We start from the raw sequence: 72,089 nt of genomic DNA, 5'->3' as shown, positions 1-72,089 counted from the left end.
GCAAGTTACTAAAACAATTACATAACACAATTTCCAGTATGTAACCTAAAGTCTAGTATACACTAAATGCTTAAATGCTTCTTTTAAAGAATGAATCAATTATTTAATACTATGAGACTTCTATTTTCCTACATAGCTTCCTAAAGAGGCAAATACTTAGTAGTTGGGATAGTTTTCAATGAAGATTAAGCAAAATCATTAATATTTATCAAATGTTTACACTGATGCCCTTCGACTATGTTGCTTATACAATTTCATTTAATCCCCACAATCATCTTGTTATTTTTTATTTAACAAAAAAGTAAAAGGATAATCAGATAAATTAGTGTACCCAAGGTTACCTGCAAGTAAATGACATTGGAAGAATTTGAATCTAGTGCTGACTAACTTCAATGTCAAAGCATGCTTCCTAGCACACCAGTGATTTCTAGGTGTGGTCCCCTGGACCAGCAGGAACAGCATAAAAGTGCTTGGGTTCCAATCTGGACATACTGAATCAGAAACTCTGGGGATAAGGCCAGCAGCCTTGTTTAGGCAGTTCTCCAGCAGATCCTGATGCAGTGGAAGTAGGAGAGCCATTGTGCTACTGTCTAAACTTCTCTGTTCCTATTTGCTGGCCTTTTGCTCTGTCTTTTCTTCATATATATATACATATATATATATATATATATACACACACACATACTGTAGTGACAAAAAATATCTTCTCTTGATTTTAGGAAATTGTCAGAGAATTTCTGCAGTGGGAATGTTTTCCTCATATAAAAACTGAATTTCATGGCACATTTTTTCTGGAGACATTACATATCTTGGAAAACACAATTTTTAAGTAGTCACAAAGATAACTGCTACTCTCTATAATTTTATCAAAAGTATTCTTTTAATGTTTATTTACATGAGAGAGAAAGAATGAATGAGCAGTGGGGAGAGAGAGAGAAAGAGAGAGAGAGAGAGAGAGAGAGAGAATGAATCCAAAGCAGACTTTGAGCTGACAGCAGAGAGCCCAATGTGGGACTCAAACTCATGAAACATTACATTATGACCTCAGCCAAAGCTGGATGCTTAACTGACTAAGCCACTTAACCACTGCTATCACAAGTCTTAAGAGTGCTGTTTTACTTGTCAAATTATTTCTGCATGAAAAATGATCCTACAATTAAATGCTAAGCAGTGATGTACTGTGCAACATTTCTTAATAAAGATAAGAATGATCAAGTAAGTAAACGAGTCTTTGAGGTGGGACATGTTCACCATGACTGCAAGTGATTCATGTGGTTACTGGTGTGAGCTGAAGTGACACATACTCTGTGGACAGCCTCTGTCTTCCCACACCCACATAAGGCCAGAGTCAACACTTCACTGTACCCATCACTGACCACAACAAAATAATGTAGCAGCAGAAGCCCTGATTCCAACTCCACAGCAGTGTATGCTGAACAGAAGTTTTCTTGGGGAAGCCAGAGGATGGGTATTCTTGCCATGTACACAGGAAAATGGAATTTTGTTCTTAGAACCAGCCAGTCCCAGGTCTGCTATCTCTCTAGGATTCTCCATATGCTTGTTCTACTGTGCTGGCTCCAGCCTCCTCCTCTCTAATCTTTCCCCTCTGTCTCTTCCTGTTCTTTTTCAAATAAAGGATCTTCCCTGAGATCTACCTTCTTAATACACAGAGCTAAGCATAAATAACTTTTCCCATCACACATATTCACAAAGAAGAAAAAGATGTAATTTTAAAAACCACTGATTTTTAAATTTCTAATTCTAAGACTACTCCGTTGTATGACATGTAAACTTCATAAAGATTGTTGAATAATGGCAAGGAGGGGCAATGGACAGTTCTTGCCACCATGATGAAGTCTGCTGTTCAGACATATCAGCTGAGGCTGCGCCTGAATGATGCTGCTGGCCCCAGGATATGACAAAAGACTTCCCTTTAGATAGAACCATCCAGAAGATGAGGCATCCTTTTGCATATGAAGTTAGGTTTTCGGTTTCCTCTCAGCTCTCTGATAGTTCCCAGTTATCTTTCTCTGGGGGAGGAATGACCTTGATGACAAAAACAGACCTCCTCCACCTGTGATTACCCCTGCCTAATTTGGTGCTGATTATTATTGAGTCTGTTTAAGAAGCACAATGTGATTATACATTTGACTGAACAGATCTTTATACTCTATTGTGTAATTAAGGAAACAGACACTACAGCTTTAGGGAGGGAAAACATTCAGCAACCAAGAGGAACACGTCAGGCGCTATGAAAATCATAGTGCTGGTCTCATGAGTATTGCACACAGAGTTCTCTAAAGTGCAGAGTTTAATAATGAAGGTAAAGTAGCTGAATGGGAGCTAGGACAGAACACAAGCACATCTGGCTCCACAACTTTTTTCCTTCCATCTAGTTTCTGCAACAAGCTATATAGAACACTGGTTAGGAGCAAGTATTCTGGAACAAGACAGTTTGGGGATTAAAATACTGGCTCTGCCACTGAGTAGCAGCATAACCTTGAGAAAGTTATTTAATTTCTCAGTATCTCAGTATCTTTATTGATTAAGTGGGGGATAATAAAAATTCCTGTGTCATAGGTATTGGTTAACTATTGTTGCATAATAAATCACCAAATGTAGTGGTTTAAAACAGCAGAAATCATGTTATCTCAGTTTCTCATGTTATCTTATAGTAGGTCATCAGTTCATGAAGGTCTCTGCTGGACAGTTCTACCTCGGGTTTTCTGCTGGGATTGTGGTGGTCAGACAGTGGTGGGAGCTGGAACCAGAGGTGAGTAGTGAAGCAGCTAGAGATGGTTAGAACTGCTCTCCTCATGCAAACTCAGGGCTTCATCATGCTGTCCCTCCAGGTGAATTAGTTTGAACTTCATCACAGCATGGCAACCTCAGGGTTTATATGGCAGTGAAAGGCTTTGAAGAATATTCTAGTACACAAAGTGGAAACTGTGTCATATTTTATAAACCAACATTGGAAGCTATCCACTGTCACCTCCACAACATCCTACTGACTGAAGAGTCACAAGAGCCCCACCCTTAAGGAGACACAACTTCTCCATGAGAGGAGCATCAAAGTCTCATGCTACAATTACCTGTAGGATGGGCAGCAATTTTGTGGTCACCTCTGCAAAGCACAATCTGCTGCAACAGGGGTGTTTCAAGTTAGTCCATGTAAAGCACTTAGATTGTGCACCCCTGATAAAGGATGGACCTTACAAAGATTTGCTATTAAATCTCCAAAGCAGGGTTAGGCAAAGATTGAAAAAACAAGATGAAAGTCCACTCTCTGTACCTGCGGAGAGGTTCTCAGGAACATCTACTGCCAACTCAGCACTAGAGAGGCTGTTCTCATTTATGGACCTCCATGCTCAGGCCTGGGGCACTTCACCATGTAGGAGGAGAAGAATAGCCAAGAGCATTTGCTAAATGGCTGGAAAGTTCCATGTGTTATTTGGACCCACCCATATTGACTGCCTATACTTGTCTGAGATTTAAATATAATATTATTGAAATTTCAGAGACATGGTTTCAGAAGTTGCCTCAGTATCTACATGTTCATGTTACTTGGGGCCAGAACTTGCCCAGAGTTGCCATGTGCAGGCATTTTCTCCATGGCCTTTGAGCCAGATGGACCAAGTCAGGTGTGAGAATTGTCACTCAATGGCCATGGGACCAAAGAAAAATGGAGAGGGAGGAACCAGTTGGTTGCCTAATACCACTGGTGGTTCTTGCAAAGGACTACCCTCTCACCCTGTGCACTTGACCCTGCCTTTCTCAGGCTTGCCCATGGAATTTTGCCATTGATTCTGGCTTGGCCCCATCAGGGTTTACTCTGTAAACTATCTCCAAGTATTCCTGGTTCTACATCCACATCTCTATCTATCTCTGCTCCCTCCCTACTGCTTCTGCCTATTCATTTCTCTTTACTTCTTTTTTTCTCATGTCTGTATCATCTCTCCTTCTAACTGGTTCCATCATCCTTGGGTGCCTCCACCCCATTCTCTGCACTGTTAATCTTACCATGAACACTTTAAGTACATATTTCACCACTACAACAAAATACTATTATTATATAACAGACTTTTTTTTGAGAATAAGAAATAGATTATGAAAAATATTAAAATGTGATTTGAACTACATGCTTTGACTACATGCTATATAGTTTCAATTTAGCACTTGCCCATGAAATGTAAGGATGATATTCTTTACCATTCCCCATCAGCTTCCCCCTGCAGTTCATGATAGTAGTCAGTTATTGTTTTTATATTGTCAATATTTATAATGTTCATGTTCTATTTTATAAATGTTAATTTTGATTATTTAGCATTGATACAATGTGTAAACTTGTCTGAGGCTCAGGACCCTCTTCTGGCTTCCCTATGCCCAAATTTTTCAATTGACTGCCTTTCACTGTTGGTAGGTTTTTTGTTTGTTTTTGTTTTTGTTTTGTTTCAAATTGAGCTTAAGAATGTTGGGTTTCTTGAGATCTATCACCTTTGAGATGATCTCCCTAAAGCTGTAATACTTGAATGAAATATTTGTTTAGTATACTATTCTTGGTCATAATTTATTTCCCTAAGAATATTTAGAAACACTTTTATGTACTCACAACACTAAATAGTGCCAAAGAGAAATCTGACGTGATGTCCATCCCTTTCACCAAACGACCTACTTGAAGTTAATCAGTTTATCTGATTTTCATGGGACATGGTATGAACGTTTATCTTCAGAACTGGGAAGTTTTCTCTCTGTGGATGTTTCTCTGTGTATAAGAATATGTGTTTTGTTCCATTTGTTGGAGGCTCCTTTTCAGAGACCTAGTTATCCTTAGATTACATCATCTTTGTCTGTCTTCCATATCTGTCATCTTTCCTCTAATTGATTTACTTATTTGAAATCAAGGCTTTCTTCTTGTAATTCAGTTGCCAGTGGTGACTATTTAGTTCTTTGTTGTTTATACAACTTTACTGGTTGTTAGATAATATGATCATGCTATTGTTTTTGGTATGTTATGGTATTTTGGCTAGCTTATTCAATACTTCTTTTGGTCCCATTGTTTGGTTTATTAGGTCTTCTTTGAGCTTTTGAATTTATATTCTTATTAACCTTATTCTATAAAGGAATAATGATTAATTTCCATGTATTTTTCTGCTTATGTTTTCATAGTTTTTATATGCCTTTGATATAATACATTACATGTATATATATTTGCTGTAGGAGGTTGTTTCTTTTCATCTTGCTCAGGCTTGAGCAATGCTACTGTATTTATATAGCTCAGTGTGGATGACTGATTCATTCCCTCTCACCACATAGTATTAGAGGCCGGCTTGTTTCCTCTTTTCAGTTACCATTGGAAGGTAGGTGTTGAATGCTTTGAATTCTGGTAGGTCTTGGTAGCCTGAGGGTATGGTGAACACCCAAAAGGAATCTAGGATCCCACAGTAGACACCCTGAGTTGAATGACCTAAGCTCTTCGTGTGAATTTCTTTTTTAATGTCCTATATCAGGACTTCTCAACCTCCCAAGTTGGGATATACATCCCATTTGTAAGAGGGGGTACTCTTAGGCTTTGGATCTTTGCCATTAATTCAATTGGAATGCTGAGATAGAGCCAACACTGTTCTGTACTGTTCTTTCCACACATTTCACCCCAACCCCTACTATCTCTCTGCTTTAAGGCAAGAGGAAAATGGAAAGGTTAACCTCTCACTTTGTTTCCCTTCCATTTTGGAGTTATTAGTACACATTTTAAGGATTACTGGGCTTTTGGGATATGGAAACAAGATTAGCATTCCAATCTTTCTTTGCTTCCCCAGGCACTTTTGCATGGCATAAATCTTTCATTAGTCAACAGTTTTTGCAACTTATTACATTATATTATAACCCCAATCAACTGTACTTGCTGTTGGTCAGTTTTCCTGCTGTGTTGCAATTTCAATCTGCCATCTTAACCAGTAACTTTTCTTTGAAATAAAATCTTTCCTAGAAAGATGTAGTTCAATCTCTAAGCAGTTGAAATGCTTTCCACCAAAGCATTAGTTCCAAAAACAACTAATGAAACAATCTTAAAGGACTCTGTTCCTTACTTGCACCTCCTGAAGGGTGTTAAGTGACAGGTAGTACATTCATCACACACCCATTCCCACAACATCCCTTCTTATTCTTCCTCTCCTCTCTCACTTTCTAACCCCACACACATTCTTCCAAACCCAGAAACTCTTCAATCAATGTTAGATTAGCACATCTTTTGCCTCATCTTGTTTTCTCCTCCCAATTCTACTATGCAGAAGTTAAAATAACCAGTTAGGAAGAACTCTCTCCCTCCTTTGAGGGCAAGACAAGGGAATAAGCTGAACTCTGCCTAACAGGGAGAAAAGCAGAGGCTGGAAATTTTCATATAATAGTCTCCTTTGTCCTGTGATATGGAAGCAAAACACAGCATTACACATCAGTGGAGAAGAGTATAGACTTCTCAGCATGTTGAGACAATTGGCTTGCTTATGGTAAAATAAAATAAAATGAGCTCATACTATACAAAATGTGGGCTTCCTTGTGGGCTAAAGATTTAAAGGTGAAAAATAACAGAAATCACCACAAAAGTTTAGAAGAAAATACATCTGTATTGCATCAGGGCAGGAAACAATTTTTTTAAAAAGACAAAACAAGGGCACCTCGGTGGCTCAGTTGGTTAAACATCCAACTCTTGCTTTCAGCTTGGGTCATGATCTCATGATTTGTGCGATCGAGCCTTGCATCAGACTCTGTGCTGACAGATCTGATGTTTCAGATCACTCCATATTTATAATCATTATATGTCATTCCCACAAATAGACTGAGAACATGCCAAGGGCTGAACTTCTCTCTTTCCCTCTGTCTCTGCCCCTCCCCCACTCATGTGCATGTTCTCTCTCTCTCTCAAAATAAATAAATTTAAAAAATAAAATAAAAGGACAAGACAACACAAAACATAAATGAAAAGATTGATAAGTTTCATGCATTAGAATGATAAGATGGTTTTGCTCTAAAAATCCAAAATAAGCAAAATTTTTAAAAAGCCATTGGGTAGGAGGAAATATTTGCCAAGTAAACTTATAATGGTAACCACAATACATAAAGAACTCCTACAGATCAGGGCAAAAACAACAATACAACAAAATAAGTGGAGGATGACATGTGTAGGAAATTCTCAGAAGAAAAACAGCTGGCACATCAACACTTATTAAGATGCATATGCTCCTTAGAAATCAGAAAAACTCAATAAAAACAACAAAAGGATACCATTTCATTTTCATAATATTGGAAAAGGAAAACAAACAAGTCTTATAGTCCAATGTGTTGGTAAGGATGCAGGCATGGGGGCTCTGCTGGGAAAAGTGCAAACTGGTATAACTGTGTCAGAAAGCAATGTGGCAATGTCTATCCAAACTAAGGTTCACTCCTTAAGTCTTGTCAATTCTACCTGCAGGTAAATATCCTCCAGATGCTCCTGCTTGTGTGTACAAGGAGGCATGTCAAGGAGGCTCATTGAAGGCTTGTTTGCAATAAAATAGAAACAAATAAAACATAAACACTTACCAGCAAGAAAATAGATAATTAAGTTTTGGTATATTAATACAATTAAATATCATGCAGATTAAATGCATGATCTAGATACACATGAATCAATCTAGGAAAATAAAATCCAATGAAAGATGCTTGCTATAGAAAAAGCATAGGATGCCATTTTTATAAATTTAAAATACCCATAAAAATATAATATGCTTCTCATGAATTTATATATATGAGGTACTAATATATAAACACTAACTTTAGAGTAGTGAATACCCTAGGGAAGGGGGGAGAGGAAGCATAGGGGATTTGGTAGAGATGGTAAGGATACCATAACAATTCAAAATGATTTATTTGTAAAATAAAACATGAAGCAAATATGACAAATATATCAACACTTTGTCATGTAACTCACTCTGCTTTTTGAATGTTTGAAATATTTTCTAATAAACACAAGGAAAAAGAGAGGACAGGAAGCAGGCTGAAGTTCAGCTGCCATGGGTGTTCCAAGTCCCAAGGACACAACTCAGCCTGTACGTTCAGCCTCATCCTGACGCAAACGACACTTGTGCTTTTAAGGTATGAATCTTCTGTGGATTTCCATGCAGTGATCCTCCCTCATATCTCTATCCTCCTGATCCTTCTGGGTCCTCAGTCTTCTTTCTGGGAAGCTGACCCTCCCATCTGACCTAAGTGGCTCCTCTCCAGGTTGATGGTTCCAGATCACTTCATATTTACAACTGTTATATGTCAGTCCCACAGATAGACTGAGAACATGCTGAGCACTTGTGTTTAAATCTTGTCTATATCTCAGATTCAGTCTAGAACCCAGTGGAGCTCAATGCTTGCTGAATTCAACTGACTTGACTTCAGGCATGCAGCTGGCTATCTTCTGGCCTGTCAGCTGGAGCCACCACAGGATCCAGTGCCCCCTGACCTTTGGCTGGTGGGGGAGGGTTACAATTATGTTCCTATGGGTGAAGATGTTACAAACAAAGCTGACCTTGTCTCCTCACTTCTGGGGATTTTCCCATTTAAAAAAAAGTCTTTTATTCATGTTGCAGGTTTGAGAGTTTGTAAGAGGCTCCCCCCCACCCCCCAGCCGGCTCCCACCTTGGCTGCTTGCTTTTAGGGACTGGATTCATTTATCCTGCTCTAATGATTGAAAGGTAACTTATTGCAGTGGGTCTTTGCTCTCTACCAAGCACCTTTCATAATTATTTTTTTAATCTTCTGGCATCCCTGTGAAGCACATAATCATTGTCTCCATTACACAAATGAGTAAACGGGGACTCAGAGAGGCAAAATGACTCTTGCAGTCATACAACAAGACCCAGGTCCAGAAATTCTCCCTTGGATGATGTGATTCTGCACCCAGGGCCCTGCATCTCCCCACCAGCCTGCTCCTTCCCTGCAGTTCCCCACGCCCACTGCTCCTGCCCCCGGGGGTCAGCAGCGCCCAGTGTCAATGCTGTCTGGGACTGAACCAGCAGAACAGACATAAAAATAGCATGGACGTGACTAAGCCTGGAGGAAAGACAGTTAATAATAAACAGCTTCATCACTCTGGGGCAATCACACACAATTAAAAGATTTGCTAATTTCATATTCTTACCTTTCCAATAAATTTGCAGTTTCTTTTGGGGAGTTATTATTCATTTATTAACACAAGATTGCTCTACTTTGAAGTATAAGTGAAGAAGCAGTGGGATGGGGCTGAGCCATGTCCAGGTGCCACCTGAGCAAGGATGGAATATGCACTTTCCATAGGCTTTGTCAGTAAGCTGGCATCTCTGAGGGCAGAACACTCTATGTAGATGGAATCATTAGTGAAATTACTTAGATAATGAAGGGCAAATTAATGAAACTCTTTAACATTTTATAAGCTTGTACAAACAGCAACTTGTCATACATCATTGGAAAATAATTGCCAGAGAGTTGCTTGGAATGTACTCATTAAGTCTTAACAATACCAACTGGATAGTTTGTCCCTCATGGAGCAGCTCATTCAAATGCACTTTATCTCATGCTGAGAAGTGGATTTCTGGTCTCAATCTCAGGTGAGCATCTAGCCTTACCTCCCATAGTGGGATGGGCACATTTGAGGAAATCATAAGAGCTAGAGGAGGTGGGGAAAGATGTCCCACCCCCAGCAAAGGGCACCAAGACATCAAATTGCAAAAATGTTATATGTGTTGTTTTAAAACAATTAATTCTCTGCTCTGCTCTCTAATAAGCAAAAGAGAACAAAGGAATGATAACACCTGTTTTGATCAGTGAGCACTCCTCTTTGCATCTGGACAATGCCCTGCAGCCCCATCATACATATCACATGGTGATAATAATTTAATAGTGTAGCATGTGCACAGATATAGGTCTTAAAATAATTAGCATTCTTGCCATGCACTCTCATTATGTTGGAATATAACTAGCCTAAATTTGAAAATTCTTTTACAAATATTCATAAAGCCTCAAATTAGAACTGTTCGTTCTGGAGCTGCTAGTGGAAACACAATTGCAATCATCCCAAAGACATCCATATATTGGTCTTGCCATGCATGGGGCCAGTGTAGAATGATGTGTCCGTCTAAACGGCTGTGTTTGTCTTCTGGTCCCAGCCTATTGAGGACACTGTGGGAAGGTTAGTTGTCGTGGTTCTGTGGGAGAGGCAAGGATGCTGGCAGGACATTCATGGTTACTGGATTAGGAGGAAGAAAAAAGGGAGAACAAAACAAGAGAACACCATGGGTATCTCCCTAGTCTTGGAGCTCTATCTCCCACCTGAGGTCATCAAGAAGAGCACCAAATAGGTTTCGACTGGACATTGAAGTGATCTGGGCAGTAATGGGTTCTTGACTAATGTTTACAACTATTGCCTGTAGGATCAACAGAACCAAAAGCCTCTTAGCAGCTGGGTGGGGAATCCAGAGAGTTGCAAAGGGAAGCAGCTATGGGAGAGAGACCCTGGGTAGTTCTGTGCAAACTGGAAGTCCTGCCTCAAGTCCTCATTTGCGGCTCACTAACTGTCCAGATGTAGACAAGTGTCAACCTCTCTAAGCTTTAGATTATTAGAAAAGTTGGTGTTAGGGGCTGAACTATGTACCTCCAAAATTCCTGTGCTGAAGTCTTAACCCCCAATACCTCAGAATGTGACTGTATTTAGACATAGAGTCTTTAAAGAGGAAAAAAATAAGTTAAAAGAAAGCCATTTAGGTGGGTCTTAATCCAGTTTTACTGATGTCTTTATAAGAAGAGGAGATTGGGACATAGACACACACAGGGAAGACCATGTGAAGACACACGAAGGAGACAGCCATCTACAAAACAAGGAGAGACACTTTAGGAAGAACCAACAATGCCCACACCTTGATCTCAAACTTCTAACCTCCAGAACTGTGAGACATGAATTTCTGTTGCCTAAGGCTCCCATTCTGTGGCACTGTGTTACTACAGTGCTCGCAAACTAACACGGGAAAGTATGATCTGGCAGGATGGACTTCATTAAGTAGTAACTACAGTAAGACACCAATACCCTGAACTTCCTCTGGCTTCAAAATCTTGGGCAAACATGGACAAATATGGCCAAATGCCACTGGGTTTTACACATCCTATTTACCCATACTCCTCACAAAGGGCCACAGGTGTCCCCTGTAACATCCCATGGCTGCTGCAAACAAACACACACTCAGAGAGAATTCTGTTCCTTCACCTCTATGAAGGGTATCTTGAACAGCCTCTCTGCAACCATTGCAGCTTGGGGTCCTTGAGCTTGAGCTGAGCACCAGGGTGGTGATGTGCACCTACAGAAGAGAGAGTGCCTTTTTCCACTTCCTGCTTCCTAACAGAGGGTATTAAAGAGTGATGCTTTATGTTTGTGCCCTGATGACTTAAAGTATTAAAGATAAAATGGTTCTTTTGTTTTTACTGACAGCTTCCTACCTCTCACAGTTATCCCTCCCCCAAATGTAGGGTGTTTGGATTAAGGAAACATTAACTTCAGGGAGGAAAGGATTATTTATTCTTCCATCAGATCCTGAGACAATGCTTCTCAAACTTAAACTGCCTCACAATCACCAGGAAGCCTATTTTTAAAAGCCCAGATTTATAGGTCTCATCTTTATTATACATGGGACAGGGCCCAGGATTGTGCATTTGTCTCCTGGGATGCGGTTGTTTCTTGTCTATGGACCACCTTTTTTTTTGAGGGTTTGTATACAGTGCATATTAATGAGTTTAGCATAAGTCTATTCCCACAGGCTTCAACACATAAGTTTACAAACACTTGGATCTTTTTGTGTGTGTGGTACTGTGGTTTACTTTATGTACTTTTTAATTTTTTTTAATTTAAATTCCAGTTAGTTAACATAAGTATAGTATTAGTTTTAGGTGTACAATACAGTGATTCAATACTTCCATACAGCACCCAGTGATCATTACAACAAGTGCACTCCTTAATCCCCATCACCTATTTAACCCATTGCCCCCACTAACCTCCCCTCTGGTAACCATCTGTTTGTTCTATATAGTTAAGAGTCTGTTTCTTGATTTTTCTTTATCTCACTAATTTTCCCTATCTTCATTTGTTTTGTTTTTCAAATTCCACATGAGTGAAATCCTATGGCATTTGTCTTTCTCTAACTTGTTTCGCTTAACATGATACACTCTAGCTCTATTCACATTTTCCAAATGACAATATTTCATTATTTTTTTTATGGCTGAGTAATATCCTATTGTGTGTGTGTGTGTATATATATATATATATATATATATATATATATACCACTTCTTCTTTATCTATGCATCAGTTGATGGACATTTGGGCTGTTTCCATAGTTTGACTATTGAAGATAATGCAGCTATAAATACTGGGGTGCTTGTATCCCTTTGAATTAGTTTTTTGTTTGTTTGTTTTGTTTTCGTTGGGTAAACACCTAGTAGTGTGATTGCTAAGGTAGCTCTATTTTTAGCTTTTTGAAGAACCTCCATAGTGTTTTCCGGAGTGGCTGTACCAATTTGCATTCCCACCAACAGTGCAAGGTGGTTCCTCCTTCTCTGCATCCTTGGCAACACCTGTTGTTTCTTGTGTTGTTAATTTTAGCCATTCTGACAGGTGTGGGATGATATCTCATTGGAATTTTGATTTGGATTTCCCTGATGATGAATGATGTTAAACATCTTCTCATATGTCTATTGGTCATCTGGATGTCTTCTTTGGAAAAATATCTGTTCATGTTTTCTGCCCATTTTTTAAAAATTGGATTATTCAGTTTTTGAGTATTGTGAGGACCACTTTTTAAATGGACCACACTTTTTAGTGGTACAAAAGCCCCTGACTTCCCTAAGGGATGAGTTGGGCAAGAGGAGCCAAGTCCTGATCACTCTCTGCTTCTCAAGAAATACACTGAACCAAGAGCCATGCTTCCTTGTCTGTGGGAAACGTAGAAGGATAAAGGTGGTGCCATGCAGAAGGAGCCTTCTTCGGTTCAGAGGTTGAGTTCATAATATTCCAAATCTTTATGACTTTGAAAAGAAGTATTGACATTTCTAGCTGAGCAATGTTAAAGCTCAAAGAAGTTATCTCATCTACCCAAAGTCAGATAGAAATGAGGTGGCTAGGGGCTGCCATCAGATGGCTCATTCCTGTGCTGAAGGGTCTGTGACATGCTGATCTGAGTCAATGTGGAACTCGGGTGCAAGATCAGAAGGTAGGATGAAAAATTTATGTCTCATATGGGTTCCTGAAAGAGTTAATACTTTGGCTGCAAACTTCCAGCACCTCACAGACTTTTTAATGGGCAAACAGCTTTCTCAAATATCTGGATTCATAATGGAGCTCTAGAATAGAAAAGTGAAGAGTAAAGCATAACTCCTTACCATTTAATGGGATAAATTTATTTTTAAAAAACCCCAATTATGTAAAGTCTATGGAAATTGTCCTAAAGACATACAGCAAATGGAGAAATATTTCATTAAGCAACATCCACTGTATCTTGATAAGAACAGAGTGTGTGGCATTTGAGTCAATGCCAGGTCTCTCCATATCCCTCCCCACTTTCTTATGGAAACTCTACCGTGGGCACTCCATACAGATAGATGTAGTCAAGAAGATGGTTTTCCTTCTTCTCCATCGTCCAGTCTGGACCTGTGTTTGCATTCAGAAAGGAGCAGACTGCTGACAGTTTTCATTTCTTCCAGCCCCATATTGCAGAAACTCTATTCCAGGAGGCACTGCTGAAAAGACTCCCTTCTTCACTCAGCCTCTACTCATAAGGTGGAAGTTCTACTCCAGGTGCATCATGTTAAGAGTACAAGGATTCCACCCCACCTCCCAAGAAATTTCCCCATGAGGCAGAGGTTCTATGTCAGCAGAAACCAGTTAGGATGACCAGAGGCTATCTTTCCCCATCCCCAGTGTCTGCTCACAGAACAAGGTTGTCACTCTACAGTCCCCACATCAGATCCTGTGTAGTTTAGAATTTCTGCTTTCAAAGGAGAGTAGGGAGGAAAGCCAGAAGGAATAAATGCAACACACCTCTGTTTTGGGGGACTGACTTTATTTGGAAGAGAGTACAGAATTGCATGCTTAAAGATGTTGCCAAAAAGAGGCGCCTGGGTGACTCAGTTGATTGAGCGTCCGGCTTCAGCTCAGGTCATTATCTCACAGTTTGTGGATTTGAGCCCCGCATTGGGTTCTGTGCTGATAGCTCAGAGCCTGGAGCCTGCTTCAGATTCTGTCCCTCTCTCTTTCTCTGCCCCTACCCCACTCGTGCCCTATCTCCCTCAGAAATAAACATTAAAAAAATTGAAAAAAAAGATGCTGCCACAAAAAAAGGAGACCTTGGTAGAAATAGATTATGATGACACTAATAGCTCCATGGTACTAGTGGCAACAGTCTAAATGGCAAAAGAAAAAGAGTTTAAGATAACCACAGAGAGAAAAAGCTAAGACCAAGAAAAGCCTTTTAAGATCATGGTTAACCCTGAGTGCTGGGAAGGCTGTGTGCAAGTGCTGAACTCTACCAATCAGAATAAAGCAGAGAATGATGTGGATAAGATTTGAAAACATTCCCATTGCCTGACACAGGTTAGTCAACAAAGGGGTGAAAGTTTGCTTGCACTGGAGGCTTGAAATACAATCTCTGAGCAAACACTGAACACTAAGTTGCTCTGATGCAAGGTGACTCCTAGGAAGCCAGGTTTAAAAATAATATTACTTCATCCCTTAGTCTGATAGACTGCATGCATGCCCAAGGCACACCATCTCATGAGTAATTAAATTAAAAAGTTCAAGTTATTAACAGTGGGCAAGCACACACACACACACACACACACACACACTTCTACAACTGCAATATCAGCCTATAAGCTACACACATCTGATGGTTAAGGGTAAAAATCCATCTTGCCAAAGGGAATTAAATGTAACTTTTGAACAAAATGTGGCTCACGCTAACTGAGGAGTGACCCTTAGGTAACTAGGCTGAAATATAACAAAAAAATAAATCTGGGCAGAGTCACTGGCAGCTACACCCTTCAGTGTTAGTTCAGCCAAGTTACTACCCTGAAAAATGAGTGACCAAGCACATAACAACATCATCCCTGGGGGAGATAATGACCAGTATTTGGAGTTGCTATAATATATTATAAACATTGTTTAGTTTTAACAAAAAATAATGTACATGCTAAGAAACACTAAAGTGTTATCCATACACAGGTATGGAAACTGCTTTTGAATGGAGTTAGCAGATAAAGACTTCATTAGCAAATATAAATGTATTTAAAGAACTAAAGACAACTACACATATACACACAGGCTCTGTTTCTCTAGAGTACCTTGACTCATACAGTGAGTTTTTAACATACAGATATACATAATGATAACAGCACAAAAAGTAGGGTGAGGGAAGGAACTATATAGAAGTAAAGTTGCTGTATGTAACCGGAAATAAGTTAGTATAATTATGAAATGGATTTTGTTAAATTAAGATATACACAGTACGACCTGAAGTGGCTAAATTACTGAAGAAATTAAAGTATTACAGTAAAAAAAATCCATGTAAGTAAAAGTAGTAATAAAGGTGGAGCAGAGGAAAAAAGGGAAATGAGATACATAAAAATAAACAAAAGGAAAAATGGCGCCTATAAATCCAACCATGTCAATAATAACATTAAATGCTAAGAAATTCCATAATCTAGTCAAAAGATAGAGATTTTCATACTGAGTAGTAAAACAAGGGTCAACTCTGTGTTATCTACAAGAGACACTGTTTATATACAAAGATACAAAAGAGTTGATTAACTAAAAGAATGGAGAAAGATATACCATGTAAATAGCAGCATAAGAGAGCTGGAATGGTTATGCCAATATCAGAAAAAAAATAGACTTTACAGTAAACACACAAAAATTACAAAATGTAAAGAGAAATATTTCATAATGATAAACAGTTTAATTCACAGAGAAGATATAACAATTCTAAATATATATGCACATAACAACAGAGACTCAAAATATATGAAACAAAAATGGACAGAAGTGAGGGGAAAATAGACAACTTAACATTTAATGGATAGAACCACTGGGACAAAGATCAACAGGGAAATGGTGGACTTTAACAACACTGTAAACACAAGACGTCTGTAGAATATAGTCCAATGATGATAAAACACTCACTCTTCTCAAGTGCACATGGAACATTACCTAGGATAGAACATATGGTAGGACATAAAACAAACCTCAATAAAAATACAAATATTGAAAGCATACAGGGTATGTTTTCTGACCACCTGTGATTAGAAATTGACAGAAGGAAATTAGGGAAATTCACAAATATGTCAAAATTAAACAACACACTCATAAACAGAGAATCCGTAAAAAAAAGCAATTATAAGAGAAATTAGGACATACTTTGAAATTAATGAAAATGAATACACAACATATAAAAACTCATAGGATGTAACAAAAGCAATGCTCAGAGAAAAATTTGTAGCTATACATACATATATTGAAAAAGAAGAACAATTTCAAATCAATAACATAAAATTCCACCCTACGTATCTAGAAGAAAAAAGAATGCATTAAATTCAAACCAAGAGGAATGAAGCCCATGATAAACATTACAGTGAAAGTAAATGAAATAGAGAAAAGAAAAATGATAATGAATATCAAGTAAATAAAAACTTGTCTTTAATAAATTGACAAATTTTAAGCTATATTGTCTAAGAAAAAAGAGAGAAGTATCAAGTTACCAAACTCAGGAGTGAAAGTGAGAAAGAAAATGAACACACACACACACACACACACACACACACACACACACATAATTTCTACTATGTACAACTATATGCCAAAAGATTAGGTAATTCAGAAGAAATGGGAAAAAATAGAAGAAATGACCAAATAAATTCCTGGAAAACAAAACAAAACAAGAGAAAAAGATAAAAAGTACCCAAACTGACTCATAAATAAATAGAAAATCTGAATAAACTTATGGCAAGTAAATAAATTTAATTGTCAATCCAAAACAATTCCATAAAGAAAAAAATAGTCTCAGATGGCCTGAATTCTATACCAAATATTTAAATACCAGTACTTTACCTCTGTTCCTAAAAACAGAAGAGGACAAAACACTTTCAACTCAGTTTTGGGACCAGTATTACCCTAATAACAAAACAAGAGAAAAATATTAGAAGAAAAGAAAACTATAGACTAATACTTCCCATGAATGTAGAGGTAAAAAGCCTCAGCAAATATGAGCAAACAAAATCCAGTAGTATATAAATGTATTATTATACACAATGAACAAGTTGGATATATCTACATGCAAGGTTGGTTCAGCATACAAAAATCAACACATGTCATATCATATTAACAGAATAAAGGAGAAAAAAATCCACACCGTTTTCTTAATAGATGCAGTACAAGTATTTAATGAAATCTAATGCAATTTCATGACAAAAACACTTAGCAAACTAAGAATAAAAGGGAACTTCCTCAACCCCATAAAGGACATCTATGAAAAACCTCCAGCTAACATCATACTTAATGATGAAAAACAACACTTTTTCCCTAAGATCAGGAAGAGGACAAAGATGTCCACTCTTGCCTTTTCTTTTCAACATTTTAATGGAGGTTCTAGACAGAGGAATTAGGAAAGAAAATGAAGAGCACCCATATTGGGAAAAAAAAGAATTTAAACTATTTTTATTCACAGATCATACAATCTGATATATAAAATATCTGAAGGAATACACTAAAACCCTGAGAAAATAATAAGCAAGTTTAGCAAGACTGTAGGATACAAGATCACCATTAGCAAAGCAGTCATACTTCTTAACAGCAAGTACATGGCCCTCTGAACCTGAATTCACATAGCAAATACATAAGAATGGTCTGGGAAAGAGCTGTATCTGGAGGAGGCTGGCCAATTCTCGCCACCTTTCAGGTGGTGACGCAGGAAGTTTTAGGTTTGAAGGGATACTAGATGATGCCCCACATGAACTGTAGGTTGAGATGAGTAAACTAATCTGCCAATTCATTATGTGAAAATGAAAAAGTAAAGTCACCCGGCAGACCAGTGTTTGTGAGGATATAATTGGCACATGGTTTCCCAGTAGGAATTGAACATGGGATACCAGCATATCAGCATGATGCTTGAAGAAGCTGGAAAAGAGTGAGAGGAAGTGGGTAAGTCATTCAAGTATGAGATTGAAAATGAAACAATAATAACAGTGTTCAACTGATATTAGGTGGTAAGAAGTTGAGGGTGCCGTGAGAACATGGATTCCTGGAGGTTGAGACAGGTAAGCAAGAAAGAAGGGAGGTTGTCCTGAGCAAGAGACTCTGGGAGGAAAGCTGCTTACTTTCAGTTAGAACACAGACTAGGACAAGGAAATGAAATGGAAGGTTTAGGAGACCACATAGTACCTGGTCATGGAGGCTCATCAAAGGAGTTTTTTTTTTTTTTATATGAAATTTATTGTCAAATTGGTTTCCATACAACACCCAGTGCTCATCCCAAAAGGTGCCCTCCTCAATATCCATCACCCCCCCTTCTCACCCCCCCATCAACCCTCAGTTTGTTCTCAGTTTTTAAGAGTCTCTTATGCTTTGGCTCTCTCCCTCTCTAACCTCTTTTTTTTTTTTTCTTTCCGTCCCCCATGGACTTCTGTTAAGTTTCTCAGGATCCACCTGAGTGAAAACATATCATATCTGTCTTTCTCTGTCTGACTTATTTCACTTACCATAACACTCTCCAGTTCCATCCATGTTGCTACAAAAGGCCACATTTCATTCTTTCTCATTGCTACATAGTATTCCATTGTGTATATAAACCATAATTTCTTTATCCATTTGTCAGTTGATGGACAAGGGAGTTTAACATTGTCTAGAAATCCAGGGGAGATGTTGAATTGTTTTTCATGTCCCCTGCAGAGAAGGAGGCTTCAGTCACCTTGCAGTGTGTAGTCTAATAGACTGTGTGGTATAATGGTGAGATTATGGACTGAGTGTGCCTTGCCTGCAGTAGCTGCTCACCTAATATCAGGGTCTGGGCCTTAGATGTAGTGAATGCTCAATAATGTGAGTTAAACCCAAAGCTGAATTTCATACAGTCAATGAAATATGTATACTCAAATATCCCTTCCATGTACTCAGTGTTTCTGTTCCAGATTAGAGGTAAAAGAGCTCCACTCTCAGATACATGTAGGCCTCCCAGATTAAATTTTTCTTTGCTGTTTACTAGCTATAACTAGGCCAAGTTTATCTCTTAGATCTTCAGTTTTCTTCTCTGAAAATGGGAATGAAGATACCTATGTTGGCTATCATCTGTTTTCTGCCCCCATCCACTCTTCTCCCTTCCCTGGTCTGTGTTCTATGCTGTATGTTCTGGAAGGCTGACATATGGACTGCTTCACCATGGGACTGGATTCCCTTAACTTCTTGCTTCCAAAACAGTAGCAGTGTCAAGGTTCACAACCCTGTGGTATAGTGTTCAGAACTCCCTGGAGGCTTTTCAGTTCTTTACTTTTAAATACAAGCAGAAAATCAAGGATCATCAGACATCTGATATAACCTGTAATGTGACAAAGATCAAAACAAACAGGAAGCACAGTTAGAGGAAACAGAGGCACAGGGAAGAAAAAAAAAAGAAATCCATCATAAACACAGAAATAAGGGAAGACAATGCTTGAAAAAGCTAACAAGAGAATGTCATAGAAATTTAAGGGAGAAAATAGGCATCCAGAGAGCATATGTTCACATGCCAGAGTTCTAGTGAAATGTTACCATGATAATGAGAGTGTGGGGCTTGGCAGGTCCCAGTCCTTATTTCTTGTTTACTTCTTAGGGTGCTGCACAAAATACCAGTGTCAGGACATTTCAGGCACTTTCTTTTCTGGGTCTTTAGTAGCAATACCTCCAGTGGTCCCTTGGTATATTGGCTTATTGTTGTAGAAATGACCACAAACTCAGTGGCTACAAACAGCATAAATTTACTGTTTTACAGCTCTGGAGGCCAGAAGTCGACAATCAAAGTGTTGGCTAGGATGATATTCCTCCCAGAAGTTCCTGGGGAAGTCCAACTCCTTACCTTTTCCAGCTCCAAAAACTGCCCATGGTATTGTTTTATAGCCCCTTCCTCCAACTTCAAGCTCATCCCCCCTACCTCTTGTTTCGCCACCACATCTCTTTTTTTTTTTTTTTTTTTTTTGGCTCCTTTGCTTCTCTCATAAAAAGGCACTTGTGATTACTTTAGGTTTACCTGGATAATCTAGAATAATCTCTTCATCTCAAGTTTGTCAATATAATCATGTCTATAAAGTCCCTTTTGTCATGAAAGGTAACATATTTATAGGGTCCAGGGATTAAGATATGGGCTTCTTTGGGGACCATTATTCAGTTCATCACAGTTGATATCTGTCTTTTGTAATTTCTACAGTCCAGGTAGCATTTATTCAGTGACACTTCTGTTCTAGGTCTGTTCTTGAAGATGGGGACACAGCAGAAAAAAACAGCCTCTGCTTTCAAGCTTCATAGTTCCGAGGGGACACAGTCAGATAACTTTAATGTCTGCAGAATGACAGTCTGGTAAAGACTTCTGCAAGTGTTTGAGAGAAGATGCAGATAGGGTTCCTTCCTTTAAGGAGTTATGATCCTATGCAGGGGGGTGGGGGGGACATGAGAAGAAATGTAGCTGGTGTAATTAGGAGTGCCAGCTCTGCTTCTACCTAGAACATGGTTTCACCGTTTTCCAGTGACTACTGGTTGAACCTCTCCTTTCCATTGCAAAGTAGCTGCCTTAGAAGTAGATCAAGGTTTCCAGGACTTTCCAGTCACTGACCTTTGATTGATAAAGAGTCCCATTGCAGTTAAGATTCTATCATGTTCCGTTTAGCTTTAAATAAAACTTCACAAATCTTCCCTTCCATCCACCCAGTCCAGGATGGATGTGTGGGTCTGACTTTTGGTGTGGATAGGCTGGGGAGGGGAAATGGATGGCTCTTGGGTACTTCTCTCATTGTCTCATGGAAAGAAGGAGAATATATGCAGATGGCTCATGCATGGCAGGTGTGGAGTCTATTGTTTCTGTTTGCCTTTGGCTTGAGTCCTTTAGCGTGGGAGCATTTGTTGGTTCTTTTGCAGACTGGCTCAGGCTTGGTGTCTTCCTCTTTGGTGAAGCCCTGCAGAAGGCATTCCCTTCACTGCAGCTTCTCATTGCCAGGGCCTCTTTGCAACATCAGGCAGCCTTCTGGAGGGAATTCTGACAAGATGACTGAAGTCCTTCCATGAGACTCACCCCATGGGAACCAGTCGCTTCTCAGCTCTGACATCTCTCCCTACCCCTTCATTTACACCCCAGAAGTATCTGGTTCTGCCCATCATAGCAGGTCCTCCACTCTGACTAAGAGGTGATCTCCAGCCTAGACAGGTCCTCATATTCAGGGTGATGAGAGTCCTCAGAGACTGTCCTGGACCTTTCCAACCTGGATTCCACTGAGACAATGGCTTCTCCCCAAACCTATACTGCCTTTTGCATAGAAAATAGGTCTGAGAACTAAGCATTCTATCTCTGAGTGGTGTCAAGTTCTAGAGTCTCAGCTAATAAGCAACACAAACCTTCCTCATCAGCATATCTTCAAAGGGGAGTAAAAGCTACACATCAACAATATTCAATGTCCCTTTATAAAATTCCCTGTTTTTATACCTTACCTTCTCTAGTGCCTTTTACTCACCATACCTGCCCCTACACAAAACATGACATCACCTCCTTGTTGTCCACAGCCAGGACACCCTGCTTTCTGTCCTCCCCACATGTCCCAGCTCTGTCTGGGAACACTGACCTAGCCTCCCTCAGTATAGCTTCCTATGTGATCACCTCCATGATGCTGACTTTCTCCATCCTCCAAGTCTGTGTGACAAAAATTACACAATAAGTGTTGGAGATCAAGAGTCCTTTAAAAGGCAGGGGAAGGAAAGAAAGAGCAGAAATTGGACTGGCATTTCCAATATTTTCCCAAGGGTTTAGGTAAAGGGAAAGTCTGTGCACAACCCACAGTGGTCATTTCATTCATCATACTTATAGTATAGAAGGTGTATATGATGGAGAAACAGAACATAATACTAGACATCTACATACTTACGACCAACCTTACCAAAATCTTTCATGAATATTGAAAGAACTGGGAAATGCCTCAAAGTAGTCTGAACTCTAGGCTGCTTGCATGGTGGGTACACTGATAGACTGTCAAGAGAGGAATAAGATGCCTACAGGGGAAAGAAAAGGGCTGTCCTCAGGGGTCCTGGGTATCCATTTCTTGTGATGAGCACACTCTACCAGTGGACTTCTATGGTTTTGCCCAAAATCTTGTCCTATGGATCTTAGCCTAATATCTCCAAAATCCCTTTCCTTACTCCACACTGTAGGTCTCTATGTGTGCCTGAACCTAGGCCCTCCCATGGTCTATTTATCTCTCCTCTCCACAAGCTTGCACCCCCAAGCTGGAAGACATCAGGATTATAAGGCAGCATCTATAGGATTTGCTTTTAGAGTTACCTAATGACCTGTGAAGAACTTCTATTAAATGATGGTGCTGGGTGACTGACAGAAGGGCACTAAAAGACAGTAAAACAAGTGCCATCAAGAGTTGTGATTTATTGTTCAAGCTCCCTGAAGCAGCTGCCGTTTTCCCTGCAGTACACAGCAGAGCCACACCAGCTTCTCCCCAGATTATTCAAGACAGCTTGTGCTGTTGTGGAGTGATTGTAAGCATCCATTGGGCTCTCTGAGGTTCTTTCCATCATGGAAGATTTTGTGCTTGCAGAGCAGTGCAGGGCCATCTGCTGGTGATATAATGACCCCTTACTTACCTAGTGACCAAAGGAGTCAGGGAGAATGAATGAACAATTTTCGTGCTGAGCCATAGTACATCTCCTTTTGGGCTGGATTCATAACATTTATAATGGGATTGAGCAGAGAAGATCTACTCTGATAAGAAGGTCAACAGCTGTCAGCTAGGCTTTATGATTTCTTTCTTTAGGAAAAATAAAACCCATATTTGGAAATATTTCACTTCCATTTTTTTCCTTCTGCATTTATGTTAGATGGCTCCTAGCATCACTGTGTGTACATGGAGGCACCTTCTATAGTGACATAGAAGTATTTTCATTAATTCTAGGTGAGATAGCAACCTGGCATTCAGAACTAAAATTGTCAATCTCTCCTTTTCCTCCTTAGAAAACTAGGCAAGCACATACAAGAGAAGAACACAATGATGTTGGACATGGGTGCATAAAGATGGCAATGGAAAATTACCACAGTGGATTATTTAGTATCTTAATAAGATATTAGACAATTTGATTCTCATTGACACTCAGCAAAGTTGACAAGCCATGTATTAATGTTTCTCGTTATAAGGGAGGAAATCAAACACAGTGATGATGAGTGGCTTACCCAAGAGCATGTAGTTATTAAGAGGTAGACTGGGTGACTTTGCTCAGATACTTCGGTGTGAGAATTAATTTGGCATAGCCACTACTTAAAGAACTTTATGACAATTGAATACTTTATAATAGAGTTTTAATCAAATAAGCATGTTCACATTATACACAGTATCTAAATGGGGTCTATCTGCATATGTGTGCATTTTGAAATACAAGTATTCCAAGAATCAAACTACAACTATTTTCTGAACTTTTGACTGACAGATTCTATTTTACAATTTTATTTAACTTGTTAATGTGAGCATGTTTGCTTCTCTAAATACAGCAGGGAAACAAACAGTTGAGTCCAAAGAAAGAGGCAGGAGCTGGCAACTGGCTTAAGCCTAGACCCTGCCATAAATGACAGTTGATCACCTGGCCTGACATCATTTCTTCCTCTGACCCCCAAAACAGACACCTTAGAACAAGGACCTGAGCTCATTCAGCTTTCTGGAAGATTTTATAAAAGGGCTGTGTCTAAGGCATAGAGTAAGTGGTTAACATCTGCTTATATTAGTATATTACAAGATATGAAGACTGAGGGGGTATTTTTTGGTATTGTTGGGAGTCTCAGTTGAAGATGAGTCTCTCACAACTCTATATCAAAGAGAGGTGGAATATTCTTACATTTAGCAGTTTTCCACTAAGTCTGGCACTTTTAGTGGTACAAGATGCACTTAAACACTGCTGAAAGGCAGACTTTGTCTTTCTTGCTTCAAGGTTCTACTCTTAAAAAGGTGTCTGGAAAACACACCAGCAACATGAACAGATACATTTTTTCTAATATGGTGAGTAGATTGTGCTTATGTGGAGGCATCCAGTGTTTACCCTACAGATTTCTTCTTTAATGGTGGCTATCTTCACTGGATGTTGTTAGCATATCAGGAATGACATTAATTGGCTGCCCAGAAACACCAGGGTAGCTAAGGGGTACTGGCTAGTGGAATCCTGCTACATGAAATGCCCAGCCCCAAAGGTGCTCTCCATCTCCCACCAGCAAAGGGGAGCCCACCACAACAAACACCCATCCAGAGAAGTCTCTGTTCCTGTGGTCTCAGATTCCACTTCCCCACCAAAAGACATCAAGTGCCCTATACTGTAGAAATACTTTTTGCCCTCTGAGTGTACACAGTGGGTACTCTAATGATCCCTTTTAAACCAGGCAGACCAAAATAGCATCCTAAAGATCTGACAATTACATTGTCATTGGAACACAGTCCATAGTTCAGTCCAGGATTTGTGTACTAAACCCTAACAGGGTAATCACCTGCTAAACTATATTATTTAAATGGAATCCAGAGTTTCCTACATAATAGTCAAAATTTCTAGGATATCATATAAAGTCATATACCCTACAATATTTAGGCAAATCACAACTTGAATGAGAAAAGGCAATCAACTAATGCCAACACTGTATGAAACAGATGTTAGAATCATCTGACCAATATTTTAAAGCAACTATAATAAAAATCTTCAAAAAATATTCTCATGGAGCAAATGAATGAAAATTTTAGTGAAGAAATAATAGTTATGAAAATATAATGAAATGGGAATTGTCAGTTGTATACTTTAAATATATACAATTTTATTTGTCAATTATACCTCAGCACAATACCTTAATAAAAGAAATAAAATAAAATAAAGTTAAAACAAAATTTGCTGAACAGGATTCCCAGTAGAGGTGAAATGACAGAATGTAGATCAATGAACCTGAGCACCCGTCAACAGAACTTAATCTAAAGGACACACAAAGAACAAAGCCTTGGGGACATGTGAAATAATAATAATACTAGTAATAGTAGTAGTAATAATAATGATAATAAACCCATCCTTGGTATCATGACAAGGGATATAAAGTTCCAGAAGGAGGAGAGTAGAGTGAGATAAAGAATTATTCAAAGATATAATGACCAAAACTTCCCAAAATTAGTATGAGAGACACAAACTTACATATTTAAGAAGCTGAGTGAACACATATGATAATTAAACTTCAAAACTTTAAAGGGAAAGTAAAATCTAAGAAGCAGGAAGAGAGAAAGGATACATTACCTTCACAGCAATACGAGTTTTAATAAAAGTGCCTATCTCATCTGAAAACATGGAGACTGGAAAAAATGGGTAATATGTTTTTAAAGTAAAAACTGTGTTTGTCTAACCTGTACATGAATGCTAAGAGCAGCTGTATTCAATAGCAAGAATTGGAAACAATCCAGATGTCCCTCAACAGGTAGAATGGTTAAGCAAACTGTACTCAAAAAGAACTATTGATACACATAATAGCTTGATGTTTCTCAAAGGAATCATGCTAAGTTAATCAATCAATCAATCAATCAATCAATCACTTAATCAAAGCCAACCCTAAAAGATTATATGTCATATGATTTATGATTCTATTTATGTAACATTTTTAAATGACTTAATTTTAGAAATGGAGAATAGATTAGTGGTTGCGAGGGGTTAGGGATGGGTTGGTGGAAGGACGTGTCTGTGGTTATAAAAGGAAAACATGAAAGGGCCTAAGTGACAGAACTGTTCTGTGTCTTGACTGAGGCGGTAGATACACAAACCCTCCAATATGTTAAAATTGTATGTGTGTATGTGTTAAAATACAACATGACACACAAATAAATAGCACAGTTAAAGTGGGAAAATCTGAACTGGGAGATTGGATAAATGTCAGTATCCATGTAGTTATATTGCATTATGGTTTTACAAGGTTACCATTAGGGAAAACTGAGTAAAAGGTGCATAGGAACTTGCTGTATATTTCTTACAAATACATGTGAATTTGCAATTACCTCAATATAATTATCAACTAAATAAAAGTAAATCCACAGATTCTCTGTCCAAGAAATAGACATTTCTAACACCTCAGGTGCCCTCCTTATCATTCATTCTGATCTTAACCTCTTCCCTCTTCCCAGGTAACAGCTATCCTTATTTTTAACAGGGATTAGTTTTAACTTTTGTGTACTTTATACAAATGAAACAAGTTGTATCTGTCTCTGGCTTCTTTCTTTCAACATTACATTGATGAGATATCTCAAAGTAATTATAATTGATTCATATTTATAATATTTAATTGTTTAGTATTCAGTCTGTGTTTAACGGTCATTTGGGTAACTTCCCAAATGCCCCAAATTTGGAGCTTTTGGGAATAATGCTGCTATGATTGTTCTTGACATGTATTTCAGTATCCATTTGCATTTCACTGAGTAGATACCTTGGAATAGAGTATAAATATATTCAACTTTAATATATACTGCCAAACCATTTTCCAAAGCTGTACAGGTTTACACTCCCAATACACTAGTTTAAGAGCTCTAGCTGCAAAACTGGAGGTATCACAATCCCAGATTTCAAGGTATATTATGAAGCTGTAGTAATCACAATAGTGTGGGACTAGAACAAAAATAGGCAAATAGATCAACGGAACATAATAAAGAGCCCAGAAAGAAACCCATGATTATACGGTCAATTAATCTTTGACAAAAGAGGAATGGGAAAAAAATATTTTCAAATCCAATAAAGGATTAGGATCCAAAATACATAAAGAGCTTATACAACTCAACATGAAAAAAAAATCAAATTAAAAATGGGCAGAAGACATGAACAGATTTCTCCAAAGAAGGCGTACAGATGGCCAAAAGACACATAAAAAGATGTTCAATATCACTCACCATCAGAGAAATGGAAAAACTGATAGTTACCAGAGGGGAGGTGGGTGGTGGGATGAGCAAAATAGATGAAGGGGATTAAGAGAACACTTATCATGATGAGCACTGAGTAATGCATAGAATTGTTGAATCACTCTATATTACACATGGAGTAGAAATTAAAAAAAAAAAAAAGAGTGTGGTTGCTCTGTGTACTTGCTAACATTCGATAGTGCCAGTCGTTTTCTTTTTTCTTTATTTTTTAATTTTAGTCTTATTAATAGCTTTTTATTGGTATCTCACAATGGCATTAATTTTCTTTTTCTTGAGAATAAATAACATTGGGCACTTTTCATGTACATCACAGCTTTTTAATATTTTCTTTACAGAAGTGTCTAAGCTTATTGACTTTTGAACAGATTGTCTTCTCTGAAGTTTAGGACTTCTTCACATATTCTGTACATAAACTGTCTTTTGGTTAAATGTGTTGCAAATATCTTTACCCATTTTGAGTTTTTTACTCTCTTAATGGTTTCTTTTCATTATTCAAACTTCTTATGTTTAATCCAGTTTTATCGGTATTTTCCATTATAATTAATACTTTTGAGTCTTATTTAGAAGCTCTTTGCTTACCTGAAGGTCAGGGAGGTATTTTCCTTTGTTATATTCTAGAAGCGTTATTATTATTTACATTTAGACATATCTTTGTATAGTGTGAAGTAGTTGTATACATACAACAATAATTTCCCCAGTATTCTTTGCTACCAACTTTGCCAGTTTTCCATATGTCAGTCTGCCTTTGACTTTTTATTCTGTTTTATTGGTCTGTTAATCTATCTATACCATACTCTATTATTTATTATAGCTTGATTGTAAATATGGCTATCTGGTAGTTTTCATTCTCCAATTATTTTTTTCAAGATTGTCTTAGCTAGACTTGTCATTTTAAGTTCTATATACATTTTAGAATCAACTTATATTTTTCCAGATTCTACAAAGATATTAAGATGTTAACTAATTGGAATTTAAACAAAACCTTAAAACAAGTTAAAAAATATTTCTTTAGATCTATATTTGAGGAAAATTGATATTTGTACAATACAGAATCTTCCAATCTATGCATGGTGCTTTATTTATTTGGTCCTCTCTGTTAGCTTTATTGATGTGTTAACATGTCTAGGCTATAATCTTCAGTTTTCAATTAAACAGTAATCTAGTTGTTGCTGTGAAAAATTTTACACATGTAACTAAAGCTCTAATCAGTTGACAGTAAGGGAGATTACCCTGGATAATCTGGATGAGTTTTATTGACTCTTTTGGAAGGCTTTAAAGCAGGGCTTAGATTTTGTTAAAAGAAAAAAAAATTCAACTGTGGATGAAAGCTTTAATTCTACCCATGAAATTCCCTTCCTGATTGCGTTTCTTATGGATTTTGGACTTGCTTAGTCATGATTGCTAAACCAATTTCTTATAATAGGTCATATATATTTTGTTCTGTTTCTCTATTAAAACCCTGACTGGTAGAGCTTTTTTAATTTCTCTGAATATTTTCTATATTTCAGTATATAGATCTTGTACATATTCTGTTGGATTTATATGTATGTATTTCATATTTTCAATGCCATTTTTATGGTGCTGTTTTATGCATTTTATTGTGTGCCATTATTTTTTGGTGTAGAAAAATACATTGATTTTGTATGTTTACATCATATACAGCTATCATACTAAATTTACTTATGCACTTATTACTTTATTTGTAGAGTATTTTGGAATTCCAAATATATACAATCATTCACTAGCAAATAAAGGCAGTTTTATCTTCTTTCAAATTCTTATAATTTTAGTTTCTTGCCTTAAGTTTACTAACTAGAACTTTCAGTAGAGTGTTGAATAGCAAGAATCGTTGGCTGATTACTGATATTAGACGGGAATTTTTGACATTTCACAAATGAGTATTATTTCTGTGTAGGGTTTCTGTAGACTGATTTTTGAATGTTTTACACACTTTGAGGGTTGTTTGTTTGTTTGTTTATTCCTGGAATGAAATTAACTTGATTATAATAGTTCCTTTTTATGTTTAATTGAACTTGATCCACAAACACATTGTTTAGGACTTCATGAGAGACATTGTCTTGTTATTTTTCCTTCTTTATAATGTTCTTGTCAGGTGTTGGCACGCAGAGTTTCTTATTTCATAAAATTTATTGGGAAGTGCTCTTTTTCTGTTTTCTACTCTTTGCAAGAAGAATTCATTTTTAAAGCTACTGGACCTTGTGTTTTTCTTAAATTTTTTTTTTTAATCAACGTTTATTTATTTTTGGGACAGAGAGAGACAGAGCATGAACGGGGGAGGGGCAGAGAGAGAGGGAGACACAGAATCGGAAACAGGCTCCAGGCTCCGAGCCATCAGCCCAGAGCCTGATGCGGGGCTCGAACTCACGGACCGCGAGATCGTGACCTGGCTGAAGTCGGACGCCCAACCGACTGCGCCACCCAGGCGCCCCAGACCTTGTGTTTTTCTATGTAGAAAGGTATTTAGCTACATGTTCATTTTCCTTAATGGATATAGAAAACATTAGGGTTTTTGTTTCTTATGTCTGTTTTGATGAGATTTTGCAGGACATTTTCAAATGTATTGACTCAAAGTTTGTAATATCCCGTAAGAACTTTGGAAAATATCTTCAATACCAATTATCTTCAATTACCAATAATAATATAATTATCTTATTCTTGGGTATGTATTTGTACTTTTTTCTATTTTTGTCTTGATCATCTTGTGAGAGGGTCATTAATTTTGTTAATTTTTAAACAAACCTTTCATTGAAATGATTATAGATTCACATTCAGTTGCAAAAATAAACTCCTTTGAACTGTTCACTCAGCTTCCCCCAATAGTGATATCTTATGTAAAGGTAGTAAATATTAAAACCAGGAATTTGGCACTGATAAAATACTATTAATTAGACTACAGACCTTATTCAGTTTTCACTAGGTCTTGCATGCATTTGTGTGTATGTGTGTGTGTGTGTGTGTGTGTGTGTGTGGTTTGGGTGTGCATAGATGCATGCAGTTTGATTCCATATAAACCTTCGTGTAACTATTATCACCATAAAGTATAAACTCTTTCCATTACCACAGGGAAATTTCCTTATATTCCTATTTATCATTGCATCATCAAAATACCCTGTCCTTCTTCTATGGAAACTACTAATCTGTTATCCACCTCCATATAATATGTAACCTTTTGATATTACCTTGTATTACTAACCTTAATGCTCTTGAAAGACATCCAAATGGTTGCACATATGAATAGTTTGCTCCTTTTTATTAACAAATAGTGATCCACTCATAAATGTACTAGAGTTTGCTTAACCATTACATTGTTAAAGGATATCTGGACTGATTCCAGTTTTTGGTTAATATGAATAATGGAGCCACATTTATTCATGTATAGGATTTTGCCCTAAGTTATATAGTACTACATGTTTAGCTTATAAGAAACTGCCAAACTTTTCCAGCATGGCTACATCATTTTACAGCCCTATCAATAATGTATGGATGATCTGGTTTCTCTGTATTCTTATCAGCATTTGATGTTGTTGATAGTTTTTATTTTAGTGATTCTGATGTATAGTAATATCACCTTGTAATTTTAATTTGCATTTTCCTGATGGCTAATGTTATTGAACATACCCTTAACTGATGATTTTCTATCCATATTATTTATAAGTGCAAGGTACATGCATGTATTTTGTCCATTTGCTGGTTTGATTGCTTTTTTTTTTTTTTTTTTACTGTTGAGTTTTAAGGGTTCTTTATGTATTCTATGTATTTGTCCATTGTTAGTGATGTGATTCACAAATATTTCCTCCCTGGGTGTGTAGCCTGTCTTTTGAGCCTCTTCACATAATCTTTCAGAGAACAAAATTCTTTATGTTTGATGATATCCACTTTGTGAATTTTTTCTTCTATGGATCAAGATTTGGTATCAAATCTAACAACTCTTTGCTTAGCCATAGTGTCCAAAGATTTTCTCCTATGATTCTTCTAAAAGTTTTATAGTTTTACATTCTAAATTTAAATATGTGATATGTTATAAATTAATATTTGTATAAGATGTAGGATATAGCTTTTGTTTGCCTATGAATGTCTAATTGCTTTCACACTATTTGCTGAAAAGACTTTTCTTCCTGCATTCAATTGCCTCATATTTTTGTTAAAAATCAGTTGGGTATATATATTTTTTTGGATCTATTTATGGGCCTTCCATTCTATCCCATTGATCTATGTATTTTTATTTCTGTCAGTATCACACTTTCTTGATTACTATAGCTATGTAATAAATTTTAATATTGGCTAGAGTGATTTCAACCATTTCTTCTTTTTGCATTCAATATTGCTTTACCTATGCTAGGTGTTTGGACTTTCCTTATACCTACAATTTGTTAGGATTTTGATAGAAATTATATTAAATATAATATGCTTATATTTAATTGTATACAATATACTTATTATGTTTAATATTTAATAAGCATTAAATTATTTATTTAATAAATTATTAAATAAATAAATTTAATAATTTAATATTTAATTAAATGTATTATGCTTATGCACCAACTTGAGGAGAATTAACATATTTACTATGTTTAGTGTTCCAATATGTGAACATGGTAAGTCTCTCCATTAATTTAGATCTCCTTGTATTTCTTTCATCAACATTTTGTAATTTTTTGCATAGTTTAAGCACATGTTTTGTAAAATTTATGCCTAAGTTTTTTATTAAAAATAATTTTAATGTTTATTTATTTTTGAAAGACAGAGACAGAGTGTGAGTGGGGGAGGGTGAAATAATAAAGATCAGAGGAGAAATACACAATATTGAATCTAAAAACAAAAAAAACAAAAACAAAACCAGTAGAACAGATGAATAAAACTAAAATCTGGTTTTTCTGAATAAATAAACAAAATTGATAATCCCCTAGTCAGACTTCTCCAAAAGAAAAGAGAGAGGACCCAAATAGATGAAATCATGAATAAAGGTGGATTTATAACAATGAATTCCTCAGAAATACAATTATCAGAGAATATTATGAAAAATTATATGCCAATTGGACAACCTGACAGAAAAGGACAATTTCCTAGACACACACTACCAAAAGTCAAAAAGGAAAAAAATCGAAAATTTGAGCAGACCTATAACTAGTGAAGAAACTGAATCAGTTATCAAAAATCTCCCAACAAATAAGAGTCCTGGGTCAGATGGCTTCCCTGGGAAATTCTACCAGACATTTAAAGCAGAGTTAATACCTATCCTGTTTAGCTGTTACAAAAAATAGAAATGGAAGGAAAACTTCAGGACTAATTCTATGAAGCCAGCAGTACCTTGATTCCCAAACCAGACAGAGACCCAGTAAAAAAAGAGAACTACAGGCCAATATCCTTGATGAACATGGATGCAAAAATTCTGAACAACATACTAGCAAATTGAATTCAACAGCATATAAAAAGAGTTATTCACCCTGATCAAGTGGGATTCATTCCTGGACTGCAGGCTGGTTCAATATTCACAAATCAATCAATGTGATACATAACATTAATAAAAGAAAGGATAAGAACCATAAGATACTTTCAATACTTGCAGAACAAGCATTTGACAAAACTCAGCATCCTTTCTTAATAAAAACCCTCAGGAAAGTTGGGATATAAGGAACATACTTAAACATTATAAAAGTCATATATGAAAAACCCACAGTTAATATCGTCCTCAATGTGGAAAACTGAGGGCTTTCCCACTGAGATCAGGAACACGACAGGAATGTCCCCTCTCACCACTGTTGTTTAACATAGTGTTGGAAGTCCTAGCATCAGCAATCAGAGAACAAAATGAAATAAAAGGCATCAATATTGGCAAAGAAGTTAAACTTTCACTTTTTGCAGATGACATGATACTTGACATGGAACACCCAAAAGATTCCACCAAAAGGCTGCTAGAACTGATACATGATTTCAGCAAATTGCAAGGTACAAACTCGATGTACAGAAATTGGTTGCATTTCTATACACCAACCATGAAGCAACATAAAGAGAAATCACAAAATTAATCCCATTTACAATTGCACCAAGAACCATAAAATACCTTGGAATAAACCTAACCAAAGATGTAAAAGATCTGTATGCTTAAAACTATAGAAAGCTTATGAAGGAAATTGAAGAAGACACAAAGAAATGGAAAAACATTCTATACTGATGGATTGGAAGAATAAATATGTTAAAATGTCAATACTACCCAAAGCAATATACACATTCAATGCAATTCCAATAAAAATTGCACTGGCATTCAAACAATCCTAAAATTTGTATGGAACCACAAAAGACCCTCAATAGCCAAAGCAGTATTGAAAAAGAAAACCAAAGCTGGAGTCATCACAACCCCAGACTTTTGCTTCTACTACAAAGCTGTAATCATCAAGACAGTATGGTATTGGCCCAAAAACAGACACATAAACCAATGGAATAGAATAAAGAACCCAGAATTGGACCCACGAATGTATGGCCAACTAATCTTTGACAAAGCAGGAAAGAGTATCCAATGGAAAAAAAGACAGTCTCTTTAACAAATGGTGCTGGGAGAACTGGACAGCAACATGCAGAAGAATGAAACTGGGCCACTTTCATACACCATTCACAAAAATAAATTCAAAATGGATTAAAGACCTAACTGTGAGACAGAAAACCATCAAAACCCTAGAAAGGAAAGCAAGCAATAACCTCTTTGACCTCAGCCTCACTGATTTCTTGCTCAACACATCTCCAAAGGCAAGGGACTTAAAAGCAAAAATGAACTATTGGGACCTCATGAAGATAAAAAGCTTCTGCACTGAAAAGGAAACAATCAACAAAACTAAAAGACAACTGACAGAATGGGAAAAGATATTTGCAAATGATATATCGGATAAAGGGTTAGTAACCAAAATCTATAAAGAACTTATGAAACTCAACACCTGAAAAACAAATAATCCAGTGAAGAAATGGGAAGAAGACATGAATAAACACTTTTCCAAAGAAGACATCCATATGTCTAACAGACACATGAAAAGATGCTCAACATCACTCATCATCAGAGAAATACAAATCAAAACCACACTGAGATACCACCTCACACGAGTCAGAGTAGCTAAAGGTAACAACTCAGGTAACAACAGATGCTGGCGAGGATGTGGAGAAAAGGGAACCCTCTTGCACTGTTGGTGGGAATGCAAATTGGTGCAGCCACTCTGGAAAACAGTGCGGAGCTTCCTTGAAAAATTAAAAGTAGAACCACCCCACAACCCAGCAATAACACTTCTAGGAATTTATCCAAAGGATACAGGAATGCTGATTCATAGGGACACATGTACCCCAATGTTTATAGCAGCACTTTAAACAATAGCTAAATTATGGAAAGAGCCTAAATGTCCATCAACTGATGTATGGATAAAAATTATGTGGTTTATATATACAATGGAATACTACTTGGCAGTGAGAAAGAATGAAATCATGCCATTTGCAGCAGTGTGGATGGAACTGGAAGGTATTATGCTAAATGAAATAAGTCAGTCAGAGAAAGACAGATATATGTTTTCACTCATATGGGGGTCTTGAGAAACTTAACAGAAGACCATGTATCAAGGGATGGGGAAAAAATAGTTACAAACACAGAGGGATAGAGGCATACCATAAAAGACTCTTAAATACAGAAAATAAACTAAGGGTTGATGGGGATGTGGGGGAGTGGAGAAAATGAGTGATGGGCATTGAGGAGGGCACTTGTTGGGATGAGCACTGGGTATTGTATATAAGCAATGAACCACAGGAATCTACCCCCCAAAACCATGAGCACACTTTGTACACTGTATGTTAACCAATTTATCAATAACTTATATTAAAAAAAATAAATAAATAAATAAACTATAAATATCTTTCTAAACATGGTTTTAGCTGTATTCCATATTTATCATATTTTATTGATATTTAATTTAAAATATTTTCTAATTTTCATTTTTAAATATTTATCTAATAGGTTATTTCAAAATGATTATGATGCTTAATTTCCAAGTTATTACTTTTTTTTAAAATAGAATTTTACTTTAGGTACATTGATGTCAGAGATCATACTCTATAACTTCAACTCTCTGAAATTTATTGAAACTTGCTTTCTGAATCAATATACGGTTAATTTTTTTATAAGTCTCCATGCACATTTGAATGGAACTCTAGGCTTAATATTCTATGTTCATGAATCAAATCAAGTTTGTAATCTTGTTGAAATTTACTATACATCTGTTGATATTTTTATTACTTTGTTTAATCCATTACTGAGAGGATGGTGTTAAAATCTCCCAATTTAATTGCACATTTTTCTATTTCTACTTTTATTTTTGTCAGTTTTTGCCGTATGTATTTGAGGCTATATCATTAGATACAAACAGAGATGCATTTATTCATTATATCTTCCTGGTGAAATAAAACATTTTTATTCTGTTTATTCCTAATAATGCTTCTTGTCCTAAAATCTACTTTGCCTGATGCTAATATAGGCAACATCACCTTCCTCTTGATTCGTATTTACATGACAATTTTTTATCCTTTTCTTTTCAATCACTTTATATCCTAATTATTTGAGTCTCTTACAAACAACATCTTGCTGCTGCTGTTGTTTTTTAATCCATACTAATAATCTTTGTCTTTTCATTGGATTGTTTAGTCCAGTAACATTTGAAGTAATTGCTGACACATTTTGCTCTTTTAGTATTTGCTCTTTTAATTGTCCCACCCTGTCTTTGTTCCATTTTTCTTTTTTGTCTTATTTTAAATTTATTTTTACTGTTACATTTTCCTCATACGTTCTTGTTAGCTATATGTCCTTAATTATTTCTTTAGCAGTTACCATATAAACTACAATATTTATTCTTGACAACTAAAGTTTAATAAAATAGTTCTTTTCTATTTTGTGATTCTTTTCTACTTTGTCCACTGTGTGGACACTGCAAATATTTCAGAAAACTCAACTTCTTGCCACTTTCTACTGTATCGTTTTTAAGTGTTTACATTTTCTATAATGTTGTTATGTATCACAAGAATTTTGGAGTTTTGTTTGTTTGTATGAATTGGTCAATAATCATTTAGATTTATCCTTCGTATTGCTCCTTATTCTCCCCTGTATCTGTGGGTAGCAAATGGCACAATGCTTTTGATTCTTTATGAACACTCCATTGGCTTTGGCCTTGGCCAATGGGATATAAGCAGATGTGACTATACCATATACAGGAAGAAACTTTACACGTGGTTGTAGGGGTCAGGTTCACATTTTCCTTTTAGTCTCTCCCATAAGAATGAGCATGATTTTTAATTAGGTTGTTATTTCATACCCATCCCTTCTTTATGTTGATGGGTAATAAATATTTGTAGTTGTAAACCACTGAGGTATTAACTTTGTGGCAAGGAAAGGAAGGCAATAAACCGAGCTTCCATCTAGGACATTATCCTTTTGTGTGTCTTTAGTACAGGTGTGCTGAGAACATAATTTTTCAATTTTTGTTAATTTGAAAATTTTATTCCACATTCACTTTTTTTGCATTTTGTTTTGAAATACAGCAACAAATATTAGTAACTACACAGAATGATTAATTTTAATAGAGTAAATACACTTTTGTAACCAAGACCCAGATCAAAAAGCATAACACTATTAGCATCACAGAAGCACCCTCTTCCAAATTAATGACTATCCTGATTTTAAATATCATACATAAATTTTCCTATTTTGAACTCTGTATAAAGGGATTCCTTCAAAGTATATATTTTATCTCACTTATTTTGCTAATTAATATTCCAATATTTGAAATATATTCATAATATATAATCATATAAAATTTTACACCTTTAATGTGTTAAACTTATTGACTTTTCTCTCTTTTTTCCTCCTCACTCTTGTTAAGAGGATACCACTGTTTTCAATGCTTGATTATTTTGTTTGGCAATATTACTTTCATGCATGTGCTTTGTGATTACTGTGCATCTCCTGTATGTCAGGCACTGTGAAACCAGTGTGGGTGCAGATATTACTAGGACACTGTCTCAACTGTAGTAGGTTCACAGTCTGGATGGGGGGTACAGATAAATAAGCAGTGTGATGACAGTCACAACTGGGTAAGTAGGATTCTTGAGTATTATGCAATAATGAATAAATGAAATAAAAAATGAGCTGTTTGCTATTTCTGTGGCAGTCCTATTCAATTCTTGAACACCTCTTCATTGTGCAACTCACTGTTTCTGGCACTGGTCTAAGATACAGCAAAGATTATTATGTCTCAGTCCCAGCTCTCTTGTGACTTTGAATTGGGTTTAGCACACATTCTAAACAAATAAAGCAATAAATGAATGATGACAAGCAGTGATGCCTGCTGTAAGTTGAATACAGCAGAGTGCATTGAATGAGAGGACTGGACAGAGCATCATTGGCAGGAAGTGCTGAGATTCCAAGGTTGGAACAGATTAGCTCAGTCAAGGACAGAAAGGTCACATGGCTGTGGCCTCATGATCAAGGCAATGGTGGGTGGCATGACATGAGACTGATGAATACAACAGGACCCAGCCATGGAAGGCATTAGAGGCTGTAGTGGGAAGTTTGGTTTTCATCCTGGGAATAAAAGAAAGTCAATGCAGACCTTGAAGCTGGAGGTTGAGAAGCAAAGGAGGAGAATGCTCAGGGTACTTTGGAGAAAAAATAGAAAGGATCCAACTGGGGACAATAAGACCCCCTCATCTTGCTCGAATTTCAGGTGTAAGAAGTAGTGGAGATAAGCCTGAAGAGACAGGTCATGAATGCCACACTGAGAGTCTGAAACTTTACCCAGAGGGAAGGATTCATGGAAGGGTTAAATCTAAGAAAGATACATGAGCAAAGAGAGGTTTTATCTGAGGGTGCTGAGTGATGGCTTAGAGTAGAGGACACATATCACCCTTGAACATGAGAAGGTTAGTGCTTAGACAAAATGGCATATTTGATAGTTCACTTTAGGAAAAAAATAAAGAAAACATGGCTTTTTGCCTTCAGACTTTCTATTTCCCAGACTCACTCTCTGTGGATCCTGATAAATTTGGAAAATGTCACAAAAGTGAGAATGTAAGCAAGGTCATAAGGGTGGGAACCTGGCTGAGTCTCCCCTCCTGTTTTCTGAGGTGTTGTTCTTTTTTTTTTTTTTTTTTTTAATTTTTTTTTTCAACGTTTATTTATTTTTGGGACAGAGAGAGACAGAGCATGAACGGGGGAGGGGCAGAGAGAGAGGGAGACACAGAATCGGAAACAGGCTCCAGGCTCTGAGCCATCAGCCCAGAGCCCGACGCGGGGCTCGAACTCACGGACCGCGAGATCGTGACCTGGCTGAAGTCGGACGCTTAACCGACTGCGCCACCCAGGCGCCCCCCTGAGGTGTTGTTCTTGACCATCCTTGTCCCTCTAGGAGCAGGCAGTCCATGTTTCAACTTTGCTGTGCTGTTCACTGAAGAGGCTGATTACTGATGAGACCCAGGGACTGAGTGAGGCTACGAAATGGGGCTAGGAAATGGGAGGGGCTGCACTGATGGCTAAAAATCTGAGTGAGGAGGAGTCAGAACTAAACACAGTAGGGAGTCATTGGTGGTTTCTAAGACCAGAAGAGGACATGGGAAAATGAATATATTAGGAAAATTTGCTTGGCAGTGGTAGGCAAGATAGATATAAGAGCATCATTTTGATAATGGAGCTGGGAAAAAACAAGGATTTTTTAAAGTCATTACATATAAATATAGATCTCCATTCAAAAGGGATTATATACATATCTGAATATTTATATTTCTAAAAATGGAGAAAGCACAGTGCTTGGAGGGACATAATGACACTTTCAAGTTTTAGCCAGAAAGATATATGGATCTAAATTGCTTCTGTACACATTATCACAGTTTATTCCCATCATCTTTAAGAAATGGGAAAATATAGGGGCGCCTGGGTGGCGCAGTCGGTTAAGCGTCCGACTTCAGCCAGGTCACGATCTCGCGGTCCGTGAGTTCGAGCCCCGCGTCGGGCTCTGGGCTGATGGCTCAGAGCCTGGAGCCTGTTTCCGATTCTGTGTCTCCCTCTCTCTCTGCCCCTCCCCCGTTCATGCTCTGTCTCTCTCTGTCCCAAAAATAAATAAATGTTGAAAAAAAAAATTAAAAAAAAAAAAAAAGAAATGGGAAAATATAGGGAATAGTCCCATTTTCAGAGAGAGAAAACAAGCCAGCATTTAAACCCTTTCCCTGATTGAGGATGGCCATAAAGGACAGAGCCTTGAGCCTTAACAACTGGAATCAGTGGGGGTAACCCTACCAAGTGGTGCCCCCTTTCCATACCAAGGGCATAAACCTAAGTCCCCAGCCCTGCCGTGTTGAACAGAACTTTTTGCCATAATGCAAACTATTTCAGCTGGCAACTACAATATCCACTAGCTGTATCTGGGTTTTGGAGACTTGAAATATGGCTGATATAAATGACATTTTTAAAATTTTATTAAACTATATAGTTAACCAAAACTTAAATGTGAATGCCCACATGTGGCTAATAGCTCAGGCTTGAGCCCACTGCTTCTTGGCTGAACTCTTTTTGGCTTTTACTCACTCATCTGTTAACTCTTGGGTTGCTTTTCTCAAGAATATTTACCAGAGAAACAGTCTTTTCTTGGGGAGGTGAGGTAAGAAGCGGGATGTTGGTTCAGAGTCTTTCAGGGTGTATTTGATACGATAAAATGTCTCCACAGGTCATGGAGATGAGTTGAGCTGGTCTTGGTTAAATAAAGGTAAATGAGGTATTCACTGTAGGACTTCTTTGTCTTTTCTGTGCTAATGTCCCCTTAAAACCTTAAGAGAAAGAGACTCAATAACTAAAAGTGTATTTTCATAGACATTGTACTGGGAGTATATTTTGAAAACTTATTTCAGAGGGAAAAAAATGTGGCTGAGCTACTTCTTGGTTGTGTGACCTTGAATTACTTCATCTTGCTTTTCTTTAGTTCCCTTACTCACAAAATGCTAATAATATCTCCTAACTCAGAGGTTTGCTGTGAGTATATGCCTGGCAAGGTGGTTACTTAAGAGTGACTCAGGCCTTGCTGCTAATCATGGAAGGTAACTATATAGAAATGAATATTAACAGAAATGGCAGAAAGCCTGCTGATAGGGAATAGGTTGTCAAATCTCTTCCCTCACCTTCATTCTCTGTCTCACTCAGAGGTCTGCAGTTCCTGAGTGGATTTGTATTTATGCAGTGTTGTTTTCTTGAACAGTCTGCACTGTCATTCCTTACATGTGTAGGCCTCATGATATGGGTCTCATTATTCCTTGTCTGGTTTACACAATCAGTTTTTAATATATGGATATTGGATAGTGCAGAAAAGACTGTTGGTCAAGAAGGACAAGCATCTTGGAAGCCCCTACCTTCAATCACTGACAGAAATGAGCCCTATTTTTAGAAATTTGGGTCACTGCACTTTATGTTTGGGCAATATACAGAAGTGTGGATGGCAGAACACTAAGCCAAAGAGGATTATTCTTGAGCCCTAGGACTCAATGGAATAGGCTTTGCTAGGTATTGGAGTTTCTTGGGACCCGTCAATCCTTCCTTCTATTTTCCCCCCCTTTTCAAATGGAACTTCTGATCTTCTGTCTGTCCTACCATTACATTTTGGAAGCTCCTGTTTTCACAGTTCACATAGCTGGGAAGAAATTTTGCCTTAGGAAAGACTGCTCCCAGAATCTCACCCATACCTAAATTACCTGGTATTTAAGTGATACTTTGGGCCTTGCATTTTAGAGTTTCTTCTAGGATGACATTTGGGTCTGTTGGAATGGGATGGATGTATTTTGCATGCAAGAAAAACATGAATTTTGGAGGGCAAAGGTGGAATGTAAACGGACTGAGTGTGTTCCCTCAAAATTTGTATGTTGAAGTCCTAACCCCAAATGTAATGTTTGGAGATGAGGTCTTGGGGAGGGGCCAGTTAGACAAAACCATGAAGGAGGGCCCTCATGATGGATTATGTCCTTCTAAGAAGAGACATTAGAGACCTTCTTTTCTCTCTCTCTCTCTCTCTCTCTCTCTGCCATGTGAGCACAGCAAGAGGGTATTCATTTGCAAACAAGGAATAGGGCTCTCACCAGAACCTGATCTATGCCAACACCCTGATCTCAAGGCTTATAGCTTCCATAACGGTGAAGAATAAGTTTCTATTATTAAAGCTACCTACCTAGTCTATGGTATTATGTTATAGAGCCCAAGCTGACTAAAATACCAACCTTAAACCATACTTTCTCTCTTGACTGTAATTGTGTCTGATGCTCCTTTACATGGCCAATCAGAGGACAAGGCCTGGTTTATAATATTTGCAGCATTTGCTGATGGAACTATGGGGCAAGCCTGTGTGTTCCAAATGGCACATGCTTTTTACTCCTTGTGTACTCATATTTTGGCAAAGAAACTAACTGAGAAATGATTGTTTTTGAGAGAAAGAGCAGAAAGGAAAGCCAGTGGGTTGGTTTCACCTGTAAAAGACCCTTTCCTATTGAAGGGGAAGAGTGGGAGCATGAACAAGGATATTAAGCTACTGAATGTGGAAAACAGATCTGTCAGAAGTGGGAAGGTACACTGGAGGATGAACTAGATACCCAAGGTAGGGGGTCTGATCCCAGGTCATTCCCATCCCAGGGGCTGCCTCCCTGATGTGTCTGGGCACAGTCCTGCCAGGTGCCCTTCACTCTTTGACCTGCTACCCCAGCCTGTGGAGTTATTTCACTGAAAGAAACTCCATTCCCTGAGAGCAGCATCCTGGAGAATTGTTGGCCAAGCTGCTCTCTAATTCCATGGATGGCAGGCATGAACTCGGTCAACAAAACCAGACCACCCAGGACAGTCCTGCATCATGAGAAAGAAAGAAACTGGCAGTGGAAGTGAGGGGTATGGTGTGACCATAAGGAAGGCAAGTGCTCCAGGGATACACAGTCTCCTTTGGTATCTCTGGAGAATAAACCACAGGAGCAGAGGGCTTTTCAGGGGCCATGCCCCAGCAAACTATTTCAGGAAAACGGCTAACCTCCACTGTCCCATGAAAATGAGAATTGGTGTCAATCCATCAATCCATATCCCAGAGACCCAAAGCATTAGTGACTGTCAGCACCCCTAATAATCAAGGTAGCTTCAGCTGACCCCTACCTTACATTGAGTTAAAATTCAAGGACAGGGAAGAAACTGCAAAGAAGTCCTCCTCTTTGTGGGGCAAAATCTTCTGAAGACTGTCCTTGGGGTTGAAAACAGGAGAAGACTGTCATAACAGGTGCTATGAATCTCTAGTTTGCAGCCTGGAAAGCTATCATACAACTGTGGTAACATTTCTTAGATTTTTAGCATTAGTAAGTTGCTAATTGCCACAGTTTTTTCATGGGCCCTAAATGTTAGGACAAGTTTAATAATGTTAGGTCAAGTTTAATAATGCTCACAAAACATCATAGTCCTCAGGGGTTTATCAGGAATTTCTGATAAAAGAAAAATAGGTATGTGTGAAGGAAAGTGGTGTGATAGTGGAAAAAGTATGTCCATCCTGGATTCGAAATTCAAATTCATTATTTAATGCAATGTGAAGTGTTTCACTCCCTATAAGCCACAACCTCCTTATCTGTAAAATGGGGCAGCGGCACCTGTCCCACATCATTATTGTACAAGTTAAATCAGTCTAGTGTGAGGGCATTCCTTTTGCCTACACAATATCGTTTGATACATTAAACTTGAAAGATAACCTATTTATTATGGGAAGTAACATAGAGCTGCACAATATTATAAACACTGTCAAGTAGGATTTGGTGTTCATTCTTTTTAGTGAAGTAGAAAAAGTCATGAAAGAAAGATATTTTAGGCAACAACCAAGATTAGTGAAATATCAAGTCCTTCTTTTGTACATCAGAGAGATATAGTTCTTTGTGAGGCATTTTCAAAACATCATTTCCACCCAAACACTGCAGACCAGTAGCAGTTGAGTTTAGAATCATAACACTATTTTTTAAAATTGAGATATTATATGAGGGTTCACCTCTTTCATTTTTTCCTCAAATTTTCATTTAAATTCTAGTTAGTTAACATATAGTGCAATATTGGTTTCATGAGTAGAATTCAGTGATTCATCACTTATATACAATACCCATTGCTCATCATAACAAGTGAAGTCCTTAATATCTGCCAACCATCTAGCCCATCCCCTACCCACATCCTTCCATCAGCCCTTAGTTTGTTCTCTATTTTTAAGAGTCTCTTATGGTTTGTTTCTCTCTTTCTCCTCCTCCTGTATGTTCAACTGTTTTATTCTTAAATTCCACATATGAGTAAAATCATGTGGTATTTGCCTTTCTCTGACTGACTTATTTCACTTAGCATAACACACTCTAGCTCCATCCATGTCCTTGCAAATAGAGAGATTTCATCCTTTTTGATGGCTGAGTATCATTATATATATTATTATATATTTATATAAGATATATATATTTCTCACATCTTCTTTATCAATTCATGAGTCAATGGACATTTGAGCTCTTTTCATAGATAGTTTGGCTATTGTTGATAATGCTGCTATAAACATTGGGGTGTGTATACACATTTGAATCTGTCTTTTTCATTATTTTGGGTAAATACCTAGTATTGCAATTGCTGTAATATAAGGTGGTTCTAATTTAAAACTTTTGAGGAATCTCCATAAGTTTCCTGCACCAGTATGGTGCTGCATCAGTTTGCATTCCCATCAACAGTGCAAAAGTATTCTCCTTTTCTACATCTTTGCCAACACCCATTGTTTCTTATGCTGTTAATTTTAGCCATTCTGACAGCTGTGATGTAGTATCTCATTGTGGTTTTAATTTGTATTTACCTAATGATGAATGGTGTTGAGCATCTTTTCATGTGTCTGTTAGCAATCTGGATGTCTTCTTTGGAAAATAATTCATGTTTTTTGCCCATTTCTTAACTGGATTACTTATTTTCTGGATGTTGAGTTTGAGAATTCTTTGTAAACTTTGGATACTAACCCTTTATTAGATAGATCATTTGCAAATATCTTCCCCCATTTCACAGGCTGCCTTTAGTTCTGTTGATAGTTTCCTTCACTGTGCAGAAGTCTTTTATCTTCATGAAGTTCCAATAGTTCATATTTGCTTTTGTTTCCCCTTGCTTGTGTATGTTGATTATGATTGCATTGAATGTGTAGATTGATTTGGGTACTATAGACAGTTTAACAATATTTGTTCTGAGAGCTGGGAAGATGGTGGTGTAGGAGGACGTTGGGCTCACCACGAACTGCTGATTGCTTAGATTCCACTCACATCTGCCTAATTTACCCCAATAACCACCAGAAGACTAGCAGAACACACTCTCTGGGGCCAAGCATACACTAGAGGCCCACGGAAGAGGGAAGGAAGGGCAGAGAAGCAGTGTGCACTACATGGACTGGTGGGAGGGAGCCACGGTGGTGGAGGGGGAGCCAGCCCACCCGGCAAGGCGGAGCCCCTGAGTCTGGCTTGCAAAAGTGGAGGGGCCGGACGGACTGTGTTCTGACAGCCAGTGGGACTTAACATCTGGAATGTTATAAGTTAACAGCTCTGCTCAGAGAGTGGGAGGGAGAGTTGTTGAGCCCCAGAGGACAGAGCTCAGCTTGGCAGAGAACAAAGGCGCTGGGAAGCCCTGTCTCCCTTGCCCATCACCCAGGCAAAATCCCAAGGGAACCAGTTCCCTTCACAGAACTTGCTTGCACTGTGCAAACACCCAACACTGTGCTTCTGTGGATCCACCCCTCTGATGAGTCTGCCTCTCTCCTGGGGCTGCAGGGCCCCTCCCAAAACAGACCACCGAAGGCAAAGCACGCTGAGCCTACCCCTCCTGTCCCTGTGCACCTTGCGGATCCACCCCAGCTAAAACACCAGATCCCATCGAAGCAGTACCACAAGACTAGCAGTGTGCAAGTAGTTCAGACAGAGGCCACAGCACTCCACAGTGAGTCTTGACCCTGGGAGAGGGGAAGATAAGGTACACACGAGTCTGACCATGGCCCCAGCAGTGGGGTGGGGGCAGACATCAAGTCTGACTACTGCCCTGCCCACCAATGCAAGTTACTCCAGACAGCACAGAGGAAGAGCCCTGCAATTCCCCACCACTTGAGGGACTATCCAAAATGACGAAACGGAGGAATTCTCCTCAAAACAAATTCCAGGAAGTAGCGACAGCTAACGAACTGATCAAAAACGATTTAAGCAATATAACAGAAAACGAATTTAATATAATAGTCATAAAATTAATCGCTGGCCTTGAAAAAAGTATACAGGACAGCAAAGAGTCTGTTACTACAGAGATCAAAGGACTAAGAAACAGTCAGGAGGAGCTAAAAATGTTATAAATGAGCTGCAAAATAAAATGGAGGTGACAACAGCTCGGATTGAAGAGGCAGAGGAGAGAATAGGTGAATTAGAAGATAAAATTATGGAAAACAAGAAGGTGAAGAAGAGAGATTAAAAAATCCAGGAGTATGAGGGGAGACTTAGAGAACCATGTGACATAATTAAATGAAATAATGTACTCATTATTGGGATTCCAGAGGAGGAAGAGAGAGGGAAAGGTGCTGAAGGGGTACTTGAACAAATCACAGCTGAGAACTTCCCTGAACTGGGGAAGGAAAAAGGCATTGAAATCCAAGAGGCACAGAGAACTCCCTTCAGACGTAACTTGAATCGATCTTCTGCACGACATATCATAGTGAAACTGGCAAAATACAAGGATAAAGAGAGAATTCTGAAAGCAGCTAGGGATAAACATGCTCTAACATATAAAGGGAGACTGATAAGACTCGTGACAGATCTGTCTACTGAAACTTGGCAGGCCAGAAAGGAATGGCACGAAAACTTCAATGTGATGAACAGAAAAAAATGCAGCCGAGAATCCTTTATTCAGCAAGTCTGTCATTTAGAATGGAAGGAGAGATAAAGGTCTTCCCAAACAAACAAAAACTGAAGGAATTCATCACCACTAAACCTGCCCTACAAGAGATCCTAAGGGGGATCCTGTGAGACAAAGTACCAGAGATATCACTACAAGCATGAAACCTACAGACATCACAATGACTCTAAACCGATATCTTTCTATAATAACACTGAATGTAAATGGACTAAATGCCCCAACCAAAAGACATAGGGTATCAGAATGGATAAAAAAAACAAGACCCATCTATTTGCTGTCTACAAGAGACTCATTTTACACGTAAAAACATCTTCAGATTGAAAGTGAGGGGATGGAGAACTATCTATCATGCTACTGGAAGTCAAAAGAAAGCTGGAGTAGCCATACTTATATCAGACAAACTAGACTTCAAATTAAAGGTTGTAACAAGAGATGAAGAAGGGCATATATAATTATTACAGTGTCTATCCATCAGGAAGAGCTAACAAATATAAATGTCTTTGTGCTGAATATGGGAGTCCCCAAATATATAAAACTATTAATCACAAACATAAGCAACCTTATTGATAAGGATGTGGTAATTGCAGGGGACTTTAATACTCCACTTGCAACATTGGATAGATCATCTAGACACAGGATCAATAAAGAAACAAGGGCTCTGAATGATACACTGGATCAGACGGGACTTGATAGATATATTTAGAACTCTGCATCCCAAAGCAACAGAATATACTTTCTTCTAGAGTGCACATGGAACCTTCTCCAAGATAGATCGCATGCTGGGTCACAAAACAGCCCTACATAAGTATACAAGAATTGAGATCATACCATGTATACTTTCAGACGACAATGCGATGAAGCTTGAAATCAACCACAAGAGGTTTATATACACAATGAAATACTACGTGGCAATGAGAAAAAATGAAATATGGCCTTTTGTAGCAACGTGGATGGAACTGGAGAGTGTGATGCTAAGTGAAATAAGCCATACAGAGAAAGACAGATACCATATGGTTTCACTCTTATGTGGATCCTGAGAAACTTAACAGGAACCCATGGGGGAGGGGAAGGAAAAAAAAAAAAAAGAGGTTAGAGTGGGAGAGAGCCAAAGCATAAGAGACTGTTGAGAACTGAGAACAAACTAAGGGTTGATGGGGGGTGGGAGGGAGGAGAGGGTGGGTGATGGGTATTGAGGAGGGCACCTTTTGGGATGAGCACTGGGTGTTGTATGGAAACCAATTTGACAATAAATTTCATATATAAATAAAAAAAAAAAAAAAAAAGAAATCAACCACAAGAAAAAGTCTGGAAAACCTCCCAAAGCATGGAGGTTAAAGAACACTCTACTAAAGAATGAATGGGTCAACCAGGCAATTAGAGAAGAAATTAAGTAATATATGGAAACAAATGAAAATGAAAATACAACAATCCAAACACTTTGGGATGCAGCAAAGGCAGTCCTGAGAGGAAAATATATTGCAATCCAGGCCTATCTCAAGAAACAAGAAAAATCCCAAATACAAAATCTAACAGCACACCTAAAGGAAATAGAAGCAGTACAGCAAAGACACCCCAAATCCATCAGAAGAAGAGAATTAATAAAGATCAGAGCAGAAATAAACAATATAGAATCTAAAAAAAACTGTAGAGCAGATCAACGAACCCAAGACTTGGTTTTTTGAAAAAATAAACAAAATTGACAAACCTGTAGCCAGGCTTCTCAAAAAGAAAAGGGAGATGACCCAAATAGATAAAATCATGAATGAAAATGGAATTATTACAACCAATCCCTCAGAGATACAAATAACTATCAGGAATACTATGAAAAACTATATGCCAACAAAATGGACAACCTGGAAGAAATGGACAAATTCCTAAACACCCACACACTTCCAAAACTCAAACAGGAAGAAATAGAAAGCTTGAACAGACCCATAACCAGAGAAGAAATTGAATCAGTTATCAAAAATCTCCCAACAAATAAGAGTCCAAGACCAGATGGCTTCCCAGGGGAATGCTACCAGACATTTAAAGCAGAGATAATACCTAGCCTTCTCAAGCTATTCCAAAAAATAGAAAGGGAAGGAAAACTTCCAGACTCATTCTATGAAGCCAGTATTACTTTGATTCCTAAACCAGACAGAGACTCAGTAAAAAAAGAGAACTTCAGGCCAATATCCCTGATGAATATGGATGCAAAAATTCTCAATAACATACTAGCAAATCAAATTCAAGAGTAGATAAAAAGAATTATTCACCATGATCAAGTGGGATTCATTCCTGGGCTGCAGGGCTGGTTCAACATTCGCAAATTAATCAATGTGATACATCACATTAATAAAAGAAAAGTTAAGAACCATATGATCCTGTCAATCAATGCAGGAAAAGCATTTGACAAAACTCAGCATCCTTTCTTAATAAAAACCCTCGAGAAAGTCGGGATAGAAGGAACATACTTAAACATCATAAAAGCCATTTATGAAAAGCCCACAGCTAATATCATCCTTAATGGGGATAAACTGAGAGCTTTTCCCCTGAGATCAGGAACACGACAGGGATGTCCACTCTCACCGCTGTTGTTTAACATAGTGTTGGAAGTTCTAGCATCAGCAATCAGACAACAAAAGGAAATCAAAGGCATCAAAATTGACAAAGATGAAGTCAAGCTTTCACTTTTTGCAGACGACATGGTATTGTACTTGGAATACCCAATAGACTCCACCAAAAGTCTGCTAGAACTGATACATGAATTCAGCAAAATCGCAGGATACAAAATCAATGTACAGAAATCTGTTGCTTTCTTATACACTAATAATGAAGCAACAGAAAGACAAATAAAGAAACTGGTGCCATTCACAATTGCACCAAGAAGTATAAAATACCATACCTAGGAATAAACCTGACCAAAGATATAAAAGATCTGTGTGCTGAAAACTATAGAAAGCTTATGAAGGAAATTGAAGAAGACATAAAGAAATGGAAAAACATTCCATGCTCATGGATTGGAAGAATAAATATTTTTAAAATGTCAATACTACTGAAAACTATCTACACATTCAATACAATCACAATCAGAATTGCACCAGCATTCCTAAAATTCATATGGAACCACAAAAGGCCCTGAATAGCCAGAGTAATTTTGAAAAAGAAGACCAAAGCAGGGGGCACCACAATCCCAGACTTTAGTCTCTACTACAAAGCTGTAATCATCAAGACAGCATGGTATTGGCACAAAAACAGACACATAGACCAATGGAATAGAATGGCAACCCCAGAACTAGACCCACAAAAGTATGGCAACTAATCTTTGACAAAGCAGGAAAGAGTATCCAATGGAGAAAAGACAGTCTCTTTAACAAATGGTGCTGGGAGAACTGGACAGCAGCATGCAGAAGGATGAAACTAGACCACTTTCTTACACCATTCACAAAAAAACCAAACTCAAAATGGATAAAGGACCTGAATGTGAGACAGGAAACCATCAAAACCCTAGAGGAGAAAGCAGGGGAAAACCTCTCTGACCTCAGCCACAGCAATTTCTTACTTGACACATCCCCAAAGGCAAGGGAATTAAAAGCAAAAATGAACTATTAGGACGTCATGAAGATAAAAAGCTTCTGCACTTCAAAGGAAACAATCAACAAAACTAAAAGGCAACCAACGGAATGGGAAAAGATATTTGCAAATGACATATGGGACAAAGGGCTAGTATCCAAAATCTATAAAGAGCTCACCAAACTCCACACCTGAAAAACAAATAATCCAGTGAAGAAATGGGCAGAAAACATGAATAGACACTTTTCTAAAGAAGACACCCAGATGGCCAACAGGCACATGAGAAGATGCTCAATGTCGCTCCTCATCAGGGAAATACAAATCAAAACCACACCCAGATATCACCTCACGCCAGTCAGAGTGGCTAAAATGAACAAAACAGGAGACTATAGATGCTGGCGAGGATGTGGAGAAACAGGAACCCTCTTGTACTGTTGGTGAGAATGCAAAATGGTGCAGCTGCTCTGGAAAACAGTGTGGAGGTTCCTAAAAAATTAAAAAAGGTCTACCCTATGACCCAGCAATAGCACTGCTAGGTATTTACCCAATGGATATAGAATTACTGATGCATAGGGCCCTTGTACCCCAATGTTTATAGCAGCACTCTCAACAATAGCCAAATTATGGAAAGAGCCTAAATGTCCATCAAGTGATGAATGGATAAAGAAATTGTGGTTTATATACACAATGGAATACTACATGGCAATGAGAAAGAATGAAATATGGCCTTTTGCAGCAACATGGATGGAACTTGAGAGTGTTATGCTAAGTGAAATAAGTCATACAGAGAAGGACAGATTCCATACATTTTCACTCCTATGTGGATCCTGAGAAACTTAACAGAAGACCATGGGGGAGGGGAAGAAAGAAAAATGGTAGAGAGGGAAGGAGCCAAAACATAACAGACTCTTAAAAACCGAGAACAAACTGAGGGTTTATGGGGTGGGAGGGAGGGGAGGGTGGGTGATGGGTATTCAGGAGGGCACCTTTTGGGATGAGCAGTGGGTGTTGTATGGAAACCAATTTGACACTAAATTTCATAATAAATAAATTAATAAATAAATAAATAAATAAATAAATAAATAAATAAAAACAATATTTGTTCTTCCAATCCATGAGCACGGAATGTTTTTCCATTTTTTATCTTCTCTTCAATTTTTTCCATAAGTGTTCTATAGTTTTCAAGGTACATTTCATTTTCTCCTTTGATTAGGTTTATTTCTTGGTATCCTAGTTTTCTGGTGCAATTGAAAATGGTATAAATTCCTTTATTTCTCTTTCTGCTTCTTTATTAATGCTCTACAGAAATGCAACAGATTTTCATATATTGATTTTATATCTTCTGACTGTACTGAATTTTCATATCAATTCTGGTATTTTTTTGGTGGAGTCTTTCAGGGTTTCTACATAGAGTATCATGTTGTCTGTGAATAGTGAAAGTTTGACTTCCTCCTTGCTGATTTGGATGCCATTTATTTCTTTTTGTTGTCTGATTTCTGAGGCTAGGTCTTCCAATACTATGTTGAACAACAGTGCTGAGGGTGGACATCCCTGTGTTCTTGTTGACAGTAGGGTAAAAGCTTTCAGGTTTTGACCATTGATGATGAAATTAACTGTGGGCTTTTTTTTTATATGGCCTTTATTATGTTGAGGTATGTTCCCTGTATCCCTATTTTGTTGAGGGTTTTTACCAAAAATAGATACCGTACTTTTTCAAATGTTTGTTCTGCATGTATTGCAAGGATCTTATCCTTTCTTCTATTAATGTGGTGTGTCACATTGATTGATTTCTGAATATTGAACCACCGTTGTAACCCAGGAATACATCTCACTTGATAGTGGTGAATAATTATTTTAATGTGCTGTTGGATTCAATTTGCTAGTATCTTGTTGACAATTTTTGCATCCAGGTTCATCAAGGATACTGGCCTGTAATTATCCTTTTTAGTGGTGTCTTTGTATGGTTTTGGAATCAAGGACTTCACAGGAATTTGGATGTTTTCCTTCCATTTCTATTTTTTAGAACAGTTTGAGAAGAACAGATATTAACTCTTCTTTAAAAGTCTGGTAGAAGAAAGAGCAACAATGGAAGATAAGTAGGGGTACCCTGGGCTTTCCATAGCCTTCAAATAGAGCTGTGTTGAGGTCATATCATTTGGTCACTTGGAACACCCAGGAAATTGACCTGCAGAGTGGCAGAAGGATCTACACAGTTGGAGGCAGACAGACTGGTATGCAAATCAAAGCACACCTAGTTAAAGATCCAAACACTCCACCACTGCAAGAAGAAGGAGTTCTACAAAGGACTGACCAGTAGGAAAGGGTAGACAAAATGCAACCACATTGTGCACACAGCACACACCAGAAACACTTCCTGAAGTGCCAGGCCCTGGGCAGTGTATGACCCCTTTTTAATTTTTTTTATGTTTATTCGTTTTTGAAAGACAGAGAGAGACAGAGCACAAGCAGGGGTGGGGTGAAGAGAGAGGGGGACACAGAATACAAAGCAGGCTCCAGGCTCTGAGCTGCCAGCTCAGAGCCTGATGCAGGACTTGAACTCGTGAACCGTGGGATCATGACCTGAGTCAGAAGCTCAACTGACTGAGCCGTCCAGGTGCCCCTATACGACCCCTTTTTAATATAGCAGTTCAGGAAACATAAGAAAATTTTATAACACACAAAAGACAGAAACTTAGCCAAAATGACAAGACAAGGAATTCTGCCCAAAAGAAAGGTCAAGAAGAAATCACAGCCAAGGACTTGCTCAAAACAGATATAAGCAACCTATCTGAAAATTAATTTAGAACAATAGTTATTAGACTACTGGCTGGGCTTGAAAAAAGCACAGAAGGCACCAGAGAAACCCTTGCTGTAGAGACAAAAGTCTTAAGAACTAGTCAGGGTGAAATAAAAATACTATACTGAGATGCAAAACAAACTGGATGCAGTGACAATGAGGACTGAAGAAGCAGAGAAGAGAATTGGTGATGTAGAAGATAAAATTATGGAAAATAAGCTGAGGAAATTATTAGATCAGGAGGGTATACTTAGGGAACTAAATGATTCCATGAAATGAAACTATAGCCATATCATAGGAATCCCATAAGAAGTAGAGTCTGAAAAAGGGGAAGAAGGTTTATCTGAGCAAATTATAGATGAGAACTTTGCTAATCTGGAGAAAGAAACAGTCAAGTCCAAGAGTCACAGAGAACTTTATTTTCAACAAAAACAAGTGAACACTTTGGCATATCATAGTGAAAATTTCAAAATACAAAGATAAAGAGAGAATTCTGAAAGCAATTAGAGACAAAAGGTCCTTAACCTACAAGGGTTGACACATAAAGTTAGCAGCAGACCTCTCCACTGAAAGTTGGCAGAGCAGAACGAAGTGGCAGGAAATATTCAATGTGCTGAATGGAAAAAATATGCAGCCATGAATTCTTTATACAGCAAGGCTGTCCTTCAGAATAGAAAGGAGATAAAGAGTTCCCCAGAGAAACAAAAACTAAAGGAGTTCATGACCACTAAATCAGCCCTGCAAGAAATTTTAATGGGGACCTCTGAGTGAAGGAAAAAAAAAAAACCGAAAAAACGAAGCAACAAAGATTACAAAGGAACAGAGAATATCACCAGAAACAGCAACTCTAAAGGTAACACAATGACACTAAATTCATGTCTTTCAATAATCACTATAAATGTAAATGGACTATAAGCTCCAGTCAAAAACCATACAGTATCAGAATGGATTAAAAAAACGAGACCCAGGGGTGCCTGGGTGGCTCAGTCAGTTAAGCGGCCAACTTCGGCCCAGGTCATGATCTCGCGGTCTGTGAGTTCGAGCCCCGCGTTGGGCTCTGTGCTGACAGCTCAGAGCCTGGAGCCTGTTTCAGATTCGGTGTCTCCCTCTCTCTGACCCTCCCCCGTTCATGCTTTGTCTCTCTCTGCCTCAAAAATAAATAAACGTTAAAAATAAATAAATAAATAAATAAATAAATAAATAAATAAATAAATGAGACCCATTTAAATGCTGCCTACAAGAGACTCATTTCAGACCTAAAGACACCTGCAGATTGAAAGTTAGGGGATGGAGGGGCACCTGGTTGGCTCAGTCAGGTCATGATCTCACAGTTTGTGAGTTTGAGCCCCGTGTCAGACTCTGTGTTGACAGCTCAGAGACTGGAGCCTGCTTTGGATTCTGTATCTTCCTCCTCTACCCCTCCCCTGCTCATGCTATGTCTCTCTCATTCTCAAAAATGAATAAATGTTAAAAAAATTAAAAATAAAAGAAAGTGAGGGGATGGAGAACAATCTATCATGCTAATGGACATCACAAAAAGCCGGAGTAGCCATACTTATATAAGACAAATAAATTATAAAACAAAGACTGTAACAAGACATGTAGAAGGGCATTAGATCGAAAGGGGTCTACCCATCAAGAAAAGCTAATAATTGTAAATATTTATGCCCCCAATATGAAAACACCCAAATACATAAATCAATTAATAGCAAACATAAAGAAACTCATTGAGAGTAATACCATAATAGTAGATTTTAATGCCTCACTTAGAGCACAAGGGGCGCCTGGGTGTCTTAGTCAGTTGAGTGCCCGACTTCTCCTCAGGTCATGATCTTGCAGTTTGTGAGTTCGAGCCCCATATAGGGCTCTGTGCTGACAGCTTGGAGCCTGGAGCCTGCTTCGAATTCTGTGTCTCCCTCTCTCTGCCCTTTCCCTGCTCATGCTCTGTCTCTTTGTGTCTCTCAAAGATGAATAAACATTAAAAAAAAAGAGAAAGAATAAACAAAATTGATAACCCCCTAGCCGGACTTATCACAAAGAAAGGGGAGAGGACCCAAATAGCTAAAATCATGAATGAAAGAGGAGAGGTCACATCTGACACCATAGGAATACAAACAATTATGAGAGAATACTTGAAAAATTATATGCCAACAAATTGGGCAGTCTGGAAGAAATGGACAAATTCCTAGAAACTCATGCACTACCAAAACTGAAACAGAAAGAAATAGAAAATTTGATCAGGCCTATAACCAGAAAAGAAATTGAATCATTTATCAAAATTCTCCCAAGAAGCAAGAGTCCTCGGCCAGATGGCTTCCCAAGGAAATTCTACCACACTTTAAAATGAGTTAATATCTATTCTTCTCAAAAAGTTCCAAAAAAATAGAAATGGAAGGAAGGTTTTCAAATTCATTCTATGAAGCCAGCATTACCCTGATTCCCAAAGAAGACAGAGGACTCACTGAAAAGGGGAATTATAGGGCAATATCCCTGATGAAACTGCATGCAAAAATTCTCAAGATGCTAGCAAATCAAATCCAGTGGTATTTTAAAATAATCATTCACCACGATCAAGTGGGATGTATTCTTGGGTTACAAGGGTGGTTCAATATTCAGAAATCAATAAATGTGGTACACCACATTAATAAAAGAAAGGATAAGAACCATATGATCCTCTCAATAGATGCAGAAAAAAACATTTGACAAAATACAGCATGCTTTCTTTATAATAACCCTCAGAAAGTAGGGATAGAAGGAACATACCTCAACATCATAAAGGCCATAGACAAAAAAGACCCATAGCTAATATCATCCTCAATGGGGAAAAACTGAGAGCTTTTCCCCTAACGTCAGGAACATGACACGGATGTCCAATCTACCACTGTTGTTCAACATAGTAGTGGAAGTCCTACCTCAGCAATAAGACAACAAAAAGAAATAAAAGATATAAATATTGGCAAGAAGAATTCAAACTTTTACTCTGCAGATTACATGGTACTCTACATGGAAAACTGAGAAGACTCCAACAAAAACTGCTAGAACTTATACGTGAATTCAGCAAAGTTGCAGGAAATGAAATCAATGTACAGAAATTTGTTTCATTTCTATACACCAATAATGAAGCAGCAGAAAGAGAAATCAAGGAATTGATTCCACTTACATTTGCACCAGACAAATAAGATACCCTAGCAATAAACCTAAATAAAGAGGTAAAATATCTATACACTAAAAACTATAGAAAGCTCATGACAGAAATTCAAGAAGATGTAAAAAATGGAAAAAATATTCCATGCTATTGGATCAGAAGAACAAATATTGTTAAACTGTCTATACTACACAAAGCAATCTACTCATTCAATGCAATCCCTATCAACATACCACCCATTTTTCACAGAACTAGAACAAACAATCCCAAAATTTGTGTGGAACCACAAAAGACTCAAAATAATCTAAACAATCTTGAAAAATAAAACCAAGCCAGGAAGCATCACAAATCTGGACTTCGAACTATATTACAAAAATGTACTCATCATGACAGTGTGGTACTGGCACAAAAACAGACACATAGATCTATGACACAGAATAGAAAACCCAGAAATGGACCCACTACTATATGTTCAACTAATCTTTGACAAAGCAGGAAAGAATGTCCAACAGAAAAAAAAAGACAGTCTCAGCAACAAATGGTGTTGGGGAAACTGGATGGAAACATACAGAGGAATGAAACTGGACCACTTTCTCACACCATACAGAAAAATAAATTCAAAATGGATGAAAGACAGGAATGGATGTGAGACAGGAAACAATCAAAATCCTAGAGGAGAAAACAGGCAACAAACCTCTTTGACCTCAGCCACAGTAACTTGTTACTAGACATGTCTCAGGAGGCAAGGGAAACAAAAGCAAACATGATCTTCACAACGAAGGAAATAATCAACAAAGATAAAAGGCACCCTAAAAAATGGGAGAGTACACTTGAAAATGATATATCTAATAAAAAGTTAATATCCCAAAGCCATAAAGAACTTATCAAACACAACACCCAAAAAAACAAATCATCCATTGAAAAAATGGGCAGAAGACATGAATATAAACTTTTCCAAAGAAGACATCCAGATGTCTAACAAACACATGAAAAGATGCTCAACATCACTCATCATTAGGAAAATATAAACCAAAACCACAATGATATACCACCTCACACCTGTCAAAATGGTTAAAATTAACAAGTCAGGAAACAACAGCTGTTGACAAGGATACAGAGAAAGGAGAACACTTTTGTACTGTTGGTGTGAATGCAAACTGGTACACTCTGGAAAACAATATGGAAGTTCCTCAAAAATTAAAAATAGAACTACCTTATGATCCAGCAATTGCACTTTAAGTATTTATCCAAAGGATACAAAAATGCTGATTTGAATGGCCACATGCACCCCAATGTTTATAGCAGCACTATCAACAATAACAAAAATATGGAAAAAGCCCAAATGTCCATAGACTGATGAAATGGATACGAAAGATGTGGTATATACACGAATACTATTCAGCGATGAAAAAGAATGAAATCTTTGCAACAAGTGGATGAAACTGGAGTGTATTATGCTAAGTGAAATAAGTCAGTCAGAGAAAAACAAATATATGATTTCACTCTTATGTGGAATCTAAGAAACACAACATATGAACATAGGGAAAGGAATGTAAAATACAATAAAAACAGAGAGGGAGACAAAACATAAAAGACTCTTAAATACAGAGAACAAACTGAGCACTGCTGGAGGAGAGGTTGTTGGGGAGGGGATGAGCTAAATGGTTGATGAGCATTAAGGAGGTCACTTGTGATGAGCACTGCATGTTATATGTAAGTGATGAATCCTGAAAGCAATACTACACTGTAATTAACTAACTTGAATTTAAATATATATATATTTTTAAATCTGGTAGAATATTCCTGGGAAGCTACCTGGCCCTGGACTTTTGGTTGTTTGGAGATTTTTTTTTTTACATTTATTTATTTTTAGAGACAGAGAGAGACAGTACAAGTGGGAGAGTGGCAGAGAGAAGGAGGCACAGAATCCAAAGTAGGCTGCAGACTCAGAGCTGTCAGCACCGAGTCAGATGTGGGGCTCGAACTCACAAACTGTGAGATAATGACCTGAGCTAAAGTTGGACGCCCAACCGACTGAGCCACCCAGGCGCCCCTGGAGAGTTTTGATTATTGATTCGATTTATTTAGTGATGTTGGGGATGTTCAAATTTTATATTTGTCTGCTTCAGTTTTAGTGGTTTCTGAGTTTCTAGGAATTTGTCCATTTCTTTCACATTGCCCAGTTTGTTGGCACATAATTTTTCAAAATATTCTCTTATAATAGTGTGTATTTCTGTGGTTTTGGCTGTGATCTCCCCTCTTTCATTCATGAGTTTATTTATTTTGGTCCCTTCTCTTTTTCTTTTTGATAAGTCTGGCTAGGGGGTTGTCAATTTTATTAGTTCGTTCAAAGAACCAGATCTTACTTTGATCTGTTCTACTGTTTTTTGTTTGTTTTTTCCATATTATTTAATTTTGCTCTAATCTTTATTATTTCCCTTTTTCAGCTGGTTTTAGGCTTTATTTGCTGTTCTTTTTCTAGCTCCTTTACATGTAAGGGTAGGATGTGTATTTGAGACTTTTCTTGCTTCTTGAGGTAGGTAGACCTGTATTGATATATACTTCCCTCTTATGACTGCCTTTGATGTAGCCCAAGGGTTTTATACTGTTCTTTATCCTCCATTTATTTGTGGTCTTTCCAAATTTTTCTTGTGGTTGATTCAAATTTCATAGCGTTGTGGTTTGAAAATATGCATGGTATGATGTCAATCTTTTTGTACTTGTTGAGGCCTGATTTGTGACCCCGTATGTCATCTATTCTGGAGAATGTTCCATGTGCACTCAAAAATAATTTGTATTCCACTGCCTTAGGATGAAATGTTCTAAATATATCTATTAAGTCATCTGGTCCAGTGTATTATCCAAAGCCATTGTTTCCTTGTTGATTTTCTACTTAGATGATATGTCCCTTGCTGTAAGTGGGTGTTAAAGTCCCCTACTACTATTGTATTATTATCAGTGTGTTTCTTTACTAATTGATTTGTATATTTGGTTGTTACCAAGTGGGGCCATAAATATCTACAATTACAATTGTTACATTTCCTTGCTGGATAGACCCCTTAATTATGATATAATTCTCTTCATCTCTTGTTACAATCTTTGTTTTAAGGTCTAGTTTGTCTGATATAAGTATGGCTACCTCAGTTTTTTTTTAAATGTCTGTTAGAATGATTGATTGTTCTTGATTCCCTCACTTTCAATCTGGTGTTGTCTTTGGGTCTAAAATGAATCTCTGGTGAGGCGCCTGGGTGGTTCAGTTGGTTAAGCGTCCAACTTTGGCTCAGGTCATGATCTCACAGTCCGTGAGTTTGAGCCCTGCATCAGGCTCTGTATTGACAGCTCAGAGCCTGAAGCCTGCTTCGGATTCTGTGTCTCCCTCTCTCTGACCCTCCCCCGTTCATGCTCTGTCTTTCTCTGTCTCAAAAATAAATAAAAATTAAAAATTAATAAATAAAATAAAATGAATCTCTGGTAAGCAGCATATAGATAGGTCTTGCTTTTTTTTATCCATTCTGACACCCTGTATGTTTGGATCACTTAGTCCATTTACATTCATAGTAATTATTGATAGATAAGAATTTATTGCCATTTTTTGTTTTGTTTACCTGTAAGTTGCTGTTTCTGGAGATTTTCTCTGTTCCTTTCTAGTCATTGTTACTTTTGCTCTTTATTTCCCAATCAATGGGTCTTCTTTAATATTTCTTGCAGGGCTGGTTTAGTGGTCATGAACTCCTTTAGTTGTTTGGGAAATTCTTTATGTCTCCATCTATTCTGAATGACAGATTTGTTCAATAAAGTATTCTTGCCTGCATATTTAGCCCCATCAGCATGTTGAATATATCATGCCACTCTCTTCTGGCCTGTCAGATTCCTGTAGATAGATCTGATGCTAACTTGATTTGTCTTCCCTTGTAGATTAAGGATTTCTTTTTCCTTGCTGCTTTCAGGATTCTTTCCTTATATCTGTATTTTGCATATTTTTTCTGTAGTATGTCTTGACAATGGTCAATTTTGTTGAATTTGATGGGAGTTTCTGTGCCTTTTGGATTTGGATGACTGTTTTCTTCCCTAGATTAGGGAAGTTTTCAGCTATAATTTCCTCTAATATACCTTCTCCCCTCTTTTTTCCCGTCTTTTTTTTGGGGGGACTGCTATGATATGAATGTTATCATGCTTTATGGAGTTGTTGAGTTCTCTAAGTCTACATTTGTGGTCTGATACTTTTCTTTCCCTCTTCTTTTCATCATTATTTTCCATGATTTTATCTTTTTTTTAAATTTATTTTTGTTTATTTATCTATTTTGAAAGAGACAAAGACCACATGAGTGGGTGAGGGGCAGAGAGAAAGGAGGCAGAGAGAATCCCAAGCAGGCTCTGCTCTGTGGTTCACATCCACAAAGCCATGAGATCATGACCTGGACCAAAACCAAAAGTCAGGCACTTAACCGACTGAGCCACTCAGGCACCCCTCTAAGATGTTACCTTCTCTATAACTGATTTGTTCCTCTGCTTCATACATCCTTGTTGTCATTTCATCCATTTGGGTTTGCATCTTGTCTATAGCATTTTTAATTTTTTCTGACTAGTTTTTAGTTCTTTTATCTCAGCAGTAAGGGATTCTCTAGTATCTTCTGTGCTTTTCTCAAGATCAGATAGTATCCTTATGATTTCTGTTTTAAATTCTGGTTTAGGCATCTTACTTATATCTATTTTGATTCAATCCCTGGCCATGACCTCTTCTTGTTCTGTCCTTTGAAGTGAATTCCTTCATCCTGTCATTTCATCTAGGTCACTGTGTGTGTGTGTGTGTGTGTGTGTGTGTGTGTGTGTGTTGTGTGTTAGGAAAGCCTGTTATATTTCTGCTCCTGAGAGTAATGACTATATTAAGAGGTGGTCCTATATAGTCTTGGGCCTGGTGCTTCAGGAAATGTCTCAGAATGTGCACTCAGCTATTGTGTTTTGGCTGCTCTTTCCCTCATGTCAGTCCTCTGCAGAGCTTATTCTTGCCTGCAGTGGGGAATGCTTGGACCTTGTCCACTGTGTGACAAGTTTTGATTCGGTGATTTTGGTCAACTGGTTAAAAAAGCTAAATCCTATTTTTTTTCCTAGAGCTGAAGCTTTGTAGCCCTCTGATCATTAGACTTTGTAACTACACAGGGTTTGTGCTGGTCTTCTGAGGGAGGGAACTGCTACACTGGTTCTTAGGTGCTTGCCTTATTGAAGGCATACCTATAGGCACAGGGAGTCAGGGCTTGGTGTAAGTAGGTCCAGCCTCCACTGGGGGCGCTGTGCTGCTCACTGAAGTCAGTCAGTGATGGGCTAGGGGAAAACGGTGTTGCGCGGTTTCTTGTCCCCAGAGCAGGGAGTTCATGCCCACCATTCTCCAGGAAACCTTCAGAGTAAACAATCTCCCCTCTTGTGTCTCCAGCTTCCATCAGATTCCTGCCTTCACTGTACCTGTGTCTGAGCTGTCTGCCTGCCAGGCGGCACAGTACTCTTGTGTTTTATCTCAGGCATGCAGCTTGGTTTCAAAATTCCAAATTTTAGGGACCCTGTGTGGCACAGACCTATGATGATCCTCTGGAGGAGAGCCTTGCCACGCTGGTTGGTGCTGGTTTGTCTCAGAAAAGCAGTCACATGGCTGTGCAGCAGTTCAGAGCTTATGGTAAAGTGCAGCAAAAAAGTAAACACCATGATTTTCTGCCTTCAGCCAGTGTCTCTGTTTCTATGCTAACGAACTGGGAAGCACATTGGTGCTCACCAGCTCTTTTGTCCCCAAAGAGGCCATATCATCTGTCCCCAGTGCACTCCAAGAAGGGGAACTGTCTCTGACTGTGCCACCCAGGGGATCTTCAAACCACTGTGTGCAATCCTGGGCTTTGGTCTTCCTTCCCCACAGAAGCACTGCTGTGCCTGCCAGCCTCTACCCAGCAATGGTACAAACTTCTAAAACTTCAGACTTTGGGCTCTGCTGTTTGTAAAAACTTGTGATAATCATCCACTCCAATCAATGGTTTTGGGGAAATATTTCTTTTGTGCAATCCCCTGTGCACCATTTTCTCTCTCGCCTCTCTCCAAGATCGAGGCTTCCTCCCCTCTGTAATATCCGTGATTCTTTTCTCCCCCAGATCATGTCTCTGCATCTTCCAACTTCCATGATGTGGTTTATTTTCTCCTTGAGTGCTGCAGTTAGTTCTCTCAGCATTCATACTGATTTTCTTGGGTGTTCAGAATGATTCTGATATTTATCTAGCTGTGCTCAAGGGATGAAACAAGCATTGGTTCCCCCTACTCCTCTGCCAATTTAACTCCTCTCCTCACCTCTTTCTTTCAAATCAGGAAGTACCTTTGTTGTATGTTAAAACACTAAACATATCCTCTTCCCTATTCCCTCAATGAATCAGAATGATGGTGCATAGAAGAGTCCACAATGTAGAATCAGCTATGTCAGTGGAAACAGCCTGGTTGTGTCAGAAAGTTCTGTGATCAAAGAATGGTTTCACCAGCTGAATGACTTTGGAAAGATTGCTCAATATTTCTGATCTTTCTGGGCCCTTAATTGTAAAATGAGGATAATAATGCTCGTAGGGCTATTGTGCTACATAGTACAATAGATTAGAAGTGGTTATTTGTAATGAATAAATATGTTGGCATAATGCCTGGTATATAATGAGCACCCAAAGGTGATCTCACTTCACTAGTATATTAGTGACATTGTTTTAAACACATTTTTGTATGCCAAATTTAGACCCCAGTGGAGGAGATGAACTGTCATTCTATTTACACATCCCTGGGCACAATTGCCTTTGTATTGACAGTTTCACTTTGCTGATTTATGTTCAACTTTTGGTGCACTCTGACCCTGACTGCTTTTTCAGCCATCTGCTAAGTGAATGGAGATATTCCCTACAGACCTACTAAATTTTCTTTGCTTAGACCCACAAAGCTGAATAATAAATAGTAGTATGTTCTTGGTGACGTTTGCTGACAGCTGTAGGAGAAAGGATAACCCATGCATGCATACATGACACTGAAACTCCTGAGTTTCTGTCTTGTGAATGTCTCCCTACTTTTGTTTTCCCCCTTTTATGTTAAAAAGAGAATTTTGTGAAATAATAGGTTATAATAGCAGATGCCAGCTCTGACATATTTTTTTTCCTTAAGCACAATCTATTATTTGTTTAGAATAGAAGCATTAATACTGATGATAATGATAATAATAATAGCAGTTTGCATTTATTGAACCCTGGGTACGGTGTAGACATTTGACACATTTATACTGTACAATACTCTGGATGGTAGCTATTATCATTCCCAGGCATGGTGTAGACATCTGACACATTTATACTGTACATTACTTGGATGGTAGCTATTATCATTCCCATTTTACTGACGACGAAATAAGGCTCAGAGATGTTAAGCAGCTTATTCTACGTTATTCAGCAAATAAATGGTAGAATTAAATTGAAACCTAAGTCAGTTTGGTACCTAAGCCCTGTGAACTTCGTACTGCATTATGGACCTCCCTTTTAAGTTTGGTATTTCTTTTTTTTTTTAATTTTTTTTTTCAACGTTTATTTATTTTTGGGACAGAGAGAGACAGAGCATGAACGGGGGAGGGGCAGAGAGAGAGGGAGACACAGAATCAGAAACAGGCTCCAGGCTCTGAGCCATCAGCCCAGAGCCGGACGCGGGGCTCGAACTCACAGACTGCGAGATCGTGACCTGGCTGAAGTCGGACGCTTAACCGACTGCGCCACCCAGGCGCCCCTAAGTTTGGTATTTCTAGTGTCCTGCACAGGGTTGGATCTTTCTAAGTGTATGTTGAATGAATGAATGAATGAATGAATACATAAGTAGTTTAATTCAAGCTCCTCTTGCAACCATAATGCATTGAAAAAAAACATTTTTTTTTTCTGGCCAAATTAACACATTTTTCTCCCCTTTGTTGTGTATTCTCTTGGGACAAATGACTCTGATGAGCTGACCCACTTTTTATGCTTTCCAGCAGCTCCTGCCAGGTGGAGAATTAGCTGTGTGCATTTGCAGCTAGAATAGGTCCTACTAGGGCAGATGATTCCTGGACAGGAGGGAGAAGAACAGACACTTATGCATTGCTTACCTCTTTTGCAATGTTTACAGAAAACAAGAGCTTTATAGATCATGGGGAAACTGGCTGAAGAAACAGAGACCCAAAAGGAGGCATGACAATGTGAAGGGCCCTGTGTTTGAGAGGCAACATGAAGCAAGTTAAACCATCTCTGACTGCCTGAGGACTTTCTCTACTCAGGGACCTTGGCTGTTGTCTGTTGGTCCTTCAAGTATGAATGCAGTTAGCAGTATGAGGGCTTTCTACCCAAAGAATTTTGCCTACCTTGAGAGAGAATAGAAAGTCCACATGCAATGTGACTGGAAGGTTCAGGGAGTCATGATTTCACAAACAGTAGCCTTTATCATTGATTGTCCAGTCATATTTGAACTCAACCTTGCCTCCCACCTCTGCCACTGAGAGGCTGTGACTTTCCTTAGCTCCATGTTTCCTCCCCAGCAACTTGCTTGAGGTCACAAAATTAGGATATACAGCCTGTGCTGGACCTCATGGCTTCCACCAATACTTTCCAATACTGATCGAAGGTTGCTTTATGCATGGTGCTTAACTAAGCATTTTATACAGGTACTCTCATTTCACAGCCATGACAGTCCTATTTTATATCAATTTTACATATGAGAAAGCTGAAATTCAGACAGGTAAAAACACACCCCAGTTCAGTTGGTAAATTGTGCCTTGTGCCATGTATCCATGTTATCTGAACCCTTAACCTTTAGTCATCATTTATGATACTCTTGTGCCATGCCATTCTGCTGTTAGTTGACAAGGTCTCTATACTTACTGGGCAGAGCTTTGGTCACCAGCTGCTGGCACCCTCAGGTCTATGACATCCTGGCAGGAGTGGCCTCTGCAAGAACTTTCTGTCTACTCAGAAAGCCTGTCCTGTCAGGTCCTATCCGTTTTACACCTGGGCCTCAGAAACAGCGCTACAGGGGCCTCTGTTAAGTTTCTCGGAAATTCACAGGCCCTTCTTGCCCCCCCCCCCCGCCCCAATTAAGAGGCAGCACCACAGGCTGCTGAAGCACAAGCTATCCGTCTTCTAGCAGCATAAAGGATAAGGTGATAAATCAAAGTATTTAGGGTTAATTCAGAGAATGTTTGCCTTCCCCGCTGAGAGCTGTGCTTTTCCAGTATGGGGGAAGCATGACTGAGTAGTGATTTTATTTTGAGGAGTATGTGCTGGGTTTTACAGGCAGAAACATGCAACTGATTCTTGTTTTGGCAATGAGTTTTAGAAGAAAATCTTGTCTTCTTTGCACGCTGTTTAGCAGTGGACTGGGCACAGAGGCAACACTCTCAGTAATGGCTTGATCATTAATTAAAAACAAGTTTGTTTCAGATTCTTTATTCATTCACTCATTGATAAAATGTTAACTTATCTCTGTTAAGTAACTGATAGTGAACTGAAAATTATGCAATTATCATGCAAAAAATAGTTTTTGTTTTTTTATTTATTTTTAAAAAAAATTTTTTTTCAACGTTTATTTATTTTTGGGACAGAGAGAGACAGAGCATGAACGGGGCAGGGGCAGAGAGAGAGGGAGACACAGAATCGGAAACAGGCTCCAGGCTCTGAGCCATCAGCCCAGAGCCCGACGCGGGGCTCGAACTCCCGGACCGCGAGATCGTGACCTGGCTGAAGTCGGACGCTCAACCGACTGCGCCACCCAGGCGCCCCATAGTTTTTGTTTTTTTAGAATGCAGCCCTTTAGAATGTTAAAGAACATATTTGAGTGTAAAATTGAAAAAAAAAAAAAGGCCCAGGTGTTTGGCCTTGTCAAGGGGTCAAGAAAAGCTTTGTAAAGAACATGCTCTGCAGCTGCAGCTAATATCTGACTTTGTTGAATGAAGAGAAGAACTAGCCATTCCAGATGGAGAAAGTAGCATGTTCAAAGGCCCTATGGCAGGAAGGAATATGCTGATTAGGAAAGACCTAAAGATAGTATATAAGTAGAGCAGAAACAAGAATGGTGCCTAAGAGGCTAAAGACATAGAGGAAGAGGTGACAGATCAGACAGAACCTGGGCACCATGTTCAGGAAGTTGTTTTGTCTGCATTTTTCTTCCTGTTCCTTCCTTCCTTCCTTCCTTCCTTCCTTCCTTCTTTCTTTCTTTCTTTCTTTCATCAATATTTATCCATTAAAGGGTTTACAGCTTAGCATAGGTATTATCACATATGTTTGTTTGCTTATTTCAAACGTCACTCTAGCCACGTTCTGAAGAACTGATTGCAAAGCGTCAGGGAGAATGCAAAGAAACCAGTTTAAAGACAGTTGCAGCAGCCCAGAAATAAAGGAAGGTGGCTTTGACCAGGTGGTGATGGTGTCAGAGATTTGCAAGATATAAACCAGAGTACTTGTGCAAATAGGGCTTTGGCTTGAACAGAGCCGCCCCTGAACTTCTGAGCAGCTGTAAGCCAGGGAAAGAGTTTTCTCACTCAACTCTGGCACCCAAGTAGGTCATCAAGTTCAGCTCCAACTCCTGCCCTCTGCATAGTTGGTGGTGAGGCATTCCCAACAGATAGATTCCTCATAAAAACAAAACTTTTCTGTTTGCAAGGGTCAACTTCCCCTCTTCTGAAATCCTTTTCTTCTCCTACTCATTTTTAAAGACCCCACTCAGGTTCTCTCCTTCCAGGAATGTTCTGGAACCATCACAGCCCTGGGTGCTGGCTATTACTTCTGAACTATCTGAAAGCTTTGCGTTTCACTTCTCTGCAGCTCACCTGATCCTGCTTGGGCCTCAGTTTCCTACTTTGTCAAATGAGGAAGGAACCCCAGATATTCCCCAATTCCCCTTCTAGCTCTACAGCTGGCAGTTCTTGTGACCAATGTGCATTTTAGAGACTCTTGTATCCTTGCTTCCTAATGTTCAGTTGTAGCTGTAGCCCCTTGTACATCAGGCATGTGTTTATACTCCTTTGCACACTTCACAGGGGGTGCACAATGAACATTTGCTGATTTGATTTGACTTGATTTAACTTGAACATTGGTTCAAAGCCAAGATCAGAATAGGCAGACCAGAAAAATCTGTCCAGTCTTGACCTGTGTTCTGGCCTGTCAGTCACTGTGGTGTTCTGGCCTGTCAGTCACTGTGGTCATGATATGGTGCGAGAAATGTTAGCATGGAGAAAAAAGAGGTAGGTAGCAAGGTGTTATGGGCAATCCTTACTTGATATCAGCAGAGGGGAAGCCACATGATCAATCTACTAATTTTTATATTTAGGTTTATAATGCATGCCTGTGGCTAGAAGATGAAATAACACTAAGAAAGATCATAATAAAACAGCATATTTTTGGCTTTCTTCTTGAATTTACTGTCATATTTCTAAATACAACACCAATATAATTGTTTCAGTACTTATCATTTTAGCATCACTTGTTAGTACACTTCACATGAGGTTAGGATTTGACACTCTTTTCTCTCACCACCTCTATTCCCTGCTTCTTCCTCCTCATGAGACCCCATCCTTCTGATTGAATTATATCATATTTTTAAATTAAATTTATGCTTATTGTATTCCATACTCATCCAAATTGTGTTTGGGCACACAGGTCATACATTCTAGCTATCAGCACTGAGGGCTAAGGAGAGGTGAGAACAAAAGAGATTTACCACCTTCCTTTGTTCAAACTCCTTTAGGTCTTCAGACACATATTGTTTGGGATCTGGCATTTTTTCTAAGAAACACATATTATCCAGGTTAACATTATAACAGCTGAGGAATAGTTATTTTCCCTCTTATTTTGTGATTGTGGAGCCAATATTGTATACATTCATATGCTCTGTTAACTGTTTGTACTTATTATAAAAATAAGGCCAAAGATCTTGGGCTAGACCAATTCAACTTCAGGCTTGCTGAAGGAACAGCACCTTTCTTGGTTGAAGACAGTCCATGCTTCAGCTGCTGTAGGAATATTGATGTTCTCCAACTGTTAAAGAATTCTCAACATGAGAAAAAATAAAAACAAACAAAAAACACAAACAATGAGACATAAATCTAAGAATTGTAAGTAGAATGTTGAAATAAAATCTTGGACATTTTGTTTCTGGGATGTTGCAAAATACATATTTTCTCAAATTCTTATTTCCAAATAAAACTAAAAATCCTGGATGCCCTACAGAAAATAAACATAGGCTGTGGAAAGTGAAGAAAAAAGTAGACTGACTAGACATCTCAGGCCTGAGGAACAACATGGCAGAGAGTTTACTGTTTTTTTTTTTACCTCAGATATTGAAGATTTGAAGAAATCTCAATGAGCACAGACATATGTCCTAATGTATTAATAACTACATTAAATGTTAATGGTCTAAATACACCAGTTGAAAGAAAGAGATAAGAAGAGTGGGTGGTAAAACATGACCCACCTATACCCTGTTTGCAAGAAACTCACTTCAAATATGGCAGGCATGTTGAAAGTAAAAAGATGAGAAAAATATGTGTCATAAAAGTATTAATCAAAGGAAAACGTAAATGGCTATGTTAGTTTCAGAAAAATTACACTTCAGAGCAAGGAAATTTACCAGAAATAGAGAGGTACGTTATATAATGATAAAATGATCATTCTGCCAACATGATATAGTGATCCTACATGTATACCAACTAAGCCACAGAGCTGCAAAATATGTAATGTAAAAACCAATAGAACTAAAAGGAGACATAAAAAAATTTCCAATTATAGTTAGAGGTGTTGAAACCCTTCTCTTGTCAATGATAGAACAACAAAGCAGAAAAACAAGGATATAGAAAAATACAACATTACCAACCAAGAAAATCTACTAAACATTTATAGAGTGGAAGAACATTTTTTCAATTGCAAATAGACATATACTAAAATAGACAATGTCTGGGGCCACAAAACGAACTTCAACAATTTTTTTAAAAATTGAAATTATACAAAGTGTTATCAGACCACTGAAAATCAGTAATAGAAATAACAGGATAATTTCCAAACATGTAGAAACTAACAACACACTTGTAAATAATCCAAGTCTCATAGGGAATTTTTAAAAAATACACTAACCTGAAAGAAAATGAAAATACGTGTAAAAATTTGCCAGACACAGCTAAAACAATGCTGAAAGGGAAATTTTTAGTGTTAAATTCATATATTAAAAATAGGAAACATCACAAACCAATAATATTTTCTCCAATATCAAGAACTTAGAAAAAGAACAAAATGCATCCAAAGCAAGCAGAAAGAAGGAAACAATAAAAAGAGCAAAATCAATAAAATTGAAAATAAAAATAATAAAATAATGAAACAGAGAACTTATTCCTTGGAAGGATTTTTCAAAATAAAAAATATATTCTAAGACTGAATAATAAAAAAAGTGAGAAGATACAAATTTGAAATGCATGAAACTGAATGAAACAGAAAATATTGCCACAGTTCTTTCAGATGTCAAAAGGATATTAAAGAAATGCTGCAAACAACTATATACATATAAATGTACAAATTAGACAATTCAAAAAAAACCCACAAACTACTATAACTCACTCTATATGAAATGGATAGTGTGAATAGCCTTAAAATATAAGAAATTTAATTCTTACTCTAAAAAACTCCACTCAAAAATCTCCAACCTCAGATAATTTCACTGAGGAAGTCTTCTGAACATTTATAGAAGTGTTGACTCTAATTCTATCTCATTCCTTGCAGACTATGGAAGAGAAAGAAACACTACTCAATTCATTTTATGAAGCTAGCAATTATCCTGATGGTAAAATTAGACAAGAACTGTTTAAAAACAAAACAAGACTATAGACTAATATCTCTCATGAATATAAATGCAAATATCTTTAAGAAATATTAAAAGATAGAATTCAGCAATATGTGAAAAGAATTATTTATCATGACAAAGTAGGGTTTGTTCCAAGGATAGAAAACTGGTCAATATTTGAAAATCAATCAATGTAATTCATTGAACATATTAACAAGTTACCAACCTAAAGAGCATTAACAACCTAAAGAGTAAAAATCACATGGACATATTAATAATGCAAAAAAATAATTTGACAAAATTCAGCACCCATTCATGACTAAAACAAACAAAACAAACAAACTTTTCAACAAACTAGTGATAGATTGGAACTTCATCAAATTGGTAAGAACATCTACAAAAACTCCACAGCTAAGATTATTCTCAATAGTGAAAGGTTGAATACTTTCCCCCTAAGACTGAGAAAAAGGCAAAATTGTCTCCTCCCACTAGTGTCACACAACTCTTGTTCAAATAGGCACTGGTTGTTCTAGACAGTGCAATAAGGCAAGAAAAGGAATCATACAGATTGGAAAGAAAGAAATTTGTCCTTATATTCAGATGACATGATTGTCTATATGGAATATTACAAAGAGTCTACAAATAAATACCTAGAGGTAGTGAGTTCAGTGAAATTATAGAAATCAAAATAAACATAAAAAATTAAATTGTATTTCCATATACTGGCAATGAGCACATGAACACCAAAATTAAAAACATAACTATCTAAATCTGTAAATCTAACAAGGCAATGAATTATTTAGTTGTACATCTAACAACACTGTATATAGCTTGTATGCTGAAAACTACAAAGCATTGATGAAATAAATCAAAGAAGATCAAAATAATATCTAAGAAGGAATTTATGACCTAGAAGACTCAATATAGTAAAGATGACAATTCTCCCCAAATTAACATATAGATTTTAACCCAGTTCTTATCAAAATCACAGTACATTTTTGCAGCTATTGACAAAATTATTCAAAAATTCATATGGACAATCAGTGGAACCTGAAAGGTTAAAATGATTGTGGGAGAAAAATGTAACCAACCTACTTAATTTCAAGATGAATTATATAGCTTCAGTAAAAACTGTGTGGTCTTCAGGAAGGATAGACACAGCTATGGAACAGAGTAGAGAACCCAGTAAATATCTATACAATAGCCAACTGATTTTTTGACAAAAAGTGAAGAAGCAATTCCATGGAGAAATGATAGCCTTTTCAACAAATACTGCTGAAGGAATTGGATATTCATAGGCAAAAAAACAAAAATAAATCTCCATCCAAATATCACTTCTTATACAAAAATTGACTCAAAATGGATCATGGGCATGAATATAAAATGTAAAACTATAAAACTTCAGGAAAATCACAGGGGACAATTTTCAGGACTTAGGGATAGTTAAAGAGTTCTTAGATTTGATATAAAATGTACAATCTGGGCAAAAGTGGTAAATATGACTTCATCAAGATTAAACGCTTTTGCTTTGTGAAAAACCTTAAGAGATATGAACGTAAAATGAGACAAAAACTAACTCTGGAAAGCAGCTTGTCATTTTCTTAAAATACTAAAAGTGCAACTATCATAAGACTCAGCGATTGCACTCCAGGGCATTTATTCCAGAGAAATGAACACTTGATGTTTACATAAAAAGCTGTAAATATACGTTTATTTGTATTTGTATGAAACAAAGTGTGGTACATTATACCATGAAATACTATGCAGCAGTAAATTACACCATGTTGATCCATGCATCAACTTGGATCAATCTCCAGAAAATTATGCTGAGTGAAATATCTAAATTTGAAAATATTACATACCATATAATTCCATTAGGGTAATATCCTTTAAAATTGTAGAAGTTAAGGGGCACCTGGATGGCTCAGTTAGTTAAGTGCCCAACTTTGGCTCAGGTCATGATCTCACGGTCTGTGAGTTTGGGCCCTGTGTTGGGCTCTGTGGGGACAGCTCAGAGCCTGGAGCCTGCTTCAGATTCTGTGTCTCCCTCTCTCTCTCTTCCCCTCCCACACTTGTGGTCTGTCTCTCTGTCTCTCAAAAATAATAGAATAAATAAAATAAAGAAATTAAAAATTAGTAATTGTTAATGGTTAAAAAGAAATGAGGGTAGGACACAGGCAGGTAACATGTTACTTCAAAAGGGCAGTCTGAAGGATCCTTGTGATGATGGAAATGCTCTGTATCTTGACTACATTGATGTTAACATCCTGGTTGTGATATTGTTATGGTTTGGTAAGTGATTACATCACTTGGGGAAACTGCAAAGGATAGGCTGAATCTCTCTATATTATTGGTTACAACTGCATGCAAATCTATAATTACATATTAAAAATTGATAATTAAAATATTCTCTTCACATTAATTTGAGAACAAAATTGAATTTTGGAGATTGATTTTTTTACACTTTATTTGAACTTTAGTTTCTGCTTGGAACTTCATAATGGGAGGATTTTATATTCAAATTTGGGACATCTATCAATATGTTGTTG

General features: G+C 37.8%; 1 long non-coding RNA gene across 1 annotated transcript; it reads right to left on the bottom strand.

Moving 5' to 3' along the window:
• Nucleotides 1–15,975: 15,975 nt before the first annotated feature.
• On the bottom strand, nt 15,976–64,720 carry LOC147578384 (uncharacterized). Its single transcript, XR_015254255.1, has 4 exons — nt 64,599–64,720; nt 18,790–19,619; nt 17,144–17,206; nt 15,976–16,246 (listed from the first exon to the last, which is right to left on the bottom strand). It is a non-coding gene; the product is annotated as an uncharacterized LOC147578384 (long non-coding RNA).
• Nucleotides 64,721–72,089: the final 7,369 nt, after the last annotated feature.

Source organism: Puma concolor, chromosome C1 (genome assembly GCF_028749965.1).
Source record: "Puma concolor isolate L17-30 chromosome C1, mPumCon1.1.hap2, whole genome shotgun sequence".
Classification (NCBI taxonomy): Eukaryota; Metazoa; Chordata; class Mammalia; order Carnivora; family Felidae; genus Puma; species Puma concolor.
This window is presented reverse-complemented; position numbering and strand designations above follow the sequence as displayed.